The sequence below is a fragment of the Panthera pardus genome, unplaced genomic scaffold (genome assembly GCF_024362965.1).
Source record: "Panthera pardus isolate Hobbes unplaced genomic scaffold, ASM2436296v1 HiC_scaffold_12, whole genome shotgun sequence".
Lineage (NCBI taxonomy): Eukaryota > Metazoa > Chordata > Mammalia > Carnivora > Felidae > Panthera > Panthera pardus.
Genome location: NW_026526677.1, coordinates 13,675,554 through 13,741,018, shown reverse-complemented (window position 1 = coordinate 13,741,018; position 65,465 = coordinate 13,675,554). Strand labels below are relative to the sequence as shown.

Below are 65,465 nucleotides of genomic sequence, written 5' to 3'. Positions count from 1 at the left end.
TTGTTGTGGTAAAATATATATAACATAGAATGTACCATTTTAACCATATATAAATGCACGGTTCCGTGGCATTAAATCATTCCCATTGTAGTATATCGACTACATAGGTTTTGCTTGTATTTTCTACACTGTGTAGAGTACTCAGCCCAGAATCTGGCACCTTGCAAGTATTCAACCTTCAGCTCGCCCCTCCCCCTCCCGGGCCCCTCCCCTCCCTCAGCCTTTGACAAGTGTCCCATGCCGCGGAGATTTCAGTTAGCATTCTCCCCTGTGGTTTGAGAGGCAGGATGACAGGTCTCTCCAAGTGACTGTGGGCACATGACTCCATAGCTCTCCGCCTCAGTTTCCTTCTCTGTAAAATGGGGATGAGAGCAGCACCTACCAAAGAGGCTGTCACCTGAGCGAGGCTCTCGGCACAGCTCCAGCCCTGGCAAGCGCTCAGTAAAAGCCGGAGATGACTTTCATTATTTGGGGACCGCATCCTTCCTGGGAAGAGCACGCTGGCAGGGGTGCAGAGGGACTGGAGGCTGGCGCTGGCCCCAGACGGCTGCTCGCCCTTGCTCCCTCCAGGCCACCTTGACGGAAGGCGCTCAGGGGAACAAGTGACAGTGGGCGCTCAGGGGAACAACCTCACAGTGTTGTGAGGAGGAGGAGGGAGGCCTTCGGGGCCCACGGAGCGCTTTGTTCCATAAAAAGCTTCGACTCAGGCTGTCATAGTGGCCTTGGATTTCTGTGTCTCTTCAGCTTCTATTTTGAGTGCGGAATTGGCGTGGGAATGTTTTCCTTTATTTCAAGCCCTAAGTAGTTGTTGGGGAACAGCTGTTTTGAAAGATCATCTTTGAGGCACTGAGATGCTGCTACAAAACAAATTTCCTGAACCAAGAAAGGCTCCCCTGTTCCATTTGCCTGGTTTTACTTTTGTCCAGGTCTTTACTCCTGCCGTTGCTTCTTCCCGAATCCTCTTTTTCTACCCCGACTCCTGCACTTGGGCTCCCGTCGAAATCCCCCTGGTTGCCTCGCTGCCACTTCTCCAGTGGAACTTTCTCTGGTTCCCGCAAAGTATCTCGCTGGGTGGGCTTGGCCCTGCCTTCTGACCTGGGTGTGGGTTGGTTCTGAAGCAGTCCCTCCCCACCTGGATCGCGGGTTCTGGAAGACTCGAGGGCCCTGTTTGAGTCATGACCCCTCCTGTGCTGCCATTGAGCAGGAAACTAGTGAACCTTTCTCTTTGTCGGCTCAACATCCAGACGGTCTACTCGTTCGGTTGGTGGAGGGAATCCTAAGGGGGTCGGTGGAAGGGTCCCACCTCTTGCACAGAAGCCAGAAGAGGGACGAAGACATCCATGCTCCTTGGCCTCTGTCTGGCAGAACACAGGGAAGCCCTTGGCCGGGGTTAGCATTGCTCACTCGGGTGCAAGGCTGATTCTCCAGCTTTCTGAACTAGCAGAGACCCCAGAAAATTCATTTCTGTTTAAGTTAATGAACCCTTGTTTCCGTGGTTCATCGCCAGTAATTCTTACTAGTATAGCACCACGAACAGAATGAAAACCTCAGGGATGTTGATAAACTTGAGGTTGCTGAAATCAATCCCACGCGATGATTATCCGTCGTTTCTTCCTCCTCCACATCCTGGTACCCCTTCTGGCGCCAGCAGCGTGAGTTTCCATTTCCAGACCACTGTCTCCATTCTGGGTCCACGCGGTTCAAGCAGGGCTGACTCCAGCCATGGCTGCAGGGTGGGTAAGTCTGGCCAAAGCACCGCACCCTCTGGCTACCGTGATTGGCTCAGGGATGGGCATGTGACCGCCTCCAGGCGAATAGATTCCGTCCCAGGACTTTTGCCAGAATGACTCAGAAGAGGCGTGTCTCTTTGCCAAGCCCCTAGGCTGGTGGCACAGAAGACTGGAGTTCTCAGGGAGCCCAGGAGGGTGAATCGACACGAGGGCTCTTGAGGCTGAGTCCAGAGGAAAGCAAAGCTGAGAGATGAAGAGAAAGAAGATCCTGATGATATTGGTTAAGGATCTGGATTGAATTGCATCTGAGTTGTAATAGTAACAGCTGACATGTCTTAGATACTAGGTACCAGGCACTGGTGTCACCATTTCACGAGTTGTCAACATTTTCTCAGGCTGCCATAACACAGCGCTATGAACTGGGCAGTTGAAAACAACACAAATGTGTTGTCTCATAGTTCTGGAGGCTGAAGAGTCAGATTCAAGGTGTTGGCAGGGCCATGCTCTTGGCTACAGGCTGAATTAGGCCCCCCAATTTATATGTTGAATCTTTAACCCTCAGGAGAAAGGGCATATAGGGAAGTAGTTATGGGTAAATAAGATCATAGAGTTGGCCATTGGTTTGATAGTATTACTGTCCTTATAAGAAGAGACACAAGAGAACTCTCTAGCTCTCTCTCTGCCACGTGAGAAGTTGGCCCCCTGCGAGCCAGGAAGAGAACTCGCACCAGAAACTGACCCTGCTGGACCTTGATCTGGAACTTCCAGCCCGCAATCTGCCAGAAAACGAATTTCTGTTGTTCTAGCTGCCCAGTCCACGGTATTTGACTCCGGCAGCCCAACCAGACTGATACGCGACCTGTGACTGAAGGAGAGATTCCTTCCTTGCCTCTTACAGGTTCTGGTAGCTCCAGGTGTTCCTTGTCTGGCAGCTGTGGCACATCCTGCCTCCAAGAACCCATGGTGCTCTCCTCCTGTGTCTGTGTCCCCGCGTCCCTTCTCCCCTTCTAGAAGGATAGCAGTCACATTGGATAAAGGGCCCACCCACTCTACTCCGGTATGACCTCATCTTAACCGATTACATTTGCGAAGATCCTGTTTCCAAATAAGGTCACATTCTCAGGTACTGAGGGTGAGCCGTTCAATGTATCTTTTTTGGGCGGCATAATTCAACCCATAACACACGTGTTGATTTACCCAATCCCCACAACGAATCAATGAAGTAGGCATGAATTTATCATCGTGGCCTCACCCACATGAGCGAAGTAAGGCCCAGAGAAGTTAGGTAACACGCTCAAGGTCCTATGGTGAGTAAGGGTTTGAGCAGAGATCTTACCTCAGACAAAGTGGTGGCAAAGCCTGCACATTTAGCTACTTCACAGTTTAGACCCGAGACATGCTCCAGTCGATTCCCTAATTTGCTTAGGCCGGTTTGAATTGGGTTTCGGTGCCTTGTAATGATTCCTTCTTCCTAGCATTGGTCTCATCCTTTCCTGTGTCTAAGCTCTCACAGACATCTCAGCCTCAGGACTTCACTCAGACCTGCCCCTTTGGGGTCTATTTCAGGTTCTACAATTACTTCTTCCTCTTCCTTCCCCCTCCTTCCTCCCCATCAATACTCTGTGCATCAGATGCTAGCTCTCAGCTGGGTCAGAAGGAAGCCAAGGGAGTAAATCAATACAGAGTGAGGTGTGATTTATAGATTGTAATTTTCCTAGGGGCTTTTAGCTTTTAGATGCAAGTTGTTAACCCATTGCCTATCTGGAAGTTCAGATCTTAAGATAAAAAGATGGACGCCTTCAGGTCAAAGGGAGAGAACTTTAGGGGCTGATGCTCTCCTTATTCCTTTAACAATTCCAAACAGATGGCATGTGTGGGAGTTTAGTTTGAGGGTCCTCCTGTTAGGGTACAATTATTGATCTCTTTTGCAGAGTGGGGATGTGTATGTACCTTCGATCTTGTACATATGAAGATCATTGCTTTAGTCGATTCAAGATTTTCTCTTTTTTCAGGTTAGGTCTCTTCCCCTTGGGATTGCCTTTACCTCATATCAGTCTTTTAATCTTTCCTATAATTCAAACATAATTCAAATGTCTTATACATAGAGGATACATGTTTTCCCTGACAGGTATCATTACAGTGACCAGCACACACAAAAAATCAGAGGTAGATGTTTTTCTGTTGGAAATCTCAGCTTCTGGGAACAAGGGGTGAGTCTGAATTTTACCCCCTCTTAACTTCTTAACCATCTTAGCTAAAGCTGGTCTGGCATACTAGGTAAGGACACATGGAGTCAGAGGGACTTGGATTGGAATTTCCACTGTGGTATTTATTTGTCTATGGCCTGGAGGAAGATGAGCTGACTTAGCTCCTAGTCATAATGTGGACATTATACCATGTTGCAGAGTTGCTGCAAGGATTAAATGATATACTGATTATCAAGCTCTTAGTTCAACACATAATACATTTCAAAATGGTATTATTTTCTTATTTTTATCTTATACCCGTCTCTCAACAGAATAGACTGCCTTGCATACAGTTTAGCGCTCAGCAAATGTGGAAATTCTATCAGCTTAATATGAAATTCCCAGGCCAGTCAGGACACTGAATTTCTAGATAATGGTGCCCTGAAGGGGAGAGCTATATCAAGTTCAATTTCCACGAATGGATTTTCGTTTCGTGGTGGCCTTGTGAATTGAGATAAGGCCTGGTCTTCTCTGTGGGTGTAGTACTTATAGCAGAGTTGGTAATGGCTGTCTTGGTGTATATAAAGTCACTTTGCTCCCTGGAATTGCTAATTGCAACTTGGAACTTAGGGAGCTGGTTATGTGCTTCTTTATTCATAGGGCAGCAACTCTTCTTCTGTCTGTTTGGATCGACATTAATTAAATGAATAATAAGTCCTAGCAGGAGCACCGGGAAAACTTATTTCATAGGATTATAAATATTTTACGAGAATTCAGGAAGAATGGGAATCTTGGGCAGCCTCTTCCAAACAGGGATGGAGAGTTTTCTATCCTGGCTTGGGAAGGTCACCGTCTTGAAAACATGGGCGTCCTGAGAAGAGGCTTGAGTTCTAGCTGTGACACTTACTAGTTGTCACATTTGTAATTGGGAGAAATTACTAAAGTTACTGGAAACTCAGGTTCCATATTCATTCATTCATTCCTTCAAAGTTACTGTGCACTAAATACTGTTCTAGGCTCCAGATAGATGGTAATAAGGGAAACAGGCAAGAATCTCTGTCTTCATCAAGCTCATAGTTTAATTCAAATCAAATATACATAGTAAATTATAGTAATTTTCCTCCTCTGAAAGAGGAAAATAAAAGGTGAGGACAGGAGTAAGGGAATGTGTGTATATGAGGGTGAACTTTAGGTGAGGTATACAGGACAAGCCTCAGTGAGAAGCCAACATTTGAGTAAAGACCTAGAGGAAGTGAGGGAGTGAGGACGACCAATATCTGGGAGAATTGCAGGCAGAGGGAATACAGCCAGGGTAAGGATCCAGGGGCAGAGGCAAGTTTGGCATTTTGGAAAAGTTGCAAGAGGCCAGGATGGCTGGAATGGAGTGAGGGACATGGGGTGGTTGGTGCTGGGGTTAAAGAGGTGATAGGGTCAGCCTTGTAGCCCTGGAGCATGTGGTAAGGAGCTTGGCTTAGGACCCATTGGAGGGTCTTGAGCAGAGAGAGGGAGACAAGATCTGACTTGTTTTAGCATGCTCCTCTGGCTCCTGTGTGGGGAATAGCTTGCAGGAGGATACATACAGAAGCAGGGAGATAAGTTAGGCGATTATTACAAAGATACAGAAGGAGAGGTGATTGTAGCTTGGCTGAAATCAGGGTCATAGCAGAGGAAATGGTGGGAAGCAATAGAATTCAGGATATATCTTGAAGATATAGGCAAAAGAAGAGACTGTATCTGAGAGGATGTTCTGACACATTGAATGTGGGGAAAGATAAGAATTAAGGATGACCCCAGTGTGTTTTATCTGAGACACTGGAAACATGGATCCACTGTTAAATGAGATCAGAAATGGTGCAGGAGGGACAGGTTTTAGGGGGACTATCTGGGGATTTGCAATATTTATGTTAAATTTGAAACATCCATTAGATACTCCAGTAGAGGTGTAGAGTAATTGTTGAGTATAATTACTCAAAAGGGGGAGAGATCTGGGTTAGACATATAAGTTTGGAAGTCATGGGCATCGATGGTATTAAATGGTATTAAAGCCACCATGAATGCCTATGGATAAAAATAGAGATTCAAGGACTGATCCCTAGGACTCTCTTTCACTTAGAGGTCAAGGACATATGGAGGAACCAGTGAAGCAGGTTGAACAGCTAGGGAGGTCAGAGAAAAACCAGGCAACTGGAGGCCAAGTGAAGAAAGTGTTTGGGGTATAAGAGAATCACCAACTGTGTTAAGTGCTAATGAAAGGTGAGGTAAGCTCAGGACTGAGGACTGAGCATTGCAATTAGTCACAAGAAGTCACTGGTGATCTTGAGAAAAGCGGTTGTGACAAAAACTTGTTTGGAGTAGATTTAAGTGGGAATGGGAAGAAAAAAATTTAGACACAGTGAGTTTAGACAACTCTTTCGGTGAGTTTTGCTGTAAAGAGAAGAAAAGGGATGGACCAGTAAGGATTTTGGGTGTGTGTGTGTTATATTAATATTGGGAGAAAGAGCAGCACATTTGGATGCTGATGGGAATGGTCCAGGAGGAAGGGGGAAGCTGAAGCTGTAAAAGAGGAAGGAGAAAATGCCAACAACGATGTTCATGACTAGGCAAGAAGAGATGGGATTTGGTGTGCAAATAGAGAGGTTAGCTTTAAATAGGAGCGTGAGCGTGGGAGGGATGGTAGGAGTAGATGGACAGAGAATCAGGCAGGCGGGTAAGATTTGGTCAAGAAAAATTGCAGAAGTTCTTTTTGATTTTCTCTGTGACATAACCAGATTCTCTAGCTATGAGGAAGGATGGGGCCGTCATGTTAGAGGTTGGAGGAGAGAAGAGATGGGATGAAACAGTTGACTAAGAGAGCGATGGACTGAGGACACGCAGTGTGGTTGCCAGATAGCAGCAGGGGCTTTGGGACGGTGAGAGGATAGAGTGGGACCAGCCAGCATGGTAGCCTGTGTTTCTGTCAGTTGAATGGGTGACAGTGCAGAGGGTCCAGCGGGTCGGATTAGAGCTATGCTTTAACCAAGTGAATATGACAAAGCAAGAGAGGGACAAAGGTGTTGAAAGTGTGTTCCCAGAGGATTGAAATGGTGATTGACCATGGAAGGTAAGCTAAAGAAGGAAGGACATGAGACATGAGAGACAGTGAAAATGTAGTAGGATAGAGTGACTTAGAGTAATTTATGATTAATACCTATTTTGGCAATTATTCTACTGTTGCCTGTGTACCCCACAAGACTGTATGTTTCATGAGGACAATTACCGTGTCTGTCTCTTGCCAAACATTATACCCTGGGCTTGGATCAGTGATGGACTCAAAAAAGCATTCAGTAATATTAATTGAGTACATGAATGAATAGTAGCTTCTATTTATTGAATGGTTATAGGCACTTTGTAAACATTTATCCCTCCAAGTATCCCTATGATGTGGGTATTATTATATCCCCTTTTGTAAATAAGAAAATTAGCTCAGAATGACTATGGACTTTCCAAATCTCTAGCTGGCTGGAATCCAGATCCATTTGTCTGCAAAGTTACAACCCTATTAGCAATGTCTGATTGCCTGCTATGTCCTTCTACAGTTAAAAATGCTTTCTCCTCTGGTAAGGAGCTGGCCATGGCCTCCCGACCTTGAGATTTAATCCCTCCCATCTCGCCCTTCGTGATGTCCCTTCTTCCTCCTCCAGCACTACTCATGATTTTAATATTGATTCTTCAGGATTGTTGCAAAGATCCCATTAACTTATGGATGTAAAATGGATGTAAAAGTCCTTTTCAGATTTTTAATCTTTTGTATTAAGAAACCACTTTGATTAGGATTTGTTCTTTACCACTTCAGGCTGCTTATTCCTTTAATCCCTCCATATCTCATCTTCCATTTCTTCCCATTACCTCTTCTCCCTTTGCCACATGTTAACATCCACCCATGCTTTCCAGTTTAGAATGCGGGTGTAGCTTCTCCATAAAGATCCTAGGCCAGAGAAAGAAAGGCAGAGTATGGGTTACATAGTCTTGGCCAGGGGGAAAATGATTTGAAGTTAAAAAGTCATGGGAATTCCTAGAGCAGCACCGTAGACATTCCATTTGAAGATGATGGGATGTTATCTCCCATTGCAAGAGACAGTCTTTCCCAAGTGCAGGAAATGCTCTGACTTGGGAGGCTGATATTGGCAACTTTCCCCCTCTGAGGCTCAGTGCTCCTGGATATGCCAGAAGGGGGCGCTCTGACTATCTGTACCTTCTGTGCCTTTGCTTCTCCGTGGTGTGTGTGGGTTAGGGCTGCTCAGGATTTTTCTGGAGGCTTGATCTGCAGGACCTTCTAGTAGGGTTGTGTAGCTGCATCCTGAGCAAGAGTGCCCTGCTTGAGGGCATTCGTGGTGCCGACATCCAGCTTCCACTCTGCTTGCTGTGATCTGTGTGCTTTGTTACTACTGAGTTTGTCCAGGGGAAGGGGCACCAGTTTATAATTGTGTAAGTGGGCCAGGTAGGCTAGTTCAGGCTTGAAGCTCCTGTTTTCCTGACGTCCCATTCGGACATTTAAACTTGTGTGTCCGTGCGTGTTGTGCACGTGTGCACACTGCTCATAACTTTACCTTTGAGAATTCGTATCAAATAACGTGATGCCTTTTTTTTTTTTTTTTTTTTTTTTTTTTTTTACCAACAGTGATCTGACCCTTCCAGAATTTCAGATGCAATGTTCGCTGGCAAATTTCTGCATATTTTGTTTGGTCTTTGCTCCCCCAACCCCACCCCTCGCTGATGATGCAAAATCACCATTGGGTGTTCATGATGTGTTTTCTGTCTCTTTAAATTTTATGCATGCTTTTTTTTAAAGAGCATTAATTTTTGTTTGTTTGTTTTAGGACCATTTAACTAAAATACAAAATTGCCTTATACTATGGAACATTTCTTTTCAAATTTTTGTTTAAATTCTAGTTAGTTAACGTACAGTGCAATGTTGGTTTCCGGAGTAGAATTCAATGATTCATCACTTACATACAACACAAAGGGCTCATTATTATAAGGGCCCCCCCCCCCGTTAATTTCTATCACCCATCTAGCCCATCCCCTAGCCAACTCCTTCCAGCAAACCTCAGTTTGTTCTCTATCATTAAGAGGCTTTTAAGGTTTGTTTCCCTGTCTCTTTTTCCCTCTCTAATGCTCATCTGTGTGTTTTTTTCTTAAATTCCACACATGAATGAAATTATGTGCTGTCTTTCTCTGACTGACTTATTTTGCTGAGTATTATACTCTCTAGCTCCATCCATGTTATTGCAAACTGCAAGATTGCGTCCCTGTTGATGGCCGAGTAATATTCCATTGTATATATATATACCCCTTCTTCTTTATCCACTCATTAGTTAATGGATATTTGAGCTCTCTCCATAGTTTGGCTTTAGTTGATAATAAAGCTATAAACATCAGGATGCAGGTGCTCCTTTGAATCTGTATTTTAGTATCCTTTGGATAAATACCTAGTAGTACAATTGCTGGATCATAAGGTAGTTCTATTTTTAATGTTTTGAGGAACCTCCGCCCTGTTTTCTAGAGTGGCTATACCACTTTGCATTCCCACCAACAGTGCAAGAGGGTTCCCCTTTCTCCGTGTCTCTGCCAACCCTGGTTGTTTCTTGTGTTGTTCATATTAGCCATTCTGACAGATGTGAGGCTGTATCTCATCATGGATTTGATTTGCAGTTCCATGACGATGGATGATATTGAGCATATTTTCATGTGTCCTGTAGCCATCTGGATGTCTCCTTTGGAAAAGTGTCTATTCACGCCTTCTGCCCCTTTCTTCACTGGATTATTTGTTTCTTGGGTGTTGAATTTGCTAAGTTCTTTATACATTTTGGATATTAACCTTTTATTAAGTATGTCATTTGCAAATATCTTCTCCCATTCCATAGGCCGCCTTTTGGTTTTGTTGATTGTTTCCTTCGCCGTGCAGAAGCTTTTTATCTTGCTTAAGTCCCAATAGTTCATTTTTGCCTTTGTTTCCCTTGCCTTCAGTCATATGTCTAGTAGAAGTTGCTCTGGTCAAGGTCAGAGTGGTTGCTACCTCTGTTCTCTAGGATTTTGATGGTCCTATCTTACATCTAGGTCTTTCATCCATTTTGAATTTAGTTTTGTGTATGGTGTAAGAAAGTGGTCCAGTTCCATTCTTTTGCATGTCACTATCCAGTTTTCCCAACATCATTTGTTGAAGAGGCTGGCTTTTTCCATTCCATTTCTTTCCTGCTTTGTCAAAGATTGGTTGACTATATAGTTATAGGTCCATTTATGGATTTTCTATTCTGTTCCATTGATGTATGTGTCTGTTTTTGTGCCAGTACCATACTGTCCTCATGACTACAGCTTTGTAATACAGATTGAAGTCCAGAATTGTGATGACTCCAGCTTTGCTTTTCTTTTTCAGGATTGCTTTGGCTATTCGGGGTCTTTTGTGGTTCCATAAAAATTTTAGAATTGTTTCTTCTAGCTCTGCACAAAATGCTGCTGGTATTTTGATAGGGATTGCATTAAATGTGTAGATTACTTTGGGTACCCTAGATATTTTAGCAATGTTTGTTCTTCCAATTTGTGAGCATGGAATTTTTTTCCCATTTCTTCACATCCTCATCGGTTTCTTTTATAAGTGTTCTATAGTTTTCAGACTACATATCTTTTACCTCTTTGGTTAGGTTTATTTTTAAGTATCTTACTGTTTTGGTGCAATTGTAAATTGGGTTAATTCATTGATTTCTTTTTCTGCTTCTTCATTATTGGTGGATAGCAATGGAACCAATTTCTAAATGTTGATTTTATATCCTGCAACTTTGCTTAATTCATGTATTAGTTCTAGAAATTTTTTGGTGGTCTTTTGGGTTTTCTACATAAAGTGTCATGTTGTCTGCAAATAATGAAAGTTTGACTTCTTCTTTGTCAATTTGGATGTGTTTTATTTCTTTTTGTTGTCTGATTGATTAGGCTAAGACTTCCAGTGCTGTGCTAAATAGTAATAGTGGGAGTAGACATCCCTGTCTTGTTCCTGACCATAGGGGAAAAGTTTTTCATTTTTTTCCCATTGAGGATGCTATTCGCTGTGGGCCTTTCATATATGGCCTTTATGATGGTGAGGTATGTTTCTTCTTTGTTGAGGGTTTTTATCAAGAACAGATGCTGTATTTTGTCAAATGCTTTTTCTGTATCTATTGACAGGATCGTATGGCTCTTATTCTTTCTTTTATTAATGTGGCACATGACACTGATTGATTTGTAAATATTGAACCAGCCCTATAGCCGAGGAATAACCCCCACTTGATCGTAGTGACAATTCTTTTAAGAATTTGGAAGTTTTCCTTTAATTTCTTTTTTTTTTTTTTGGAACAATTTGAGAAAATTAGTTATTAACTCTTCTTTAAATGTCTGGTAGCAAATCCTGGGAAGGCGTCTGGCCCTGGCCTTGTGTTTTTGACAGATTCTTGATTACTGATTCAATTTCTTTGCTGATTAGAGGTCTGATCAAATTTTATATTTCTTCCTGTTTCAGTTTTGATTGTTTGTATGTTTCTGGGAACTTTTCCATTTCTTCAAGATTGCCCAGTTTGTTGAAATACAATTTTTTCATAGTATTCTCTTATAATTGTTTTTCTGCAGTGTTGGTTGTGATCTCTCCTCTTTCATTTGTGATTTTTTTTTTAATTTGGGTCCTTTCTTTTTTCTTTTTGATAAGTATGGATGGGGGGGTCTATCAATTGTATTAATTCTTTCAAAGAACCAGATCTTGCTTTCATTGATCTCTTCTACAGTTTTTGTTTGTTTGTTTGTTTGTATATCCTCTATTTATGCTCTAATCTTAATTATTTCCCTTCTGCTGCCTTCACTGTTCCTATTTTAGCTCTTTTAGGTATAAGGTGTGGTTGTGTATTTGAGACTTTTCTTGATTCTTGATGTAGGCCTATATTGAAGTACACTTCCCTCTTGGGAATGGCTTTGTTGCATCCCTAGAAGCTAGATAAAAAATAAAAATAAATAATAAAAGAATTAAAAAAAATGAAAATGGAAGCTAGATCCTATTTTCTGTTGAGCTCAAGCTTTTGACACTCGATGATCAGTATATGCGGTGCATGCAAGGGTTCTATGCTGGTCTTCTGGGGGTTTATGCTGCCCTGTTGTGTTGAATCTCAGGCCAACTTGCCCTAGTGGAGATGCACCTGCAGGGCGTAGAGGGTTTGGGGCTTGGTGTAAGTAGCTCCTGTCTCCACTTGGTGGCACTCTTCAACTCACTGAGGTTGGTCAGTGCTCATGCTTGTGGGGAGAGGGGAATGGCATTGCCCAACTCTCTCATCCCTGGAGCAGAGTTCACACCCTCCACTCTTCAGGAAGCCCTCACAGAAAACAAACAATCACCCCTCCTGTGTCCCCAGCTTTCTTCACATTCATGTCTTCACCCTGTCTACATCTGAGCTGTCCACCTGCCAGGAAGCATAATATTCCTGTTTGTTTTTGGTTTTGGTTTTGTTTTTGTAATCTCAGGCATGAGGCTGGATTTCAAAACCTAAATTTAGGGATTTGCACAGCACAGACCTACACTGATCCTCTGTGGCAAGGTTCCCCGCCCTTTTGCCATTTGCTCAGTTGCCCCAGGAAAGTGCATAACCATGCAGCTGTTGTCCCCATTCCTATGCTTCGGAACAGTGCAGCATGTTGATGCCAATTCTGTCCCCAGAGAGGCAATGCCACAACTCCCAAATGCGCTCCAAGCAGGGCAAATGTTTCTCCCCATGGGTTCCTGGGGATCATCAGACCATAGGACCCACTCCTGTGTCTCTACTCTTCTTCCCCACCAGAGCACTACTAAACTGGCAAGGCATGAACCAAGCAATGGTGCAGACTTCTAAAACCAGATTTTGCATTCTGCTGCTTATAATAATTTGCAGTAGTCTCCATAAGCATGTCCCTTCCCCTCCACAGCACCTGCGTTTCTTATCTCCTCCAAATCAAATCTCTGCAGCTACTACTTTCCACAAGGCGGTCGTTTATCCTCTTGTAGATATACAGTTTTGTTCTCTCGGTCCTCAGATGGATTTATTGGGTGTAGAGAATGATTTGATGTTTATCTAGCTGTGTTTGAGGGAGGAGGCAAGCTTTAGGTTCCCCTGTTCCCCTACCATCTTAACTCCCTTTAACATGTTTTTAAATTGTGCCCTCCCATTCAGTATATTGCATGACCATTTTGTGTTTTTGTTTGTTTGGTTGTTTGGTTGGTTGGTTGGTTTTGTTTGTTTTGTATTTTTGCAAAATGGAAGTTGTCATGCATGCTTTGTATTACAAAAAAATGTATAATGTTATAAATCTCATTCTTACTTTTAATGTTACTCGGCATGATCTTTCTAAGATATGACTATTTTTAATTTTTCAACTGCTTTGCATCCCTCCCTGATTCTCTTTGGCCTTTGTGTTTCCATGGCTTATCAAAGTAAAGTGCAGTTGCATTGCTCCCTTCTCTGGGAAGACTTATTTCCTTCTTCCAATGTTAGTCTCTCTCTTCTGGACTTTCATAGTATTTCAAAACTTCTGTTGCAGTAACTAGGATTGCATTTTGCAATTCAAAGAATCTTCTTATCTGTTTGTGTTGAGATGCTCCACAGAGGAGACCGACATATACATTTGTGCAATTCTAGCAGCTAGCATAGCTTTTACAACATATATTGTCAACAAATGTGCTTTGAGTGAATGAATGATCAATCTAATCGCTAACGTTTACTGAGTGTGAACTACGTGTTAGACACTGTACCGGGTATTTCATGTCTATTGAACTAATTCTATCCTCACAACAGCCTATGATTTAGGAACTACTAGGGACTATTATTAACATTATTTTACTATCTATTAACATTATAATAGAGAGAAAAACTGAGACATGGAATGTTCAAGTAACTTTGAAATTCATGTAACTTATTGGAGTGCCTGGGTGGCTCAGTCGGTTAAGCATCCGACTTCGGCCTGGGTCATGATCTTTTGGTTTGTGAGTTCGAGCCCTGCGTCGGGCTTTGTGCTGACAGCTCAGAGCCTGGAGCCTGCTTCTGATTCTGTGTCTCCCTCTCTTTCTGCCCCTCCCCTGTTCATGCTCTGTCTCTTAATAATAAATAAACGTTAAAAAAATTAAACAAAAAAAGAAATTCATGTAACTTGTAAAATTTAAATTTATAATTTGAATTTCTTAACCTTCAGGGTTGAGTCAAAGTGGGGACTCCTCCTAAGGGATGGACCCCCTGCTTTTCAGCAACTGAAGCCACTTGCCCAAGATGGTCATGCTGGGCCTTATGGAAGAACATTATGAACTGGTGAAAAGATTGTTTAAAACAGCTAATGACCCCAAATGATCTCCTGAGAGTCCATGAGGTTCATAAGTTTTCCCCCACTAGCTGTTTTAGGGTATTTGCATGGACTTTGTTCCTCTTCTCATAGTCCAGGATGCTTAATATGAAATGTGTGTACATCTAAACTAAGAGGGCAGTCTCTGGAATTGAAATTAAAACCCCGGTTCCATCACTTAGTTACGTGGCTTGAATAAACCTGTTCAAAACTTCTCTGAGTCACATAACATGAAAATAGATATTACTGGTTTTTCATAATTTGAAAATGGGGATTATTTTGTTAAAGGTCAATGAGATCATGTATTCCAGTTAGAAAGCTGTCCATATTATTATATTTTATCACCATTTATTCATTAATATTTATAGAATACCTACTGTGTCTGAGGCTCTATATCAGATGTTGAAAGGTCATAGAAACGCAATGTAGTTTAGCAACCTTATAAAAGATAGTGAGCATCTTAGAGGTAGGTAAATAATTTAGATAGGAAGTGGTAAATAGAATAAAATATTTATTGCTACAAAGAAAGCCCTGTGGGTATTCAGTGGAGAAAGGAATTACCTCCAGGGGTAGAAGTTGGCAGTAAACATGTGCTAAACTGGTAAAACTTCAGGGAGAGACTGACTCTTAAAGTAGCAGTGTGATTTGGGCATAAAAATATATGTTGTTTCATATGGTATATGTAATATGTTATATATACTGATTAACTGTATATGGCTTCTTGGCTTTGAAGAAGTCACTGCCATGTTATGAGAGGAATTGTGGAGAAGGCCACACAGAAAAGACTGTGGATAGCCTTTAAAAGCTGGAAGCAACCTCTGGCTGATGGCCAAGAGGAAGGCAGGAATCTCAGTCTTACTACTGCAAGGAGATGAGATCTGCCAATAACACTGGGGAGCTTAGATATGACCCATCCCTAGCTGAGTCTCCAGATGAGTTCCCAGTCCCGGTTGACACCCTTATTGTAGCATCTCAGAGGATACAGTTAAGCAGTGTCCACATTTCTGACCCCTAAAAGTGTAATAAAATAATTGTGTTCTTAAGCCCTTAAATTTGTAGAAATTTGTTATGTAGCCATAGATACAGATTTTGGAATTACGACAATACAGCCCTATTGAGAAATATTCACTTTCTCGGTCTTCCTAAAAAACGCTGCAATAAATATCTTTAACTATATGACCTATTAGACTGGAACTTTTATTTCCATAGATCAATTTGCAAGTCTGAAATTCTGAACTAAAGATATTTTCTTTGTTTTAAAAAGATACTGTCAGATTCTTTCTAGGTTGAAGTAACACTTCAGTTTTCCATTAACAATCGGTGAGAGCATGGGGTGCCTGGGTGGCTCAGTCAGTTAAGCGTCCAACTTTGGCTCAGGTCATGATCTCACGGCTCATGAGTTTAAGCCTCACATCAGGCTGTGTACTGACAGCTCAGAGTCTGGAGCCTGCTTCAGATTCTGTGTGTCCCTCTCTCTCTTCTCCTCTCTCTCTCTCTCTCTCTCTCTCTCCCTCACTCCCTCTGTCTCCCTCTCTCAAAATTAACAAACTTAAAAAATAATTTTGGAGGACGAACGATTGTTACATGAAGGTTCATTATAGTAGTCCCTTATGCATTTGAAAATTTTATAAATAAATAAATAGAAAGTAAATGAATAAAAAGTAGAGCAGGAGAATTCCTTGGGTGCTGGTTCCCCTGGTTCTATACTATCTCCTGGGATTCTTCTCAGGAGCCATCTGCCTGTAGGCCGAGCCTGCAGAAAGGTTGGTGCAGAACCCCCTAAAACAGGGGCCACGCCTCCTCTGGTGGGTTCTTAGCCAAGGACCATGAAAACGAACAAACACCACCTCCAAGAGGTAAAACAGAAAAAGAACATAAGGATGAAGGAGGAATCCCAAAGACATTTGTCCTGGCAGAGCAGTGGGATGCCTTCTTTGGGCCAGGGCCTAAGCTGCACTTGGCTACATAGACTCCTGGGTTTAAGTTCCGCTTCCACTACCCCCAACCGTGTGACCTTAGGCAAGTTGCTTAACTTCTCTGTGATTTCGTTTCCCCTCCTATAAAATGAAGATAATAGTATCAATTTATTGGTGAGGGTATGTGTAAATGACTGACACACAGTAAGTGCTAAATAAACGTTAGTATTATAATTATTGCCTGAACTTCCCAATAATCTATGGCAAAGGGCATGTGGGGAGGTCGGAGGGGACGCCTTTCCTTCCAGCTCATCCATAGACACAACAGGTTCTGGGCCAGGTAGTAGAGCTGGTGGGGAAGCCATTCTCCAGCAGGAACTCACCCAAGTACACGTCTGCACTCCGGGTAGAAAGACATGTCCTCAAATGGGAAGGTCGTGAATCGTGAGTCGTAGATGCGCAGTAAGAAGGAAGCGGATTCACTGCCGCTGCATCATTTGCCTCCAGCTTTTCCAACTCCTTTTCTCAATTGAGGCGCCTCTCGCGCGAGACCCATACCCCTGAACCCCTCCTTGTCGGTTCCCCATTGCCCCTCTCCCACCAACGCCCCACTTTTTCTCCCAAATCTCTCACCTCACCCCCCACTCTGCGACTTCCCCAGCCACTTTCCTCATGCTGCTGTTACCCATCCTCCCTTTCCCAACTCCCCAACCCCCCCATCATCCCATATGACTCCCCCTCCTGCATCCTGACTGGGGCAGCTCCTGCATAGGGGCCCAGTGGCACCCACCTTGCTCCCACCATTTTTGACAGCCCTGGACCATCTTAATTTTATCTTTTATATTAGTCTCGTCTTCTTTATGAAATTGTCAACTCCTTGGGGGCAGAACAATGGCATGCCCATATTCCATGTGACCGCAGCACCTGGTAACTACAGTACTGGCTCTCCACAGTTATGTGTTGGATTGGATTCAGTTATCTCTGAAGTGGGCATCAGACATCCTTCTCCAAATATTACTCCACTGGATACCGCTGAAGGCTTTGACCTCGGAAATTCCAGCCAGAACCCGACCACACACCCTCTGCAAGACCACTGTGTGATGTGGTGGGTGGCTTCAAGAGGAAAACAGCAGTCCTTCAAGAAAAGTATTTATCCAGCACCAGCTCTGGGTGCGAGATAGAACAGTGGACAAGTCTGTCAAAAATCTGCTCTCAAGGACCCGGTGTCATTTTCCCGTTCTCCTTCCACTTTGTAAATGACAAAGACATACTTAAATGCACTCATTGCTTTGGGAAGCACTCTTCCAGCCTTCTGTATTAAAACTTATTTTCCAGTGAGATGAGATGACCAGTAAATAAGATAATTTCAGATGATGTAAAGACTATGAAGGAAAGAAAACAGGTTACTGGTTAGGGAATCTAGGCAATGGTGGTGGGGCGGGGCGGGGGCGGGGGGGAAGGCACATGGATTCTGTGCCTAAATTGGAGTGGATAGAAGGTGACTGGAATGATGAATAGGTACCTTTAGTGCAAACATCTGGGAGATTCCCGGTAGGTAGGACATCAAGTTCAAAGGTGCTAATAGAAGAGGAGAGGAAGCAAGAGAACATTCAGGAAGCTAATGCAGTGACTCCTGAGAGCTGACCGGTGCCAGGCCTGGTTCTGATCATTTTAACATACATTGTATTTTTAAAACCTCAAATACATTCATCCTTTATCAATAAAGGAGATTCTCTCTAGGAAGAGGCAAGCTCATGATCACATGTTGGTTAGTAGCTGTGTAACTTTTAAGAACCCTAATTTGGGACTCTGGTGACTGCACTCCTCTGGCTAGAAGCCCCCCCTGTAGCTTAGGGCAGCCTCCCTCCTTCCTTCCTCAGCTCTGCCTGGTCACGCCCCCATTAAATCATGTGTCGGAACACTAATTCTTTAGTGTAAGTCAATGTTTGCATTTGTCCCCATGAGAAAGGCACCCAAATTACTCATGTGCAACTTTTTCCAACTCCTTGAGCAGAGTTCCAAATTACAGGCTTTAATAATTCCAGCTAGTTAGGCATTTTTTGGTCCTCATACCGAACAGAAAGCACGAGTATGACAGTTGGATTCTGAGCAGCAATTATTAAGAATGTTTATAATGCTTGTCATGAGCAACAGTAAGATCATTTACGGTTTTTCATTATTAGGTAGCAACATTTTGTGACTTTGGTCGTTGTGCTTAATTGGGAAATTTTGTTGGTAACATTGAAATATTCAAGCTCAAATTATCCAAAGGCTGGAGTTTACATTTTATTTTGGATAGGACATTTGTCTTTTGCAAATAAACTACTTACTTAGTACATTGGAGAGACCTTAAAAGGTATGGAAAATTACTACCCACCACCCCACTCACCCACCTCCATTTTGGGCCAAATGAGGGGTGTGTGTCCTGGGAGAAGGGGTGGGGATCAAGGAGAGGGAGTTGGTAGGAGTTAGGTAGAGAGTAGTGGCTATTTACCAACTGACATGGCAGTGTCTCAATCTTTTAATAAATGATACAGCTAAAGGGGCTGTTTCCCGTTTCTGTCTGCAAGAATAACAATGAAATCCAGACTTGTCCCTTGAGGTGGTGTAGACCAAGACTTTCCAGCTCATGTGTTCCAGCCCATATGAGGTCATCCTCATATGCCGATATATTGATCCCCTCATCTCTCAGTTCAGCTGCCTGGGGCCCAGAGAACAGAGTCCAGGGTGGGCCCTCTTGGGCAGTGAGCATCCTATCCATTTACCCTGGTGTTTTAGATGAACATTTTAATTTTGTGTCTGTGCCATTGCAGAAAAAACTTTGGGTGGTATGCAAATAGCAAATCCTTATGTCTACTTTTTATAAATGTTGACAAACTTGGAAACATTAGCAAAATCTTTCTTTTAGAATAAGGGAAACATGTTCAGGGCACATTCTTCAGCTTGGATATATCGTTTCTTCTTGAAATGAGCCAAACTCAACTTTGCAAACTGAACAAAGTTCCACGAAATGAAACAGGATTTCCTCTCTGATGTCTTCTCTCGGTATTGGACTTGTTTCCTAGCTGCTCCCCTAACCTTTCTTCTTTCCCACCTTCTGCCTCTGACATTCCCTTGTATTTCTCACGAGGACCCAGTGTATGTCTTTTTTTTTTTTTTTGCGGGGGGGGGGGGTTCTGGCCTGTATTTGTCCCCACAGCTCAGCTGAAAATATCCTTGAGACTCTCTGTCAAATCAAGTCTCTCCCTCTACTCTTTTTTCTCAGAGACTTCTCTGAAGACCATGTCCGAGTTGGCATCTTTTGCCCTTATGTCCCTTCTAAGGTCCAAAGGGTGTTCTCTACAATTACCTGCTAGCCATTCACACTTAGATTTTCCTTCAGTAGCATAAACTCGAGATGGTTAAAAGAAGTCCTTCACTTTTGCTTCTCTTCCACTTGTCAGCCCTTGGCTAATGTCACCACCTGCAACGTGAACTTTTGGTTGTCTAGATTCCCTAATGTTTAATTACGTGACATGCCCCGTCGATCCAGCCTCTACAATGTGTCCCATTCATTCCTTTCCATGTCATTATTTATCAGCTGAATACACATTCTATCTCCCACCCAGGTTTTTGAATTAGTCACCTCACTGGTCTCCCTTCCTCCATGCCACTCATCTTCCAATCTTCCCTTTGTGTGGTTCCAGAAGGGTCTTTCCAGCTCATAGTTTCCCTGTGGACCCATGTAGTCTACTAAACCGAGCATATATTTTCCAGCCTGGCATTTTAGATTTTGTTTCAATGTGAACTCAGTTTAACTTCACAGGCATACCTACCATAGCTCTAATTAATTATTCATGAAAACATTTACTAGCACCCACTCAATGCCAAACAATGGGTGGGCCAGTAATAAAATGATGAGTGTAGTGGGTGTACAGGCAGGAATAAGTTGTATCCGTAAGGTGCACAGGGGATCAGAATTTATCAAGAGAGACTTAACCCGGTCAATTAAGTCTGGGAAAATGTCCCAGAGAGAACCATGCCTGTACAAATAACAGGAAATTATTTTTGAATGCTGCAGAAAAGCCAAGACAAACTAGACCCATTAAAAGTGAAGTTGAAGTGTAAGTGAGGGGAAAAGCTGGTGCACCAGTTCACAGACTCACACACCTCTACTCTGTTCTTTAAACAGTAGCTCGCTCCTACCTCAGGGACTTTGCACTTGCTTCTAATGATTCTGCTCATCAGAATCTCATGGCAGGCTCCTTCATGTTCTTCTTAAATTCACCTGCCCCTGACCGCCTTATCTAAACTAGTCCCCTATTTATCATTCTCTCTTACAATACCCTGTTTATGTACTTTGTGGGTAATCATCTTGCTTTTTCTTCATTTTACTTGTTTATTGACTGTCTTCTCCAGTAGAATGTAAAATTCCAAAGACCAGTCTACCCACTCTTGATCACATCACCTCTCCAATGCCTGACGCATGGTAGGAGCTCAATAAGTATTGCCAAATGAAAGTGAGTGATGAAAATAAATGTATATGAATAAGTGAAAAACAAAGAAAAATAAATGTGTGCATGGTGTTTATTGTTTTGAGTTAATAATTTTGCAGAAAGTTACATGCATTATATTCCCTTATAGGAAAATTCCCTTAAAATCCCTTCAAAGGTGAAGCTGTTCCACGATGGTCACCAATTCTTTACTGAAGAAGAGGAATGTACTTTGTGGTTTGCATAATCTGAAGCTTATTTTTCGAAGTAAATTCCTGGAAATTTCCTTTGAAGCACATGCAAAAATCAGATGGACTAATAGACAGATAGGTAGACGATAGGAATGAAATGAGGTGAGTTTTATAAAATGTTAATGTTGAATTTAGGTGATAGAGACTCAGATGTTCACTGTAAGATTCTCTCCAACATCGCTGTCTATTTGTAAAATTCCATAAACACTGTTGGGAAAGAAAAAGTACCTGAATATATTCCTGCCATCATGAGGTTTTATATTCGATCTTTTATACTTTCTGCATCTTTAAAGTTGATGATTAGCATGGAAATAGTCAAGAGAGTCCTTTATAATGTCCTGATGAAACAACAAATGGTATACTTATATCTGGTATGATTTTCCTTTTTTTAAAGTTTATATATCTATTTATTTATTTATTGTGAGAGAGAGCACACATGTACGGGTGCACACGTGGGTGAGTGAGTGAGTGAGTGAGTGAGAGAATCCCAGGAGTCACCACACTGTCAGCACAGAGCCCAACACAAAGGTCGATCTCACAACCATAAGATCATGACCTGAGCCAAAATGAAGAGTCAGACGCTTAACTGACTGAGCCACTGAGGCGCCCCTGGTAGGATTTTCAACAGTGAGGATTGTGCTGTCACCCAGTTAACCAGAGGTTGGCATAAGTAGAACCTCGGGCTCTCTGCTATCCCTTCAGCCTGAGATCTGGAGATTTTGGCTGGTCCCAGGGGATTTAACAGCCAGATGTGGAAAGTGCCTCAAGGGTGTTACTTGTTGCAACGGGAGAAATCATTTTCTCGCTTGTGACTCATAAGCTTCTCACTTGGTGAAAGGTGCCACTGTCATTATAAAAATGATTGTCTGTCCATCTTGTGTTTCTGTGTGACTGACTCTATGGCCTTCTTGCTTCTGGTGGGTCTGCGATTGGAGGAACCTCATTATAACATAATAGCAATAATAAGCATCAGAATGGGTGTTCTCAGCTTATGAAACTATTCCGTTTGCCTTACTCCTTTGTCCCAGTCACGCTATGATATGGACGAGCCAGCTAATACTAGGCACACCTGTTACACAGATTGAGGTAGGAGGGTATAAATGACCTGGCCAATTTCACTGTAGGGTGTTAAGGAGCTGAAATTAGGGTCTGGGTTCTGACTTCTATTCCAGTCACCCTTACCTAATGCCCAACTGACAGTGCGTGCAAGTTCTCACTGCCTCATTTTACCAAGAAGAATGGTGCTTTTGAGGAAATAGGGTTTCAGGGAAGACCATATGAAGACAGCCAGAGGGAAGATGAATTTTCCCTTGGCTGAATTCATGTTAAATCACCACAAAATCTCAAATCCGTTTCTTCATCCTGTTCCTCTACAGCTGATGCAGTGTCTATCATTTCTGAAAGTTTACATCTCAGCTTGCCCACTCCCGAGTGAAATTTTTTATGAGCAGGATACTCTTTTAGGACTGGTGAGTAGAAGTGAGTCAATAGGAACCTTCCTTCCTTCCTTCCTTCCTTCCTTCCTTCCTTCCTTCGTTTCTTTTTCTCTCTTTCTGTATATTTTACTTTCTTCCTTCAATGTTTATTTATTTTTGAGAGAGAGAGAGAGAGCGAGAGAGAGTGCAAGCAGGGGAGGGGCATAGAGAGAGGGAGACACAGCAGGTTCCAGACTCTGAGCTGTCAGCACAGAGCCCGATGTGGGGCTCAGACTCACAAACTGTGACATCATGACCTGAGCCAAAGTTGGATGCTTAACCGACTGAGCCACCCAGGCACCTTACCAGGAATCCTTTCTGAGTTGGTGCTGTGCCTGTCATATGCAACTCTGGCCTTCCCTTCCCCGGGGCACCTGTTCCTGCTGAGGTGAAAAGATAACTATCTTAATGCTTATTCCATCACCTCCTGGCAAGTGATTGAAATTATTCCAGAAATGCCCACTGTCGGTATCTACTAATGTCACTTAATTCCCCTTTGCTTTGAATTCCTTGACTTGGAAATTAATGAAGGTTGACTATGGAGTCAGACATCGCTGGGTCTGAAACTACTCCAGCCACGTCCCATCTATAACATCAGGCAAGTTGTTTGGCCTGCCTAAGCCCCAAGTTTTTCATCTATAAAGTGAGATTAATTATAGGACTTGCCCCAAGGGGCTATTATGAAGATTAAATGGAATAATGTCCACAAAGGGGGTAGCTCAGTACTTACTGCTTAGTAGATGTTCTTAGGTTTTGATGATAATTTTAATAATTCAGAGTTAGAATATAGAAATGCTTTTCATATATATGACATTTTTTTTCCTTTCTATCAAATTAGAAAGAATTACATTCACATACTTGTCTTCCTCCTTTCCCTCCCTCTCTTCCTCCCTCCCTCCCTTCCTTCCACACATCTTTGTTATGAGTCTCCAACAGATCAGACACTCCCTACTCTCATGGATATTGCAGGCTGGGGTAGAAGACAAACAAATTAATGAATCACACAAACGAATGTACAATTTTACCTGTAGTAATTGCTACAGAGTGTATAACAATAGGTCTTGATTTACAATAGGCCTTTAGTGTGGAGGTTGCCCTGAGATCAGCAGGTGAGTGGTAGGTAACCAGGAGAGAAGAAGTGAGGGCAGGGAGGGTGACAGAGGGGTTCAGACACTGGGCTTAGGGGCAAAGACGCTGTAGCAGAGCAAGTGTCATGACTGGAAGAAGCCACTGGGGCCGAAGCAGAGGAAACAAGGGCCAGTCTGGTACAAGGTAGGGGAGGGCAATGGGGAGGGGCCGATGTAGGCAAAGTCTGTTGGCCATCTGAGGGTTGGTTCTTTATTCCAAGAGCCATGAAAACCCATTGAACAGTTTCAGGTAAGGCTGTAACTCAATTCTCAGGAGTCATTTAGTTTAAAGACGCAGAAGTCTGGCCCAGCAAGCCACCTTCATTCAAGCGGCCATAGAGCAGAGATGACAGAAATGAAATACCCTGAGGACTGACCATCTAGATTCTCCCTCAGTGCTCAGTGATGTGGGAAGCTGTGAACATCACAGGCCTTGGTTCTCCTTCTCCAGGAGGCTTGTTGAACAGGTAATAAAATGTAGTCACATTCCTCACCAAGTGCAAATACCTGTCAGCACAGGGTGAGGGAGAGAAATCAGTTGAGATAGCTCATGAAAATGACTACTATGCTGACTTGGGACGCCTTAAGCAGGTTAAAGTTTACCCACCATAAATTTTTATTCTTACCTAGCAACTTGCTTGAACTAATTTCACATGTTTTCCCTACAAAATGTGTCAAAATCTCCCAGATGTGTTCAGTCCCACAGTAACCAACTCCATTCAGGCAACTGCCAAGTGGTCTGGTCTCAACACAGAGAGGGATGCCTTTGAGTTACTGAGTCTGTCCAGGGAGAAGTCAACTTGCTATTTCTAGTGACCAGGAGGAGAAACAGGACTTGAGCACCTCTGGGGGTTGAACCAGATGAGGCAGAGAAAACAACCACTGTCCCCCACACCCACTTGCAGCCCTGATTTCCGGCAGGAGAAATCACTTATAGATCCACCAGTAGGTGGAATATGGGTTATGGCCATATCCATTAGGGCTTATATTATAAAGAATCATAAAACCAATAAAGCCTTTCTTCCTTTCTATCCTCTGCTTAACTTCCCTGTTCAATATTATTACCATTTCAATGCTCTTCCCCCCCCCCCCCCCAACCAGTTCTTGCTTTCCTGGCTTTGACATACATGGTTAACTCCCCTGGACCTGTGAGTCACTTCACATACTGTCCTTCATTGCCCCATCTTGTACCTCTCTGGCGCCTGCTCCCTCTGCTTCAGCACCAGTGGCTTCTTTCAAGTCATAACACTCACTTCTGCCACAGGATCTGTGCTCCTGAACCTGGGGATTTAATTAAGAACAAAGAAAAAGAGTATTTTGCAGGGTTTGGAGTGAGGGAATGAAATGCTTCCTGGTAGCATTTCAGACACCAGATAAATCCCTAATGCTGACTTGCCTGGAGCTGCAGATGGAAGTTTATACTGTTTGCTTTCCCTCCTCACAGCTAGGGTGAGCTCCAACATGACCCCATGAACAGATGAGCAAAAGCACCAAAGCCAGACATCAGTATGGTCTTGAGAGTGTCCACTCATCCTTCTAGCATTGAAACTCTCTTATCTTAAGAAATGCGTAACTCGGTGCTAAGCTTGGAAAATGCCTTGACACAGCCTGGGGTCTACATTACAGAAAACAAATCTCTTTCCTTCGTCAGAGTTACTGAATAGCAAGGCACAGTATTTCCGCTCTTGTGGGTAGGAATTAGGCAAATCAGTCTTATACTCAGGACCAGTTTACGCTTTAGCAGAAGGCCAGTAATGCTAAAATACGGAAGCTTAACTCCTGTGTCAGTGGGCATTGGGCCTGGATGTAGGGAGCTCCTTAAGAGATTTTATAAGTTGGAAGAAAAATACATACACACCATAATTACACATATGCCATTACAATAAGAAAAATCCAAAGTGAAGATTGAAACATTTAAGGAGACTTTAATGTTAATTATGTTTAATTTTTAGAGAAAAAAGAGGCTCACACATTTAAGTAAGGAATAAGCAAAAATTTGTATGGTCAACAGAAATTTCTTAAATACACCATTCTCTTCTAAGGGCAACCGTGCTGTTTTCCCAAGTGTCCATCAGAGGTCTCTCTTTTGTCCCACTTCTTCTTATACCCAGTTTCTCAGTAAGCCTTTTGCCTGGTTCCCTTGCATATGCCCCAGTGATGGAGATGATCTGATTAGGTCTATTAGTAGGACTAAGTTCAAGATTCTATAGAAGAAATAAAGAAAATTGGCTCCCATTTCCCTTTTGGTACCCTAACCATCTTGTGTTTCCATTGCTTTGCAATTGCAGAGAAAACCTTCAGGGAGGGGGTTATCATGTGCCCTTGGGATTCACACTCCTGGCACCGCAGGTATGCCCATGGCACCAGCAGGGAAGCAGGAAAGAGCTCTTGCACATTCATTAACCCCCTTCAGAGACACAGCTACATGTGTGTCAAGGTTGATGCTCTGCTTCATGTTTCATAGTAAGCATCCATCCAGAGGGTTGCAGATTTCTTCAAGTCCCTGTGGGAGAGGTAAACAAAATCATCAGTAGATGAGACTTTAATGTAAATGGAGATGCGCCATGGACCATGCACTCCTTTACTTGGCTCAGGGAAATGTTGTCATTTTCAGTTATGGCTGAAAGATGTCTTTTCTGTTGCCCAGTGGAGGGAAACAAATACACTGCATTGCATGTTAGCAGATGATTTCACATTTCCTTTAGGGAGGGGGTTCAGTTTTTCTTTCATTTTATTCTTTTTTGTACCCCAGAGTATCAACAGTCCTTTTCCCTAGCATTAAAAAAAAGCTTCTCTGAATCTCTGTAAGATAAAGCATATACCTCTATACCAACCCATCCTGTTACACACTCATCATATTTTACAATGTGAAAGGTGTTTTTCTAGGCTCTGGGAATACAGCAGTGAGGAGGAGCAACATAAGTCCCACCTATGTGGAGTTCCTCGTCTAGCTTGGGAGACACGTATTAAATAATTTATTACCCACGATGTTATTTGTTCATGATTGTGATAAAGCTCACAAGTGAAGAGAGGCTTGTGCTAGAGCACCTGCAAAAGCAGGTGACAGGTTGAGTCCTGGGGTTGAGGAAAGACCAAGATGAGGAAAAGGCATTTATGAGCCTTGGAGAAGGGATGGAAATCGACAAGGTTTTATGAGGGGAGGCCATGGACTGGAAGAACATTCTAGGCAGAAGATAAGGGGACAAAGGACAGGAGATGGCAAGGGACAGGGAGTTCTGTAGCAACTGAAGAAGGGCCAGATCTCTGGAGGGCAGAAAAGTAAGATGGGCATGGTGAAGAGTATGTAACTGGAGCACCATCTAAGGGTCAGATCAGGCCAGGCCTGGCCTAGTTGGCTTCATTCAAGACACTGGCAATTTTTTTCCTAATTCCAAAAGACAGGGAAACTTACTAAAGTCTGATCATAGGCTGTTAATGTTCTCTGTGGAGCTTTGAATGCACCAAGATGAGTACTGACTTTCAGTTCTGGTGGGTTTCTCTGCTCTTGGTCAGTCACCCCTCCCTGATCCATACAGTTATGTCCCTGGACCCTGTAGGCAGTGCCTGTAGTTTGCAACTCTGGACCATGATTTGAGAGTCCCTCCCAGCACATAAATTCTAAAGCAGGTCAAGATTCTGTAGGGGATACAGAGTCAAATAACATGCGGCCTGGTTTTAAGAAGCTTGATACTTAGTAGTAGGGTAGCAAGGCATTTTCACTAAGAAGTGCCCACAAGGCAGTAGGTAAATGGTAAGAATTATTTTTTAACATTGCATTGTTGATGTTCCCTGAAGGGTCTCATGTCCATGCTGGGCATACAGATGTCCCTTAATAAATAGCTTATGGGTAAGTGATTCACAAGCCAGTGAATAGTGTGGAGACAAGCAGTGAGGGGGAAATGAGAGCTATGAGCTGAGAGACTGTAATTACCTGGTGATATCTCCAAATGCTTTCAACAGGGGCTTGTTCACATACTGCAATCCATGCTTGGCACACAGCGACCTCACCAAGGGTGCCACCTTGTGATAATTATGGCGTGGCATTGTGGGAAACAGACTAGGGAAACAGGTACAGGAGATACAAAACTTAGATAAAAGGAGCGACTTGAAGGAGTTTTTATTCCCCTATTATTGGATAAAACTCTATTTGCAATGCAGACCTTGACGTTGTACAATACTTCTGTTCCAGAAAGCTCAAAAACTGTTGCCAGAACACTCCAATCTTATCTCTCAACCCTCTGTAAGCCCTGTGGGTGGCTAATGTTTGGGAAGACCTAAGAGAATTACCTCTATCAAATATATTAATTTGACCAGGTCATATGAAAGTATAAGATTTTCTACCATTCTGAATTATCTAGAGAGCTGGAGGGGTGCCTAGCTGACTCAGTCAGTGGAGCATGGAACTCTTGATTTCAGGGTTGTAAGTTCAAGCCCCACATTGAGTGTAGAGATTACTTAACAATTAATTGCCTAGTGAGCTGGAGATACCCCCCCACCAATTCTGTCTCTGTCTCTCTCTGTGGATACCTCTAACTCCTGTACAATAAATAAGTGAGTATTCAGTAAGTTTTAGTTAAGGTATATGGGGGAAAGTTCTAAGATAGGAATAAGAAGGGAGGAGAGATGGGTTTTATTCAAGGCTTTTAATTACCAGCCAGGTGAACTTTTTAGGTTTTAAACTTTACTTTGATAACATATGAATAATAAGCTTTCTTGCTTTGCCGAGATTTTAAAGGAATACCATGAGAGAAAGGATGAGAAAATCCCATGAATAGGTATAAGAACTTTTTCCTTCTCTATCACAGATACAGCTTAGATGAAGAGGAAAGATGAATAGGAAAGTCTCTTCCTTGAATATTCTGCCGAGATTAACTTTCAAAGTACTATCATTTTCTCCTTTGGTACATGTGCATCTGACTACCTATTGGTAAAGTATTTCAAATATCATTTGGAAATTGCAACAGAAACTGGATTTCAGTTGATTGTTTTGTAACCTTGGCTCTAAAGATATAGATACAGGTTGATATTAAAAATAAAAATTAATTTCAACATAACTTTGTTACACAAGTATCATGATTTTTCTTGGGTTTTGCCAACAAACCACATGCAAAGAAAACAACCACCAATTCCTAAGTCCTTGGGAATCTACGAACTGAGTCATTGTTATTTTTCCAAGATTTCCCTCCATTTACTCAATTATTACGCCTTCTGCTTTTCTTTCTTCACTTTCTTACCTTTGAAGTTAATAGAATTTAGAGAATTCTGATTCATTTTTTCCCTCTGAAATCCCTAGTCTAGGGCTCTGTTCTGGACTGTATGGAGGGTGGGGGACTGTTATAAGTGACAGCCTTTGCCTTTTATCATGGACTGTTTCTATCACTCACTGGTGCTCAATCTGGAAGTTCAGATGCCCAGTGAACCAGTCATTGAAAAAGGACTGTTCAACATTACAGGTGGCCAAGACCTGCAAAGAAAAAGCTTACATTAGATGTAAATAAGCCCATGTGTCAGATTAAACAAATGAAACCTTTATTTATTCTCTTTAAGTCAATTAGTCAACAAGTATCTATTTTCTGTAAGAAACTTTGAAGGATAAGAAAGATACACAGTGGGGCCCCTGGTGGCTCAGCGCATTAAGTGTGCAACTCTTGATTTCAGCTCAGGTCATGATCTCGCGGTTCATGAGTTTAAACCCCTGGTCAAGCTCTGCACTGACAGTGAGAAGCCTGCTTGGTATTCACTCTTTGTCCCTCCCCCCAACCCACACTGTTTCTCTCTCTGTCTCAAAAAATAAATAAACATTAAAAAAAAAAAAAAAAGCACAGTGTCAGGTCTCAAGGAGCTTATGATTTATATAGGCTTTTAATTATAGCTTTATAATTTAAAAAAAGTGATAAGAGGGGCCCCTGGGTGGTTCAGTCGGTTGAGCGTCTAACTTCAGCTCAGGTCATGATCTCGTGTTCGTGAATTCAAGCCCTGCATTGGGCTCTTGATGACAGCTCGGGGCCTGGAGCCTGCTTCAGATTCTTTGCCTCCTCTCTGCCCCTCCCCTGCTCATACTCTGTCTCTCTCTGTCTCTCAAAAAATAAAGCGTTAAAAATTTTTTTTCAAAAAATAAATAAAAAGATGATAAGACATATTGCTAAGAAGTTTATGCAATGCAATAGATATGAAGAAGTATGTGGGATTTGAGGGGCTAAGTCACCATCAGCCCTTGGATACAGAAAGCTAAGGTGTCACGAATGATGACTGGCAAATGGGAAGTGGGATTGTAGGATTTGGGTAGAGACTGTAGAGATTAGAATGCCATTTCCATACAGTACATTTGAAGGACTTCTAAGTGAGAAGTAAGGCAGTTAATTGTTCGACCATGGGTTCTGAGAATAGAAATGCATTTCAGTAGAAGTAGTTTCCTTTGAAATCTAATGTATTTTATTTACACATTTAAAACCATTATCCTGAGAAGGAGTTCATAGGCTTCTCTAGGCTTCCAAGATTAAGAATCTTTATGATTGCCATTTTATTCGCTGCCTTTCTAAGGTTGGGGTTGTCACTATTTTGAATGTCATTTTTGTGGTTGTTCTGTCAGCGTTTCTCAGAGTGTACTTCAGAGCACCCCAGGGTTCTCTAAGAACCTTTCAGGAGATCTGCAAAGTCAAAACTACTCCCAGAATACCTCTAATACAGCATTTGCATTTTTCATTTCCAATTTCTGATGCTTGTGCAGTAGATTTTTTTTTTTTCCAGAGGACTCTAAACCTAGAATGGCATCATCAGTTTGATGTTTAAAATGTACTGGCTTTATTCTTGTTGTTTTAAAGTTAATTAATAAATAAACTTTTAAAAATTCTCAGTTTTAGTTTCAAATATAGTAAATATCAATGGCTATAACCCACATTAAAAAAAAAAAAAAAGCTCATTGAGTCCTCAAAAACTTGTACGAGTATAACTTTGCAGAGTGTAAGGTGGTCCGTGACCAAAAAGTTTTAGAACCAATACTCTGCTTTAATGCAAGGTCCACTGAATTTGGGAATGAGCTTGGAGAAGGAAGTGGTATAATCATGGCCCAACCACTGGAAGGCTTAGGAGTCAAAGGGATTCTATACTGATCATAACTCTGTTAATCATTAACTGCATGCTCAAAGAGCATGCCATGTCTCCTCTCTGGGTCTTTCTACCTATAAAATGACGTGAAGTGACTTCCAGGGACCATCTAGGTGTAAAATTCATTTTGTGATTCTAAGAGCTCAGATTCACTTGAAAGACTGGGTTGGGTGGGAGACAGGTCAGCAAATGTTTTCTATAAAGTGCAAGACAGTAAATATTTTACTTCTCTGTCATAGTTACTCTGTTTTTCTTTTATAGCATGAAAGCAGTCATATATAATATGTAAATGTACAAGCATGGCTGTGTTCCAATAAAATTTGATTTACAAAAGCAGGCAACGAGCTCCATTTGGCCCTTGGACCGTAGTTTACTGACCCTTAGTTTAGAGCAAAGGCTCTGAAATCAGACTGCCCAGGTTTAAAACCTGCTTTCTACCACTTATTAGCTGGGCAATATCATACAAGGTACTCAACTTCTTCATGCCTTACTTTTACCATCTGTAAAGTGGTAGTAATCATAGCACTCGCAAAGCAGTGGGCAGTGCCTGCCTCTTAGCAAGCATTTCATAAGCATAAATTATTATCACCTGAGGTAACTAGACTCTAAATCAGTATAATCGGAAGGACCTTTTCCCAGGAACTCCACCATTACCTGAGTACTGAGCCAGTCCCGGTTCTCCTCTTTGCTTATTCTCATAGGTACATGGCTCATCTGGGTAACATATGCTACCCAGGGACTTTCGAGAAACCTTTCAGAGAATAAAAAGAGAAAGTGATGACTTCTTGGGGTGTTTCAGTTCCCAACACTGGGCTGGCACAACTGCTGGAAGATCTGGCTGAGCAATGGAGGAAATGGAAGGGAATCAAAGGTTCCAATAAAATGGAGGACACTTGTTTTCCTCTTTGGAGGCCCTTTATGTGTAGAGATGACACCCTGGGTTTTGGGCACAAAACCAGCCTTGCAGCCTGATGTATGAGTGCAGTGACCCCAAAGTTTTCTGTAGCATTGGTGCAAGGATCAAAGGATACCTAGGGCATATGCAAAGTGATCGACAGCCTTGGCTTTGCCATCAGGTAGAACTTGGCTCAAGTTCTGGTGTGGCCCTGCCACTGGCCCCTACTTGCTCTGTAAGTTTGACAAATGACCTAACTCTCTGAGGTTTCGATCCCTTAGCAGAAAAATGAAGATGATGCTATCTACATTACAGGGAGGTGCAAGGATTACATCAAATAATATAATGCAGGTAAATCCTTTATCAAAGTTGTGATGCCTAGTAGTTGTCAATGGCATTATTATGTAAGAGTTAGGATAATAATGTGAAAGAATGGGAGAGGAATAAATTGGGAAGTTGAAGAGAGCTGTTTAGTCTGAAGCCATTTTAGTTTTGGGGAAATCTCTAGTCATAAAGACTGTCCTTCCATTATTCTTGGCGAGGTTATGGTGTCCAACTGGATTACAATTCTAAAGAACTTGGGGATCAGATGGAATTCTTCAATTGAGAATTAAGTATGTAGGAAGAAAAGGACAAGATTGGGCAAATTCTGTTTTCAAACAACTCTTCTTATTCAACTATTTCAACTTAAAAAAAAAAACGTTTTTATGGAAATGTCTCAGCTACAGAGCTTGGGCATGGTGTTCCAATCTTCTGCTAATCACAAATATCTCAGATAAGGAATGTAGGAGAATCATATAGGTTATGGAAATAAAAGAATATTCTTGCTTTCTTACTTTACCAAAAATATGAGCAATATTGTTCCGAAGATTCCATAAAAAGGGCCAAACATGATAAAATAGCGGATATAAAAGCTGCTGACCCAGGCAAACTCCTGCAGAGAAAAGTAATTGACAGTTAAATGCCCTGGACACAATTTCATTTCCCCTTCCCCAGGTTAGGGCCCCTTCTCATACTGGCTAAATCTTATGCCTTATTGCTCAAGGAAGCTGCATCTAGAAGGAGCCAGGCATTTTCCACCCCTTTTTCTACCTGATCTAGCTTCAGAGGATGAGTCAAGTTACTCACCCCCCAATACTTTTGGAGGTACATCATTTCCATGGACATCAGGTTGGCATACACAGGCATTAGGAGAAAGAGCCCAACTGAAAAAGAACACAAAGAAAAGATGGTGACTAAAAGATGATGTAAGTAAGCAGAAATCTATCTCCTTAACATGCTACTCCTGGAATGTTGCCCCTGAGAAGGGATGCAAAGTGGAGATCCACAACCACTTTCTGGACTCCATGGAGTTCTTCGAGTCTCTGAGGCTGAACCAGGTTTTGGGTCAAGCTCTCTCAAAGAGACTAAGAAAGAGGAAGCTTTGAAGATTTGAATCATTCTTGATGGAGCAACCCAGAAGAGCTTCTGCTGCAAAATTTCAAGCTTTCTCAAGGTCCATGGAATCCATCATCATCACAATTTTAGGAATGGGCCCTGTCACAATATGTCAAGGTGGCAGAAACACAGAACCTGTACTCACTTTCTGACCGGATGGTTATTTACCTGCTTCTCCAGGACCAGGGGGGCTGTCTAGAGCACAAAGCAGTGTGTTGGAGTCCTGACTTTAGTCGAGCCCTCTTTCTCCACTAGGTCTCAATACTGGGTTTCTGACTCTCAAACTCTACAAACTCTTAGCATGAATGATTTGGTCCAACCTCCACACTGAGATACTTCAACAAACATGAGCATAGTTTTTAACAGTTCAAGGCCATGCCTCTGGGATGACCCCAGCCCCCTTACAGTTCTGCCTGAGACAGTTCAACATTGTCAACTGAATTTACTGTTTGTTCTAGCCAAAGCTGACTGCAGGCCTCAGGCTTAGACTATTTCTGTTAGAAAACTTACAATTGTAAAATACTTTCTCTGACTCTTTGTGATTGATCTTCTACAACCCATAAATGCCTTTATCAAAGACCTGAGAGTCATTCCTTTGAATGTAGTAAAATCAGGATAGGACCCTATCTCCCAGCCTCTGTACGGGGGGCAATAACCTGACATTTTTGTCTATGTCCCAGTAGGACAGTATTTTTTTGGTTGAGAACCACTGATCTAAAGGAAATGTTTGGGGCCTGCCCTAATTTTGTCTCATTTCTCAAATGCGTAAGCATGTTTAGGACGAGCATAGCTTGAGGTTCCACAAAAACTTTCTTTGTGAGTTGGTATGGGTTTGATTTTGGTTAAGAGCAAAGTATTTTTGCTTATGATATTTTATCATAGTCAGAATTGTTTAGCTTCCCTATCTTCTTTCAAGCCAGAACACATATTCAGGTTTATATATATTTCTTTCAAGCCTGAACACGCATCTATATTATATATATATTTGTACATACATATGATTTTCACTTAAACTGGGTGAAAATATCATAAAAGATTTCCAGTGACTTGTGGTTTTGTTGTTGTTGATTTTTAGAGAGCACCTGAGTAGAGGAGGGGCAGAGAAAGAAGGAGAGAGACTCTTAAGCAGTCGCACACTCAGTACAGAGCTCAACTTGGGGCTCAGTCTCATGACCCTGGGATTACGACCTAAGCCCAAATCAAGAGTTGGGTACTTAATCAACTGAGCCAACCAGGTGCTCCATGTGACTTGTGTTTATGAAGTGGGCATTTAAACATTTGCAGGATTACTGAACCTCAAAGATTGGTTAGAAATGCCCTGTACTTTCCACTGAGAAACTGAACACATGTCTTAACAGTTATTATTGCTCCTCTTGAAAGCTTTTTAATTTTAGGTTTATTTATTTATAATCTCTGTACCCAACATGGGGCTCGAACTCACCACCCCGAGATCAAGAGACACATGGTCTGCCAACTGAGCCAGCCAGGAACCCTGAAAGCTTTTTGATACACATGATACCAGTTTAGAAATTAAAAACCCTTTATGTTACAAAATATACTTTGAATGATGGAAGGTTTCCTTTGTGTTTTAAAATATCTTTACAGTTGATTGTTCAAATACTGGCTTTCTGTAAAAAAACTTATCATGATAATTTAGACTGTTTGTATTAGGATATCAATACATTTTGTTGTTTGGGTAGTTTTAATTACTACCTTACACACACACACACACACACACACACACACACACACACACACACACACACACACATTCTGCAGCTGTATGTAGACCATGGGAGCAACCCGCTTCCTCTCACACAGTAGCTCTCAGGTGCCTTCTATTCCTGAGCTTCTATATTCTCTGGCTTCATAATGTCAGTGCTTTGGCATTCTTTTCCTATTTTTCCTCCCTATCAAAATACCATTATTCTTTTCTTCTTGACAGGTGTTTAGTTTTCCTATGATAGTCTCAGATGCAAGGCTTAGTTTGGCATCCTGACTTCATCCCTCTTGAACTATCTCATTAGATGCACATTAGAAGTACCTATTTGCAGGATGCCTGGGTCGTGCAGTCAGTGAAGCTTCCGACTTGGGCTCAAGTCATAATCTCATGGTTTGTGAGTTCAGGCCCTGCATCAGGCTCTGTGCTGACAGCTCAGTCTCAAGCCTGCTTCAGATTCTGTGTCTCCATCTCTCTCTCTACCCCACTCTACTCACACTCTGTCTTACTCTTTCTCTATCAAAAATAAATAAATATTAAAAAAAATTTTTTAAATACCTATTTGCTTTTTTTGCTTTCCTTTTCAGACTTTTGCCCCCAGGAAGTCTGAAATAAGACATGCTACTTTTCCAAGTCACAATAAAACATGGCCTGGTCTCTCTGTGAAAGCATTGCTGTTGTGCCGTCTGGCTTGACAACAGCTTGCTTCAAGGACACGGTATGATAAGGAAAGTGGCTCCAAGGACTCACCCATGTAGAAACACAGGTGCTGCTTTTCATAGTTGTTGTAACTGATTTTCTTCTTGCCATTCTGAAAGGAGAGAGCATAAAACTAAAATAAGAGACAATGCTTGTGGTCGTTAATACTCAAGAACATTGCTCTGTGTGTGTGTGTGTGTGTGTGTGTGTATGTTTAAAATCTCTATGGAAAGAGCCATATGGTCAGAATTTGTTGGCTGTCACACTTGAGGCACTAGAAGAACAAGAACTGGAATAAGAGAAAATATTGCAGCATCTTTTTTCTTTAATTAAATGTGGGTAATTCTTGCATTTGACTACGGGGATTGTGATTTTTTAAAAATTCCTATGGTACCATTTTGAAATTTTTTTGTCCTTCTATGGAGTGGAGTGGTGATCAAAAGGGAATATTTCTGATGAGTTTTCCTAGCTTCTCTTCACTATGGTGTTTAGAAGTCTGCTTGAAGCTCAGTCTCCATCTCCATTCATTCATTCAACAGATATTTGTCAAATAGTCATGTGTAGAAGATAGAGGCATGGCCCCTCTTATCTGTCCCATCTTCTCTCCTTTGTGTTCTCACTGTGGATCTCACACTGTGATGGACTATTTATAAGGTGCAATGATATTACTAAATCTTAATGCTGGTAATTCGATTCACTTTCTAGAGGAGTCTCCTTAGTTAATTTATTGTATGCTTAGTGCACAAGGACAGCAAACACCCTGAGGGGAGGCATAGAGGTAATGGTTAAACTTCTAGTACCTAGTAAACATACAATAATGTTCAGTTGAAAGAAAGAATGAATGAATCAAAATTTACATCTGCTCTATAGTTTTATGGTATGTTCACTTGGTCACAATACTATGGGAAGTGTTTGATTTCTGCTGTCCCCCATTCTGCTGATACCTTCCCTCCTACATATAGATATCTTTTTGTATTTGGATGGCAGGGTTGACCTTTTCTTCTCTTACTATGATAGGTAAAAATAAATAGCATAATGATGATCTAATAAGAACCATTTCCAGTTACTCTCAAACCTGCAGACATTTAAGTAGTGGGAAACATGGGGAAAAGAGCAGGTGGAAATTCCTGGGAGCTGGCACACCTAAACAGAGGACTGATTTTGAGTATCACTCCAAAGGAGGACTCTAAGTCTTTCAGAACATGAGCACAGAACCTGGAAAGTAGAATGTTTGAAGAAAATGGTAGAAATATGACAGTAAAATGAGAATGAAGAAAAAGTTCAGGGCTCATCAGAACCATTTTTTATGTAAAACAACTGAATTTTAGAGTTTAAATAATTTCAAGCAATGTCTCGGACAGTAGTAGCTCTGCAACTGTATTAAATGGAGCCCTAGGGTCTAGGGAGATGTTGACGAGCAACTGTAAAACTTGGAGAGGTGACCTCCACCATTTGTGAAGAGGCAGCATGCATACTGAACATAGCCTTAAGGAGGTACTTCTGGGGAGGGGCAGCCTGCTTCATAAAATTCAGTAAGACAAACCCTTCTTACTCTGTGGGGATGATTAGAGAAATCAAAGTATCACACTTTTGTTGATGAGCGTAGGAGTCCACAAACATCAGGCAAGTCCAATTTGTTTGTGGAGCCATTGTCAAAAGCAACTGATTTGTGATGGCAGCCAGAGATTTTTTTAAGATTATTTATTTTGAGAGAGACAGAACAAGCAGTGGAGGGGCAGAGAGAGAATAGGAAAGAGGATCCAAAGCAGGGTCCCTGCTGACAGCAGTGAGCCTGATGTGGGGGTTCAAACTCAGGAACCATGAAATCATGACCTGAGAGGAAGTCAGACGCTTAACCGACTGAGCCACCCAGGCACCCTCAGAGACTTTTAAAAATCTTGTCAAGGGATTGTTTCCTAATTCAGTGGAGAAGAAAATTGGGTCTTCCAAAGCTGGGAAAGCTTATTTTCAAAAAGTTGCACAACTTTTGGTTTATGTAGCACAAAGCACAGGCAGCAACTGACAGAGCTATTCTTACTTTTAATAAAACTCCTAAGTTGTTTTAGGAAATAGCAGCCTCTTCCTAAGCACCGGAATCTCGGGATCTACCATTTCCCTAGAGGGGGGAGATCTTTCTGTGATTATCCTCATACCTCCTTTGTTGAAGTAAGACTTTCTCCTTAAAAAAATTGGTAATCGTCCTTTACATGATGATTTTAAGTTGAGGCTAAATAAAATCAATAACTGAAAAATTCTGGAGTTGACTTTACCCTCCCTTTTCTATTGTTTAACAAGTCCAAATGAGAGGTGAGATCTCTAAGTGTCTTAGAAAACATTTGGGCTGTGGTTCATGTTTAAATGAACAAAATGAACATGAACTAAAAATACCAGCACAGCCTTTCCTCACTGAGCTAGACTTAGTTGAGATAGCTAGTTATTCAGGTATTTGTGATTTAGTGCTTATTGGATGTACTGATACGTTTTTTTCTGAGCGAATGTCTCATCCTCGTCCAACTTTGGAAAGTCATTGCCAACCTCAGTCATGTGGTTTCACTACCTAACATTAACTTTTGTTGCCTTACAAGTAGTGAGGGCCACTGGGCAGGGATCTGTCTATCACCAGGATTGCTCAAGCAGAGTGATACGGGTTATCATATTTCCTGCTGTTGGAGGTTGGCGACGTGTCCTTTCAAGTCACAGAGTCCCATGCTTCACATCTTCTTCTATTCATACAACCCCAGAATCAGTTACTTCACATCTCTATACCGGACATAAAAGAAGGAGACGTGTTCTGAGAACATGCTTGAAGTGGGAACCCTCAGCTCGATCTTTCCAGGACAAGACCATAGACATTTCCAGGAACCACTTCCGGGAACATTTCTCATGTTTGCAGCAGCTCTAAACATACCTGGGCAGGCTTCAAATATCCATTCACGAAAAGTGGGCCTGTATTAATATCTGGGTCTTTGGGGTAGATGTTTGTTTTTACGTGATGTTGGAAGTGTCGGTGATTCCACCAGCATGTTGACAGGCCCTGAGGAGAAGAGAGGGTTCATTAGCTGCAAGATTTCTCTCCTGGGATGTCCTTCGCTCTCAGAGTTTTCTGCATGCATCTCCAAAGTCAAAGTAAGATATCTGAGCTTCTGGAACTTGTTCCCTGACTGCTGGGTCACAGAATGGCTCATTGGACAGAGACTTTCAAAGCCTACAATCAAATAATCATGGGATCCAGGAACACAAATTCAGGCTAATGCAACTCCTGATCATGAAAATTCACAAAAACTGGTAAAATGAAATGTTTTTCCATCCTTTACTTTGGGTGGGGGTCCTCATTAAAAAAATCCTGAAGGTAGGAAGGGCAGTTAGTATTCTTATTTTACAAATAAAGAAAATTCAACTCTAAAACTTTAATTAGCTCTCGGGAAAAAAACGGTCCTAGGAATCCTGCTTTAATCAGTATTTCAAAGAATCATGGATCTGAAATGATTTTGTAGGGGGCTTGGCTCAGATTCTTGCATGTTCAGGCTTCAATGATCTCATATAAATATAAATGAGAATAAAAATATTTTAACTGATGCCGAGTTCAAATCATCTCTGATTAGGTTGCTTATGATTTTCTTTCTCTCAATGACAGTATAAAGGTTTTAATAGAGCAAGGATTTGGTAGCACATCAATGTGGTTTCCTACCCTGGATATAGAAATACTGCTGTGTGGTCTGGGTAAATTTCACCCTCTTTGAGGCTCTATTCCATCTGCAGTAATGACATTTACCTCCATGGGTTGTTTGGGGAGACATGAGATGATGTATGTAAAATGTTGGCATATTGAGATATTCAATTTCCTCTCCTTTCCCCTATTACATAGATTATTACATAAGAATAAGCAGTATTTGTTTTTTATTGCATATTTGATATATCTCAATAACTGGCCTATACATGTTTTACATCGTCACTGTCCAATATGGTAGCCATGAGCCACAGGCTGGCTATTGAGCACTTGAAGTGTGACCAGTCGAATTAAGATGGCTGTATGTGTATAATATTGGATTTTGAGGCATGGTATGAAAAAAGGAGTGTAAAATATCATATTAACAACTTTCATATTGATTACATGTAGAAATTATAATATTTTGAATATATATGTGGTAATAAAGTTATCTTTTAAGATGTGGCGATGAGAAAATTTAAAATGATTTATATCATTTTAATGTGGCTTAGAATTATATTTCTGTTGGGCTATACTCATCTAGGCACTATACATCCATGGTAGAGGGGGAAGGGAATGTTTGAAAATCATGTGAGCATTGCCTTCTAGTCTTGTTGCAGAGTCCTCTCTTAGCAAACCCTCGTGTTATCATCCCTCCGGAGTGATAGTCTCTTTTTACCACTAACACTCCCTACCATCCTTATGGTGGAATCTCTCTTCCTGCATCCCACATCTCTTCCCTGAATCTCATGCGTGAAAGGGAAATCACTTTCCAAACATTTCCTTGTGGGTGGTTCATGATATGTCAAACTCAAGGTGTACTCATCAATTTTTATTCCCCCTGTGGGGTCTCCATTGCACTCTGCTCGTCTCCTACCAAGCTGCATACCACCCACTCACCCTTACAGTTGTGCACTTTCTCTCTGTTTATCCGTTCATTATTTATTTTGAAATACCTCCCATGCATCAGACACTGAGCCAAGTATTTGCTGTATAAAGTTAGACATGATAAAATGGAGCTCCCACACTTATGCAACATACAACCCAACAGGAGCAATACAGAAACAAGGGCACTGTGATAAACAATGATTCACTTTGTTAGTTTAATCCTTTGTGAGCTAACATTTTGACTGTATCCTTGCAGTCAATGACTATCTGTGGAAACTGGTAATGTCAGAGTAATTATGGGTGTGATAAGGCAGCTGGCTCTACCCTCACCCCTTGGTCTGGAAGCCACAATTACTGGAGGTGAGGGATAGTGATCCAGCTGAAAGTGAAGATAATCAGCTACGTGCAAATAGGTTGCCCCTGTACCAAATTCCATATAAGAACCACCCTAAGCCATTCCTCATTTCCATGTTAGGTCCTTTCTTGGTGCATTATAAGGATTCCAAACATTGTTCTGAAGCCATTTGGGGGCTGAATTCAAATCCCTGCTACTGGGTGTATGTGGCGTTGGGTAATTTCCTCATCTGTGAAATGAATGAGAAAAACGTTACAGGAAATAACATACTTGACACTCCCCCCCCCCCCAAAAATTATTTTAGGATGTAGTCATGGAAACAGGATAGGCCAGATTTTCAAGGCAGATCTTAATATCAAATATTCTATCTCTTTGTCCCTATAATGACACTTGATTCTTATAGTTTTCAAACTGGGCATGCTGGGTGTTGGGGAGGGGATGTCGCAAAATATGCTACAGGGAGTCCATTTTGATTTGAACATTGCACAGAAGTCCAAAATGTGTGCAGACATTTCACAGTGTACTTTCAGAAGGGCTCTTTTGCTGCACACACACACAAAAAAGCAAAGACCAGACATACACCATTACTAGCACAGGTAGTGAAAGCATATTCCAACAAAATCTCAATATATATTTATGCTTTTCCATGGGGGAGGGTAAATTGGCATGAAATCAAGTTTTGAAATTTAAAATTGTAATGTATGTAGAAGATGAAGTTGTTGCTGCTTCTATTACAATTTTCCTTGTTACCTCCCTCCTTCCCAACTTTCCTTCCTCTAGGTAGTTTGCTGCAGATGATTGAAACCTGTATTCATTTTGCTCACAAATTGCTGGTTTTGCCTGCAAAAGGCCCAGTGCACTCAATTAGCTTTTAGAGCATTTCCCATTTACTTCCTCTGTTCATGAGTTATCAAGGTTGTGTTCATTTCAACTAGTGCAAAACTTGTTTCTGGCAACACAACTCATAGAGAAAGAGCAGTGTACAAATTTGGACCAATGGAAAAGCAATGATTTTTTTTTAAAGCACCAGCAAGGGTAGAGCTTGAAACATTACATATACTGACACCAGATCAACTGTCAATTATCTCCAGGTCACATGAGTCTCCTTTTCCCTCTGACTTCCTCAAAACAGGGGAAGGAGACTGGGAGGGTCCATTACCTAATTCTTTGTGCGGGATTTCCTTCTTTTATTCTGTGGTAAAGATTTCTGATTGAACACAGAAACAGTGTCAATTTAGCACTAGTGGATGGAGGGCAGAACAGTGCACCTACAGGAATTTCCCAGCTAAATAAAACATCAAATAAAATGACAATATGTTATTCATTCTAACAATTTTGAGTAACAGACATAATTCTAATAGGAACCCAGATCCCACTCAGTGTTACTGAATCTACTTAAACTTTGTTTGCTCGACTGGAAAGAGGATAGATAAGACGGTGATTTTAAGTATCTTCCAGTTAAGTATAAAACAACAGTGTTAAGACAAAACAAAAGTGCCTATGAGTTTTTTCTAAAATGAGCTGGCTTGAATGCAATATTTGGCTTCGTGGAAGGCTCAGAGGCATTTCTCCCCTGTCTGGGCCAGTGTACATAGTCACTAAATCCTAGAATGTCCTAGAAAAGCAGACATCCAGTTTAACTCCTAATATTAGAGATAAGGACATGGAGAGTCAGATATCAGACAAGATCACACAAGGGGCCTTTTCAGAGTCAGATCTAGCACCCACTCTTAGCAGTCCTGTACTGTTACCTTGGTTCATCCATCCATCCATCCATCCATCCACTCAACAAATGCTATTGAAGGCTTACTATGTGCCAAGCACTCTGCTAGGTGCTGCAGCATAGTGGCACATAGGACAAAGTATATGCTCTCCTGGAGTTTGGGCAGGGATACAAGGCCAACTGCCATCATCATCACTGCTGTTTCCAGCCTTCTGGGATTTGCAGCCCTTGACTCTTGAACAGTGCCATCTGACCTGTCTTGTCCACTTTTTCTCTTTCTCTTCACTATTATCTCTTCTGCATCCTTTCCTATTTCTTCATAGCCCTGTCTTTCTAAGACAAATCGGGCTTTGCCAGATTCCTGTAGCTTCCCAGCAGTAAATATTCAGATTCCTTCTAGAAACATTCCCATTCATGATTTTACAGAGCACCTCTTCATTTATAAAGGTACAATTGTTCTCCTCCAAGGTGGTTTCTTAATTGGGTACCAGGGACTGGGCCAAAGACTTTATTAGTGTAAGAAAAAAAAACTGTTGGAATTTACTAAATAAAAATAAACCTTCCCTCATAAAAATTCCAAATTCTAATTTTAACATATATATTATAATGTCATATATATATATATAGTACCTACATTTTTATTATATTTATATTTATTTGCAAATCTATGCACAAACACTTTTTTTACTCCTATCAGCACACAAATTTGGTAACCATAGTCTGAGGAAATGAGTTTTGAGAATTCCATCATGTTCCATGAACATCCTGTACCTTGAGATGACCCATCACAACTTTTTGCATCAAGCGGCTCCACTTGGACTTTGGAAATATAGAAGTGTGTCCCAAGTCATGTTGCAGAAAAAAACACTGAACCTAAAAGAGATTAAGTTGTTGTTAGAGAGGTTGAGGAGTTAAGAAGAAATTAATCAATGAGCCCGCCCATAGATTCAGGAGCCCATTGGAGAAGAATGGTGGGGGATCTCATCTGGCCCCAAGCCAAGTTCACTTTCTATTTCCCACACATTGCATTCTTTCCCACTTGTGTGCCTTTGTGAACTGAGTTCTTTCAGCCTAGAACATTTTCCTTACCACTGTCAAATCTTCCAGTGAGGAGGACAAAGAGTATGGCCTTTGGAGTCAGGCAGATTTGGGTTCTCAACTGTTCTTTACCATGTATGTGTTGCACAGATCTTGGCAGGTTACTCAGTAGCTCTGAACCTCAGCTCTTCATCTGATAGGTAGGGATAATAATACCTTACTCATGGACTGTTGGCAAACTTAAATACCCCCAAAGTGCTTGGCTTATGTTAAGCACCAAACAAATATTTGTTTCCTTTCCAGTTTCCAAAAAAATTGCTTTTCAAGGAATAAAGCAAGTTGACTTTACAAAAAATAAGTAAATAACATATCATAAATTCTGGAATTAACTTTGACATTAATTTTCCATAAAACCTTCCCCAGTTATCCTCATGAGAATTAAATGCCTCTTTCTGCTTTAACAGCATATGCTGGTTCCTCTCTTTGGCACCGATGTCATTCTGTCACATAGAATGTTTACCAGTTTGAACATCGGTCTCCCCAGTGGAAGACTCTTTTCCCCAGGGAAGGAACCAGGTGCATTTCCTTTCGTGTCCCCCCCACAGTGTTGTGCTCACAGAAACCCGTGTTCAGAGATTCACGCTCCATTCAACAAAGATTTATCCAATGCTCTGCTGGTGCCAGTTTGATTACAATTTATGGTGGAATCCATAAGTTCAGGTTTTTAAGTTTTTATGTAAATTCCAGTTAGTTAACATACAGTGTAATGCTGGCTTCAGATATACAATACAGTGATTCGACACCTCTGTACAACCCCCAGTGCTCATCGTGACAAGTTCACTCCTTAATCCCCATCACCTATTTCATACATCCCCCCACCCCCTCTCCTTTGGTAACCATCAGTTCATTCTCCGTAGTTAAGATTCTGTTTCTTGATTTGCCTTTCTCTCTTTTTATTGGTTGGAAGATGAATAAAAGATAAAGGTGAGTGTTACATGGCTGAGAAACGACTTCAGTTACTGAACTGGTATGGATACAATTGGGCAAAGACGAGCATCTGTCATAAATTAAATATTTCCTATGTGCTAGTCATTGTGCTAAGTGTTTTACACGTTAACTTGTTTAGTAGAGAATATTTACATAAAGATTGTTATCCCGTTTTACAGACAAAAGACTGGGTCCTGGCAAGATGTGGTAACTTGCTGGTGTCAGATGTGGATTAGTAGCTTGCCAGGAAGTGTCAGGAAGCACCTGGTGCAGGTCTAAAGGGAGAAGGAGACAATTCTGAATTGTCCCCTAAAGCCATTGCTTGATTTTTGGGTACGTGCTTACCTGGGAAATTGTGAGAAGGAAGGAGATGAATATTGTCACAGGCCAGCCACTGCCAAAATGCCACACTATTAGCCAAGCCAGAGTTTCTAAAATCAAGATCTGGGCGAAGTGAAGGAAGAAGAACACTGGGTTGACCTTGAACATGTTCATGGCCTCTAATGTTCTCCGCAATTCTCGGACATCTTCCACCAGCTGGGACTGAGAAATAAATGTTCAGGGAAGGAATTAGTTCCCTCAGGGAACACAAATGAACACAATTAATAATCTCTTTTATTACTTTATTAATACCTTACTTTTATGAATAGAAATTTAAGGATATTAACAAATTTAATTGAGCAAAATTAAAAACATAAAACTATGAGCAAACAAAACCTTTTAAAAAGGTTATGATAATATTTTTTTTTTCAGGAGAAGAGAAAAAATGGGTAGTGATTTGTAAACTGTCCTCAAACTGTTTTGGAACTCAGAAACAGTAGGGTTTGGCGGGGAGGTCTAGGAGTTATTGTCTAACAGTTGTTAGGGGAGTAGTGTCTAACAGTTGTCTTTTAAACCATCAGTATTGTTTCAGGTATTGATTGATCACCGATTATGCTTCAGGGAACTGTGTGGTCTATATGGACTTGTGTTACCATACATACTTTACACAGAATTTTCTACCTCATCATCAGATCAGTTTTGCAAAGGGCCCTTTCATTAAAGATGATAAAAATAGAAAAATGCAGTTCATGTAAATTGGTTCAAAGGAAGACTTTCCTGTGAGCTGCTTGATGGGCCACTAGGAACAAGGCAGGATCTCTTGTGGCATTAGTGTGTGTGTGCTGATGTGTCTGTGTGTATGTGTGGGAGGGTAAGTTTCCCGGTCCTATGTGTGTGTGACATGCATATGTGCATGTGTGTGCATGGTCAAGGCTAGTATTGGTTTACAAGCTCGCCAACCAAACTGGAGAGTCAGTGCAAGAGATGGGAAGAAATATCTCTTAGCTTAATGACTAATGGGTTTGAAACCAGGACAGTTGACACAGCGACCAGGGCATAAGAAAGAAAACAAGACTGTTCAAGGAGATACACAAAAGGAGAGAAATTTGTAGCATAAAAAGAAAAAGCTATGAACATAATTCTAGAAGCAAAATTTTAATTTGGACTGGGGCCAGAAATAAGTGACTTGGAATCCCAGTTTTCTGATACACCAACTATGGGACTTTCAGAAAGCAATTTATTTTCCTTGGACTATAGTTTCACCAAATGTAGAAAAGGCTTCTGTTATGATATATTCACATCTTTCATCCAATAGCTATTTATGGAGTCTGTACTATATGTCTGATCCTGTGCAGGGGGGGTTCTTGAGTACACAGAGATAAGCAATATAGATAGATAGATACTTGGATACATAGATAGATAGATAGATAGATAGATAGATACATAGATACATAGATACACAGATAGATACATAGATACATAGATACATAGATAGATAGATAGATAGATAGATAGATAGATAGATAGATAGATAGATAGATAGATATTCCCTGCTCTCATGGAACTCACTTTAAAAGACACAGACATCAAACATTTTTATAATCAGTCACTGGACAAAAATTGTATCTAGATATATCTGGGCAAAAAAAGAGGTACTTGGAAACATGGAAATTCTGTTTGGTACAGGACCAAACATTTCTTTCCTTTTTACACAGAGGTTTAAGAATTCTGAGTGTCTAAGGAGGATGACATTATTTTGTAACACGTAGAAGCTACTCATTTATGGTATAGCAGGTTCACCCAGCCATGATGTCAGGCATCTCACAGAAAATGATCAGTTCTTGGATATGTCAGGAATCGCTCAACTGGCCTTTGTCCTCATCCCTCCGCATGTTTCTGAGTCCTGAGACCCCACTCACACTTTTGTGTCTCTCCTGGCTAGGCTCTTCTGGGGCAAGCTCTCCGATGAGCAGCGGCTTAAGGTACAATTTTACAATGTCAAGGTCCAGATGCATGGCTCTGAAGACATCCTGTAAATCACAGAGAATTGATAGAGGCTTAGGAGACACATGCTTATCTACAGAATAGTCCCCTTCCTTACCTTATCCTGTGCCCATCTTGGGAATCAGCAGACTCTATTACAGAGGATTTCTTCTAACCCCAGGTTGATGTCTCCAGTTGAACAATCAAAATTACCCTTGGAGATACTTTGTGAAAGCTTCATGCTGGAGATCCCCCAGCTTGATGCACTGCTTCATTAGGCAAGCCCAACACAGCCAGGATATTCCTGATCATTGGAAGGGATCGCTGTTTACTTTATTGAGCACCAGAAGAATTAATTTGCTGGAGTTAATAAGCGATGATGAATCCTTAAAGTCCAACATCAGGCTTGGTGGAAGTTGCCCACACAGAAACATGCAGCAACCATGACTAGCTGTGAAAAGCACATCTCCCATCAAATCTCCCTCTTGGTTCCTGGCCAAAGCCAAGAGGAATGAAACATTTGAGTTAAGTTATTTTTTTAAAAAACTGGTTAAAGTTGACATTGATAGTGTAGGATTAATGCACAGGAGAGAAAGGGAGTACAGCCCTTGAGGTCTGAGCTGTCTAAAGTACATGCTTTTCACAAAGTTTTTCACTGGAGGGGTCTCATCACTCTTTCTAAACAGTGCTAGGGCAGTCTCTGCAAGGGTTGTGACAGCCAGGCACATAGAGATGACCAACTGCTTTTTCCCATCTCAGGTCCATGTTAAGCAGCACCTTGTGGGTAGAGGCTATGTGAAGTGTGGTGGTTCCTATATCCTCCTTATATTTGGAACTAAAAGATATTCTCTTTCCTTCCAGGGATTTAAACCATTTTTGGGGAAGGAAAATTCTCCAAGAGGTGGACTTTCTAGGCTTTCTGCTAATATGACTTTGGGTACAGGAGTTATTAAAAGTGAGGGAATACAATCAACATCATAAGTTGAAAACATGGAAGCCACACCCACGACTCTAAAGTGCTGGTATCCCATAGTACTGACTAGGAAAATGGACCCTGGAGTGGCCTTTCTTCATTTAAATTCTAGTTTCTACTTACTAGCTGTGGAGCTATGAAGCTGTGGACAAGTCTCTTGACCTTGTCTGTGCTTCTGTTTTCTCTAACACAAGGGTGATGACAATAGCCAACCAATTCATAAAGTTACTTTAGGGATTAAGCGAGTCAGCATATTAGCCATCTTTCTTATATGTATACTTCTAGTGCTAAGAACTTACTATCTACATTCTCTTCAATACAGCACCTCAGAGATTTTCTTCCTATACTCCAATGCTTAATGTGTAATGAACTCTGAATTATTTTAGTGAATATAATGAAACTTCCATGTTCAAAGTGCAAAGCACCTTTAGATACATCTAAGAACTACGTAGAAGCCTACTTTCTAAGAAGGTGTTTATGTAATGAATAACATTAATTAGAAGGGTGCAATATCAGCTTTTTAGACTTACTTCTCCTTATGGTCTCTAGGTTCAATGATATAAAAAGGGCTTTGTATTTGCTAGAACCAGTCCAGTCCCTACTTTCCATTCTGCTTCTGCATACTTACTCTGACCCCCTTTGGAAATGCTATACTATATAATTTCACATTCTACAACTTTAAAACTTAGTTTCCTGAGCCAGGAAGACAGCCATCCAGTGATTAAGAAGGCTATTAAGTATTTCAGAATGATCCACATTGGCAAAATATTCTACCTGTTCTTTAAGAGCAGATAGGATGGAAAACATTCCGGTGGATCAAGATAAGAAGGTAGAAGAAAGGTAAGCCATTGAAATTTCATTTTACTGTGAGCAGTCATTCAGAACCTGGAGCAGTGTGCTGACAAAAACATTCTTCTGGGTTCATCGTTTGTTTGTTTGTTTGTTTGTTTGTTTGTTTGTTTTGTTGGTTGGTTTTGGTGGGGGGTTATTTGTTTGTTTGTTTTTTGATTCACAGCAAAATCCATAGGCAACACTGCAATAACAGATCCTAAAGACCAACAGAGTTTTTCCAGAATAGTAAGCCTTGCCCTGCCATGTGGACCTCTTTTCATTGTACTGATGAGCAGTACAACAAAGGAGTTTACATAGTCTTAGAATATTCAATGTAAAAGAATTTCCTAATAGAGTCTGGATATTGTGGAAGTTGTGAAATCCTCTTTTTGAAACACCTGTAAAAACAGGCTATGTTATCATATCAACACACTTGGGCGAGTATATTCGTGCTGAAGGAAGGAGAGGGGGTAAAATGAAGGGGAGATGGGATAGTGCTAACTTCTGTTGAGCGTATCTTGTGTACCAGACAATCTATGGGCCAACTCATAATCATCACCTTAGATCTGTGAGGTTCCATCATTTGTGCTATAAAGATAAAGATACCAAGTCTTTGAGGAGAGAAAGTCTTGTCCAAAATGCCACAGCAAATAGGTAAATAGTAGAGCCAGGATTTGAACTAAAGTCTATGTGACTTTAAAGCCATGAAGCTGTAACAATTTATTCTATCCTTAACATGTATAATTCTTTTTCTGAAAGGCCTCTCAAGAGAGAAGTGATGCCAGATAGTTTGGGGTGATGCAAAAATCTGTATGTATCTGCTGGGCATATAGTAATGATACCTCTCCATATTAGGTTTTAATCCCCTGAATTGCTTTGCCTCTGGCTTCAACCTGCCTCTCCAGGCTTACCTTTCACCATCACCCTTCATGAGCCATTTGTCCACCAGACATCTTCCCATTCAATGAACATTCCATGCCTATCTATTGTTCTGAAACTTGGCACATACCGTTTCCTTTGTCTTAACTACCTTCCTCCATTTTCTCTCTATAAATACTCTTCCTCACCCCTCAAGATTCAGATTAAATAATGCCTCCACCTAACTTAGGAAAGTTATTTACCATCTCCTGTGGCTCCTGTAGCCCCTAGAGCTTTTCAAATTATATTATAATGAAACTGTGTACCTGCCCCCTTCTCTAGTGGTCTTTGTGTTTTTCTTTTTTAAAAATTAGCATAATATTCATATAGCCTTATATTGGCTTCAGGTGTACAAAAGAACGATTTGATATTTGCATGCATTGCAAAATAATCACCACAATAAGTCTGGTTAACATCTGCCCCCATACATAGTTACCAAATTCTTTTTCTGGTGATGATAACTTGTAAGATTTAATCTCTCAACACTTTTCAAATACGCAATACAGTATTATTAACTATAGTCACCATGCAAAACATTACAACCCCCATGATTTATTTATTGTAGCTGGAAGTTTGCAGTTTTGAACTCCTTCACCCTTTTATCCCACCCCGTACCTCCTGCCTCTGGTAACCACCAATTGGTTTTCTGTATCTATGAGCTTGATGTTTTGTTTTCTTTCTTAGATTCCACATATAAGTGAAATCATATGCTATTTTTCTTCCTCTGTCTGACATATTTCAATTAGCATAATGCCTTCTGGGAACATCCAGGTTGTTGCAAATGGCAGGATTTTGTTCTTTTTTATGGCTGAATAGTATTCTATCGGGTGTGTGTGTGTGTGTGTGTGTGTGTGTGTGCGCGCGCGCGCGTGCACGCATGCATGGGCATCACATTTTCTTTATACATTCATCTGTAGCTTTGTAGTATGTATTGATATCAGGTAATCCAGGTGGGTTATTTCTCAAGATTGCTTTGACTATTTGGGGTCATTTATGGTTCCAATACAAATTTTAGGATTATTTAATCTATTTTCATGAAAAATGCCATTGGAATTCTGATAGAGAATGCATTGAACCTGTGGATTGTTTTAGGTAGAATGGACATTTTAACAGATTAAATCTTCCAACCCATGAGCACAGAATGCCTTTCCATTTGTTTGTATCTTCCTCAATTTCTTTCATTAATGTCTTAGTTTCTAGGGTGCAGGTCTTTCACCTTCTTGGATAAATTTGTTCCAACGTATGTTAGAGTTATTGAAGACAAAAGCCATGTACTATTGATTAAATTATTCCTACTGTCTCGTTTTGCCTGGAATATGGCATGTGGCTCAGTGGATGCCTGATGAGTAAGGGAAAGGAGGAATGAAGAGATGAATATAAGCTTTCTCTAACAAAGAAAAAGTTGGGAGCATTCAAAAGTGTTGAGCTCAGAGGATACAGGTCTTAAGAACCAATGTCTCTTCCCTACCCAGCATCTCCCATTTTCATCTGTTAGCTTTTTGGCTCCCTTCTTAACCATAATCTCTACTCCTTAATCTATTCATAAATTTGTACCAACATTCATTTCAAAACGGGTTGTTTCGACACAGGCCTGAGACAAACCCCTGCATTTACAAACTTAAGTACTATCAAGAGGTTGTCCCCTGCACAAAGGCACCCATCCAAGAGGGTAGGTATGGGCTGAAATCCAGCAAACGTTCTGTTTGCCAAATCTTGTGCTGCAACCACCCAAGGAGTGTGCCTTCCTAATCTACACTAAGGCACAGTGCAGGGTAGCAAAGGACTAAGCTGCCTTATATTGGGGAAATTACTTAATTTCTCAAGCCTCAGGTTTTTTTCTAAATGAGGATAATAATGTCACCCACTCGGCCTAACGGGTTTACTAATGCTTCCATTCATTTATTCAGTCATTCTATAAAACCTAATTGAGGATCTTATCTTAGCCTAGTAGCTAAGAGATTTGGTTTTGAAAGCCAGACCAAATAAGTAAATTAATAAGTGATTGCACTTTTTGTATTATATTTAGTTTGTCTGGGGGAAGAAATTCTGGAAATAAAACACCAGTGAGAAATACATATACACACAGTCACAAAACAAGGTAACTAGAACAAGGATTTTGATTTATTCATCTCACAAAAGCTCACCAGACTAGTCAACACCCAACCACATATGCATTACCACATCTTTGAGTAATTTCTCTTATGCTTACTCTTCTCTGGTCTCATGTGCTCCAAGGCAAAGGCTAGAACAAATCCCCTCATATTTTGGGTAGTACATGAATTATGAATAGGTCAGTTTGTAAGGAGAATGCCGTCTTTGCCCTTTATCTGGGAGAAAGCGTTTTCGGAATGGAGAATGTTCACTTAAAGTCACCCAGATTCCCCTTCACCCACAGGAATAAGCAGAGGGTTATTTTTCCACTGCAACTCATTTCATTGTTTGAGAACTTTCATTATTTGAAGGCTCTTCCCTATACCGAGATTTTTTTCTGTGATACTTTCTGCTGAGCTCCAGCCCCAGTTCTCTCTCTCTCTGCTCTCCCTCCCAAACCTGCTCATCCTCCTGGCTTCCCTATTCTGTCATGGACATAGTCACCCAGTTCACTATGTCACATATGCACAAGTCAGACAGACTGTTTCTCCACGATTACTCAACCAGTCACTCATCACATTTTATAAATTATGTCTCTTAAACATCCTTTGCAGCTACCCCGTCTTTTCCATTCCTGTGGTCAGTGCCTTGTTAGGACTTTCAACATGTTCCCTGGGCTCCCTCCTTCATTTTGGCTGACTGTTCTTCAGTACAGCCATCACTTAGCTGCCAGACTGGCCTTTCTGAAAGAAAGCATGTCCTCATGGCCCATCTTCACCTTTAGTGCCTCAGCACCCCCCTCTCTCTACTTCTCCACCTATTTTCTACTTGAATCATTGTTCTGGTGAGAACCAGATAATTTAAGAAATGTTGACAACCCAGAGAAGATGCAACTACTCATACTGATTACTACTTTCACTTTCACTAATGCTTAGAAATCTGGGTTGGTTTTGTCCTGGTGGTTGCCGATGGGGATGGATGCTGTGCTAGGGAAGTGTTATTATGTGTAGTGGAAGAGGAGAAAGAAGAGGAAGGCATGGCTCAGCTCTCAAGAAGCTTCCTCTCCCTCTCCTTTCTCTTTTCTCTTTCTCTACCTCTCCTTTCTCACATTCTGTCCTCCTTATGCCATGATAGTCAATGACTATCTGTTAGTCATCTAGCACATACCATGGGCCAATATTGTGCTAAGCAAAAGAAGTGGTTAAGCTGGGATGCCCATTCTGGCTGGGTGTTTCCTCCTGATGTGAATCCTGTTTTCACTCCACCTCTGCGAAAAATCCTCTCTTCCTCCAGCCCTAACCTCACCTCCACTGACTGCATGCCACTCTTTTGAACTGCATACAGCTCCCCTGTCTTCCACATGGTAGTCCTCCAAATAGCTGGATGAACTTTTCTATATTTCCTCTAAGTTTTGGTTATCCTTTCCCTGTCATACTGGCCTTTGGCCATCATGAGAAAGAACATGAGCTTCTCAGGGTCTTTCTTAGAGTGGGGACTTCAGAGATAATAAGTGGGTTGAACAGCACTAGGATACGAACTTGTTTTCTTTGTTCTAGATATTTTGTTCATGTACATGTATCACAAGGTTGCATTTATGCCTTTCATGGAACCCAGAACGTACTGTTGTCTTACATGAAGACTGTGCCCAACTATTGTTTCATAAGCATGTCTCATCCTCAAATGCTTTGTAATCCTATTTTAATAATTGCAAAATAGCCCATCATATGGATATATTGATAACTATATAATCAATTATTCTTGGACTTACAGGTTGTTTCTGACTTTCCCCAGTGAACTCTTCTCAGGTAAAAATACTGGGCCTAGACTCTAATTATTACCACCATGCCATTAGTTTTAAATCATATAGTTTGAAAACAGACAACTCATATGGGAAATAACAGGAACTTATGTACCCATTTTGTTTTGTGGATTTATTTGTCTTGCCTTTTCTTTGGAGAAAATTACAACCCATCTCAGAACTAAGTAATAATAAAACAAAAGCACTGCTATTTTTTTTTTCAGTTTTTAATCTCTGCCAAGCGAGATGAAGGTATTATTATCCCTAATTTCTAGATGAGGAAGCCAAGGCTTCAAGAGTTTCATCAACCTCCTCAAGACATTCTTAGTAAGTAGTTGAGCTCAGATACAAGCCAACCCTTTTCCATTCCCAAACCTGTACTCTTAATCATTACGCTGGACCCTTAACAAGGGTTTTAGAATAGCTGACTACATGAATGAGCAAATTAATGATCTATCACTATTAAGCGTTTATGAGGAAAGTAGAAGCTTCAAGGAGAGTTTCCATGTAAATAAAGGAATGGTACTCTTCACTGGGCAGGTGCGGTCATGGGTTGAGGACCAGCTAACAGAGACTATGCTTTCTTTGGTCCACAGTTGCCTTTCAGGGCACAACCTGCAAACACCTCTTAGGTTGTAGAGTAAGTCTCTGATTGTAGGTCCTTTATGTCCTGGCCTCCTTCACTAGAGAGAATGATGCTTCTCCACCATGGGCTCCTCTGTTCCCAATCAGATGACACCAAATATAATCAAGATTTCTAAGCTGGTGGTAAGCAGGAAATAATAATCACACCTCTGAGGCTATGGATGCCAGTGAGATAAATCATAACAGTTAGAATTTAATGAAACTTTATTAAGTGTTTGACATTGTGCTAAACACTTTACAAGCATTAGTCCCATTTACCATAAACCAGTTAGATTGGTAAGGTCATTTCCATTTTACAAATGATGAAGCAGAGGCTGCGAGCATTTCAACAACTTTCCCACGTTCATGTATCCAGTTGCCAAGCTCAGGCTCCCTGAATTCTGAGTAGCTATGGGGTATTACATTTGTCAGAACTCCTCTGGAGCCTCCCATCCTTCCTGAACCATCTTCCTTTGCAAGAATCTTTTCTGCAAACATTTTTGGATTTACTTACATAAAGTCTAGGGTACATGGCTGGCCACACTCAGGATTTTCATTCTTAAGATATGAATCCCAAGGTGGCATGGGTATTTTATCCTAAAGTCCTGATGGTTTTGTTTTATTAATTAATTCCACCTTGTTGGATGTGGAATCATGTTTTTTTTCCCTAACTTCTTAGAGATAAACATCATCAGAAAATTAAAGATTCATCAGCTCAGCTGTCTCAAGCTGAGTGAGTTTATCAGTTATTTCCAAGGTGGTTGAAGGCCTGCATCTTTGCCAACACATCATCTGAGCTGATCCTGTGACTTGGGTTAGAAAAGCACTATCCATAATTGTAGGTTTGTGTTATTGTTATTAACATTTTGATGCCTATCATGTGAATTGCTGTCTTCCTTTTACACACCCCATTTATAAGAGTCTGAGAAATTTCTAGATGGGCACAGACATGATTTTTCCCAAATTTTACTCATGCATTTGTAACTTTCTTCTTAAAAGACAGTGACAGATGGTAGCCACACTTGTGGTGAGCATAGCCTAGTGTATAGAGTTGTTGAATCACTATATTGTACACTTGAACTAATGAAATGTTGTGTGTCAACTATACTAAACCAGGAAGCAAACAGTGACTCCAATTGAAAACACAACACCAAGAGAAAACAAAATCCAAAATACACAAACAGTACCCACTGTCAGCATCTGAGCCCATCCCAAAATAGGAGCTAGTCCTTGAAGCTTATTTGGTTTCAGGTTCTTGCAGGATAGGAATCCTGAAAAATTGGTTTGGGAGATGAGCAATTGTGGAGTTTGAGCACGTACTCAAAATGCTTTGGGAAAGAGAGCCAAATCCCAGCCACCCACCAGTCAGAAGGGAGAAGGCAGAGCTTTGAGTTCCTTACCGTGGCATCTTCCCCAGCATAGTGGTTGAGGACTCGGCTCCCCCCTGGATGCTTGTTGGCCCAGGCAGTAACATCGTAGACCTTGCGATTGATCACCAGCCACTGATCAGCCTTCTGATTGTGTTTCTGGATCTCCTGCCAGCTGTACATGTTGAGACTTTTTCTGGGCACGCCACACTTTCCATTTGCCTCCTGCTTTACAGAGATCTCTCCTCTCCCATTTGCTACTGGTTTCCCATTCGCTTGATACTTCTCACCCAGGTATGGCTGACCCTCTCCTACAAGGTCCCCATTACCTGCATGCTTGTCTTCAAGCTTCATCGTCATTGTACCCCTCTGATTTCTAGGTTGGCTCCTGAAATTTCTAATATTTGCGTCTGATTAGACCATAAAATGACACTTTTCCTTCCTTCTTATTCTACTACAGTACAATACTGCAGTAGAATACTACTGATGCCTGCACAGAAAACTTTTTAACCTGGTTATCTCTTCACATCCTGAGAATGAGCTCATCCCCAGCCTCACACTTCTCTGTCTGTCCTGATTTTCTCTGCCCAGATAGAGGCTTGGTCACCTTCCTTCTCTCTGCTGGCTGATGTCTTAGCAGCATCCTCTTTCATCATTAAATGTCCCCTGGTAAAGAGCTTGGACTAATCACAGTTGGTCTGAAAGTTGTGGCCTGCCCCAGGGCTGTGGGGCAAGGCTCAGGTCACAGGGCTGTCCTACACTGCCACTCCATGGAGTTGGGTTCCCCAGCTCTCTGGCGTGCCTGTGGATAGAGACATTTAGGTTTGTTAATTCCACATGTGGTTGAAATGTATTGAATTGTCTTTCCATCATCTCTGTGTAATCGAATTGCCCCAACCTCTGTCTGAATGGTATAGTTGACCCTTGAACAACACACAGTCAAAAAATCCACATATAAAACTTGGACTCTCCCAAAACGTAACCAGTAATAGCCTACTACTGAATAAGCCTGATTGATAGTATAAAAGGTCCATTAACACAGATTGTGTATGTTACATGTATCATATACTTTACTCTTACAATAAAGTAAGCTAAATAAAACAAATAATTAAGAAAATCATAAGGAAGATAAAGTGTATTTACAGTACTGTACTGCATTTGTTAGAAAAACATGGATATAAGTGGACCCACAGAGTTCAAACCTGTGTTGTTCAAGGATACACTGTATTTCCATTGGAACAACCACATCCCTCTCCTCCAGGCCACAGAGGCTGATCCAGGAGAGCTACCCAACCTAAACTGAACCAAGATCTCCTTCTGGAATTGTCTAATATCTTGAATCAAGGAGATGTAAATTTAGGATATTAACAATGGTTACTTTCTATCATTTGGACTGGGAAGCCAAAACGTTTGTCCGTACCAAGTGCAAAAAGTAAGGAGATACCAGGAAAAAAATTTCAAGGTTATAAATTTCGGAAGTTTTCCTGGATAGAATTCTCATAATACTACAAAGATTGATACCACATGCTCCATGAGAAAATGGAGATTTGTATCATGTTTACTATTGTATCCGTAGGTCTAGCACAGTATGCATTTAATAATTATTTGTTCAATGGTTGAACAAGTAGGGCACCAAGCAGAGGAAATAGCTGGATGAAGGAACTGGACATCTGGTCCCAATTACCTTGATCCTGGAAGGTCTTATATCTGATGGAGGATTATTTGACTACCATAGCTGATTTCATCAAAGTTCCCCAAAGAATTTTGCCGAACAGCAGGTACTTATGAACCTTGCCCTGTGTTTCCACGAATCCCCCTACCCAGTAGTTCACTCACCTCCCAGTTCTAATTAGATTATATATTTTATTAAATGGGTGTTTGAGGTAACATCGATTTGCCATTCATTCAGTGACCACTTATGAAGTTCAAATATGTGTAAAGCACAGCTAAAATTGATTGTTTCCTCTGCTTTAAAAGTGTCCTAATAGGAAAGCAGTTACTACCTGCTTCAACAAACAAAATAGCAATACCTACTTTAGGATCAGCAGTTTCATGGTATCATCTCATCAGAACATAAGAAGTCTCCCACGTATATATGTGAAGTCATGAATTCCATCATATGAGAGACTCAGAGAGTGAGGATTTAAAAAAAAACAATTTTAATTATCCCAAGCTTGAGTAATTTATCTTGACTTTTTCTGCTTGCTTCTCAGAGAGGTGGGGCACAGACCTCGTCTGAGATAAACTAGAAGATGATTCTCTGGCCATAAAGGTAAATTGCATTGCTGTGAATTATGAAGTTGGATGTGTATTTAGAGATCCTGAAGGTCATGGGACTTGTGGCTGCCTGTTCAGAGGGGTGGTGGCCGCCCTGTGTTAAAACAAATGCTGAACCAGTCATCTGGGCTTCTAGTCCCCATTACTGATTAACTGGATGCATTTCAAAGCCATTTTCCCTTTCTGGGTCTCCAAATCCTCACCTCACATTGAGAGATTGCATCAGATAAAGTTGTTCTCAAACTTGAGAACTTGGAGATCCCAAAGAATAAGAAGCCAAAAACTATCACTTTGGCCGATCATTATCAGATAAAGTTGTTCTCAAACTTGAGAACTTGGAGATCCCAAAGAATAAGAAGCCAAAAACTATCACTTTGGCTGATCATTTGGTATCAAAATATTCAGGACCACAAACACAAAACACTTGAACACCAAAATTGCATAGCAGAATTTGCTAGAAGTTGGTCATCCTAATACACATATTATTTTTTATAACTCAAATGAAACCAGAATCCTTCACAGAGTACTTGAGGATGCCAAGAAATACTATATTGGATAGTATCTGAGGTTCCTTCCAGCTCTCAGATAAAAAGAAACTATGTCTGAAAAACTTCTTTTTTCTTTTTCGGTAGTAGAACGTAGTGATTCATCATTTATACATAACATCCAGTGCTCACCCCAATAAGTGCCCTCCTTAATACCCATCACTGATCTAGCCCATCCCCTGATGAATCTCCCCTCCAGCAACCCTCAGTTTGTCCTCTGTATTTAAAAGCCTTACCGACGGATGTTGAAACTATTGTGGTAACCATTTCACAATATATGTAAATCACATCATCATGCTATTTGCCTTAAACCTATATAGTGATGTATGTCAATTAGTTTTTAATAAAACTATAAAATATTTTTTAAAAAAAGAAACCATATCTGATTTCCCTGGTGTGATAATTTCTTCAATGCTCTTCTGTGACGATAGTTGAAGCACACTTCCGATTCTGCTCTATCATATGTGGAGATTAAGCCTACAGATAACATGAGATTTCATAATAGACACTCCTCTCCTGAGAACATATGTGGCAAACATTTAACTAGGCATTTTTGGAGGATCCACAAGAAAGGGTGAACGTGTGACCTCTGCCCACCGCTGGTTTACCATCTGCTACCTTTTGTATTTTCTGTGCTCCTACATTAGACTATATGTGGACTCACAAAGGGGACACTGTGCATGCTGGCGCGTGCCACCCTGCCTACCCGGGGACTCCTGTTAATGCTTCAAAACTCGGGTTAAGCAGCACTTTTAGTTTTTCCTGATCCACCTTGCTAGAGCTGGATCCCCTCTGTGCTCTCCCCGTCCCTCCAGCACAGTGTGATTGTAGCTCTTGTTGCGTCTTGACTGAACTGTTGTCTATTTCCGCCATGAGTTTGTGAGTTATTTGAGGGACAAGCCACTTTCATTCCTGCATTTTTCAAACCTGGCACCGCCTAGTCCTCAGTACTTGAGGACAGAGTGAATGAGTGGCTCGATGGATAACAAAGACTCAGAAATGTTCACATTCTCCTCTGTCATATATTCTCTGTGATGGTCGGGGCAAGTCTCAGTTAACGCCTGGCTCCCTTCCCATCTTAGCAGTGCCAGGCCTTGGGACTCATTTCAGTGCTGTCCCTGCTTGTTCTCTCCCACTCTCATTAGAAGTGTCCTTAGGTCTTTCATTCCAGGTGTGTTCATTTTGTTTTGTTTTGTTTTGTTTGTTTTTGTTTCTGTTGTGTTTTTTTTTTTTTTTTGGATGTGCTGTTCACAGTCTTGTGTCATCTGCATCATCTTTAGATCTGATGATAAATGGGAAGCCTGCAAAAAAGGAGGAAAGGTGATTTCTGAAGGCTTAAAAAACCCTTCAGATGACAAGACAAAGACCCAAACTTTGGGTTTCTAACAGGTGTTTGCTGCTGCAAATGGCTGTTTCATGCCTGTGGGGAATGATTTCAGTAATAAATACTCAGCTCTGCAGGTGATTTTCTGATTCTTGTAGTTTTGTTACTTTTTATGGCAGAAGTATTAGGTTCCAAAGTGTTAATTACCATTTCTCAGGCAGTCTGCACAGCTGACCCTTAGCCTGGTTTTGCAGGAAAGATTCAGAATAGTTAGGAACCTGCTCAAAGTCACAGAGCTAGAAAGTGACTTGACCAGGATTTGGACATGGCTCCAAATGGCTCCAGCTGAAGCTCTTTCTATTTTCTCACAGTGTCATCTGTCTATAACTAACTTTATTGGATGTCTGTTTGTTGTCAGGCTGCATCCTGGTAACCCTCTGTGTTTCACCCTCTGTTTGGGCAGAGCCTTTGAATATGTCATAAAGGAATTTCTCTTCAATTTCTGACCTAGTGTCTGTGCGTCAATCCCAAACTGGAGGAATGGAATACTGAGGATCTCCCAGTCCTGTCCTTTCACCAAATCAGGTGCCAAACACTCACTGTGCCCCTGGCATTGTGTGAGGCCCTACAGGAGATGCCAAGATCAATAGATTAGTTCTTCCCTTACAATATATAAGGGGAACAAAATAATTTTGCAAATAACCATAACACAGCATCTTACAACTGCCATGAAAGTGGTATAAAACCCACTGTGGGGAGTCAAAGTTGGAAGAATTCTTATTTGTTTGCCATGAAAAAGGAAACCTTCATAATGGAGATATCATAGAATTAGACCATGAAAGACTGAGAAGCTCTCCAATGGCAGTTCTCAGGGAGAACACATGGGCACAGGTGATAAACAAATATCTACGTTTGCAAAAATAAAGAGCAGAGTGTGGGAATGAAGAACACTCAAACTTTCTGGGTCACAGCATGAAAAAAAAAGCAGGTTTGGAGAAAAAATAGGAATTATTGCAAAGGTTTGGATCACAAAAGGCTTTGAATACCGAGCTTGAGTAATTGAATCCACACATTCTTGGAGATCCTGGGATTTCTACAATTTTATTTGTAGGAGAACCTCAGATTGTGTGTGAAGAGGCATGTTTTTGTAAGAGCTTTATTTGAAAGATGACGAATTGGGAAAGACTGAAGAAAGCAGACTGGAATGGGGAAAGACCAGAGGCCGAGAAAACACTGATGGTTTGCACCATGGATTAAGGTGAAATGTAATAAGGATTTGAAAACGACTAAGAGTGGTGAGAGTAGAGGGGGAAGGAGGTTGGCATCTCCTAGCATTTTCATCACAACCACATGCACCATGCCTTGACTCTTGTAGAGATATCAAGAAATAATATTGCTTGTAGCAGCTCCAGTTGGTAGAATTGACAGCTGCAAAGATTCACTTTTTCCTTTCTTAACTTAACACTGTGTCAAATGCAGCATTTATTACCCTGAGCAGGTAGTCCAGATTTCTGCTTTGTCTCATTAGCTGGGTACAAAATATTAGTTGGTGAAAACCCAGCGACACCGCATTTAAAAAGAACATCAAATATCTGAAGAAAAAAAATAAACTTACTGAAGATTAGAGATGGGTGACTTATGGACTACTGGAATGAGCCCCAGAATGGGAACCAGGAGGTTGGAATTCTTGCAATGGTCTGTCCCTATCTACCTGTGGCTTGGGGACAGCCATATACTCTTTCTGAGCTTCAGTGTCCTTCCGATCAAAGGGTGAGGTTGGGGCTCTGTAGGCTTTCAACTCTTCCCAGTGATAGAGCCCTTGGTTCAAGTAAGTCCTTGTGAGGAATCCAAGACATAAAACAGATATATGAGGGGTGCCCCAGTGGCTCAGTCAGTTAAGCATCTGACTTTGGCTCAGGTCATGATCTCACAGTTCATGGGTTCATGCCCCACGTTGGGCTCTGTGCTGACAACTCAGACCCTGGAGCCTGCTTCGAATTCTGTGTCTCCCTCTCTCTATTCCCCACACCCTCTCTCAAAAATAAATAAACATTAAAGTTTTTTTTAAACAGATATATGAAACATGCAGTGGTAAGACTGGGGTGAGAAGCTTGAATCTTGCTTGGCCTCTGTATAAGCTTCCCTGCCTCCAATCTCTGGGGCTCTACGAGGCATATCAGAATTCTAGTGACATTGCAGATTATTAGATCGTCTCACATATTTCTTTCAGCTCATCATAGTGACTCATGAGTTTCCAGGCAGAAGTTCCACATTGAGTTATTTATTGCTTTCATGATCCTGAGTTTTCCAGAAAGATAAAATTGCATTCTATACATGGTGGCTTTCTCTCAATGCCTTAGACATCTCAAATTTCTTTGTGCTTTGAGATTTTGCTTTAGTTGAGCCAGGGCAATCTTTTCCCAAGTTTCTCCATATTTTCACATGATTTGCTTCTTTCTCATCATTTAAACCTCTACCTAAATAGGTTCCCAAGGAGTCCTTCCATTAGAGGCCAATTTGCCAGGAAGCTCTTCCTGCAAGGGACCTGCAAGGGACCCCAGGAATGTGCTCACACAATGATATGTTTGCAAAAGTTACTTGATTATAATGACTGTGTCCTCCTTCTCTCATTTTTCCCACTGTCACACTTTTCCTTGTGGATATCTTTTGAAACATCATGCCTCAATTTCCTTCTCCACAAAATGAGAATAATAACAGTGTCTAACTCCCAGTGTGGTTGTAAAGATTACGCATGCTCATACATGAGGAGTGCTTAGAACAGTTAGCGACTGGTATGCAATAAATACTCATTATTTTATTGTTGTCACCATCCCGAGAAATCAACACAACAGTAGACATCCTGCTGGGCTCAAGTTCAGGCCAGGCCACCATAGACTGTAAGTAACTTACTAATACTAAAGTCTCCCCGCCCCCTTATCTGAAACTTCATGTTCTGTACTTCCAGTTACCCACAGTCAATATAGTCAGGAATCAGACGATCCCCTTTCTGATGTTTTCAGAGGGTCAGTAGTAGCTTAACATCACATCACAATGCCTACATCATTCACCTCCCTTCATCTTATCAGGTATACATTTTATAATCTCACATCATCACAAGAAGAAGGTGAGTAGAGTACAATAAGATATGTTAAGACAGAGACAGAAAGCGAGACACCACAGCACATAACTTCTGTTACAGTCTATTGCTATCATTGTTCTTATTTTTAGTTATTGCTAACCTCTTACTGTACCTAATTTATGGATTAAGCTTTATTACTGGTACTTAAGTATAGGAAAAAACAGAGTATATACAGCATTTGGCACTATCTTGGTTTCAGGCATCCTCTGGAGGTCTTGGAATGTACCCCTGTGGGCAAATGGAGATGATTGTACTAAGAATATCAAAGCACAAATGGCTGAAACTCCTTCTCCTAGAGTTGTAACTTTCAGAGAGAAGGAGCTTAATTATCTCCCTCTGCAATATCTCTAGAGAGAAAATTCAGTGTATGTTTTTCTTATTTTTTCCTCCTTAAGAAAAGTACTATCTTTGAACTTGATATAACCTTGGGATGGAAGCAGGAGAGGGAAAAATCCCATATATATATATATATATATATATATATATATATATATATATATATATAAAATCTGAGTTGTGTGTGTGTGTGCGCGCGCAAATATTAAAAAAATGGTTTTTCTGGTTTTGTAGATAGGTATTTAGAGTGACAGGGAGTTATACCTTTAAACATTAAATGTGTGCAGTGGTATAAGTTGAATTCTAATTCACATATTTTTTCCTTTGGACTCACCTACCCCACACCCAAGCATGGTGGGGCTTATGGGAGGCTTATCCTCATGCTTCATTTACAGTGAATATAATAATTAAAAATTAATATTAATTAAATATCATTAAAATAAATTAATACAAAATTAATATGAAATTAAAATACAATAATTACATCATGTGTGACAAAAGCTTCAAAAGTGGAGTAAGCATCACTAGGAACATCATTCAGAATAGGGTGGGGAGGATATTGAGGAAGCAGGACGGATCCACTTCCCCTGCTTCCATTTTTGAAAAACCACGGGTTTGTGAATTTTGTCATTTGCTGCTTGTCAACTGCACCTCGACCACCTCCTGGAACACATCCTTCCAATTTGGACTGAAACAGAGATAATACAACATCTGTTCACTAAATGGCCAATCGTGTCTTAGAGAGTCATTTTAACCCTGTCAGCACCAATCTTAGTTCCTTCAAACCAACTTATGTAACCTCGTGGTTTCTGCTTTTCTAAGCCTGCCCTCACCGCTTGCAATTCAGAGCACACTTTCAATTTCTGGCCTCTCTGCATCTCCCAGATTGCAAGCCCCAAACTCCAAATAAACACTTTTGGTTGTTTTACAGCCTCTTCTTGCTCAGCATATGTTAATACACCATTATATAAGCATGTGTGTGTGTGTGTGTGTGTGTGTGTGTGTGTGTGTATGTGTGTGTGGTTTTAGCAAAGTAAGATGGAAAAAGTTATTTTCCAGCCACTTTGCCCACTGTCACCAGCTTCTCTGGATAATTCCGAGCCCCACAATAGCAAATTTTCAGGTGTGCATTATTTGGTCGGTTACTTCAATTTCTCACTACATGGATACAGACTGAATTAATTAGGTAAAAAAAAAAAAACCTCTGGGAGATGTGTATACAATATTACCAACATTATGCAAGGGACTCTCTAAAGATTTCCCTTTGCACTTGAGACAATTGTAGAGATGTCCAAGGTGAGAATTTGGAGAGACAGAGCCATTTTGGTCCCTCTGTGCTTGTGTGTGCATATCTGTGTCATATCTCAGGGATCAGGGAATTGTATGCAGTCAAGTAACTCATTCCAGGGTAAGAAATTGGAACCAAGCTGCAGTCTAAACTGCCTTTCTCAGCATGAATCAATGGATTTCTAACAAGCCAGAGCAAGACACAGAAGGTAAGCCAGATGAACCTAAGGCATGTGTCTTGTTCAACTTTGCACCATGCAGTAGTATAAGTGGGCAACCAAGTGATGGTACTTTTAGTATTCCTAATAATGTCCTGCATTTGAAATGCGCCAATCTCTTTCATATTTGAAATGCGCCAATCTCTTTCATATTTGAAATGCGCCAATCTCTTTCATATTTGAAATGTGCCAATCTCTTTCATATTTGAAATGGGCCAATCTCTTTCATATTTGAAATGCGCCAATCTCTTTCATATTTACTTTGGAATTTAATTCAAATGCCAGTAGTTAAAAGCTGGGTATATTATCTTTATTTTACAGATGAGGAAACAGACTCAGAGAAGTTAAGGTACTGCCCAAGTCACAGAGCAGGTAACGCTTAATGGCTCTGAGGCCTGGCACCAGCTCTTTTCTCTCTAAATTGACTCTTCTTATGTCTCAGATGCCTTCATTTATTGGAGTGATTTAAAGAAAATGAACAAATGAATGAATGAATGCATGCGTGCATGATGGCCTAGGTAGGCCCGCCTCAGGATTGGAGAGACTAGCCTGGGAGAGAGGACCCAGACAGAAGACCCATCAGGATCCCTTTGAGAAATCTAGACTGTGGTGTTGGAAGTAAATGGCAAATGTAGCAAGGAAGAAACAATTTATAGTGTACTCAGTTGTACAAATAATCTGTATTTTGACATTTTTTTCTGTAGTCGACTCCATCTTAAGTAGCACTCAACATGCCGCTGAGTGGCAGTGACCACTACACTTGAGATCAATCCGTTAAACACAACTGAACCGATCTTTTAAGGTCCTGTCTTCCAGACGCCTCATCTCCCTGCTTCTTTCCAAGTTGACCTCTAGAGGTATAGGGAAGGGGTCTCAGCAGACTGTAAGGTGATTGAAATAGGAGGGGTTTCTTGGAGTCACCTATGGGAATTTGTCCTCTTGGCATCCTGGTGGCGACAGTACCTTTCCTGCCAACCTACTTGTTTCTCATCATCTAGTGGCTGCTGGCTTCTTCATTAGCTGGTGATCACCAGTTGTCTTATCTCTTGCATGGGAAGGGTACTGTGGACTTGTCTTCATGGTCTCACTCTCGTCTTGTTGGCGATGATGGCGTCAGTTATAAGAAGAGGTGCAGAGAGTCTGGGAAGGTTCTGGTATACCTATTGATTGAGTCCATTTATGGGGCCAATATCCCTCAGTGTCAAAGCAAACTAGATCTCCAACTACTCCTGCCTATGAGAGCACCCACTACCCACCGTCCTACCATTTCATATCTCTCTTGAAACCTTAGTGCCCATCACCCAACTTCCCAGCATGTGCCTATATGCGTGAGGTGGTCTCTGTATATAGTTGAGTTAGCCAGCCATGAGG

The 65,465-nt window shown here is 41.2% G+C and overlaps 1 protein-coding gene across 1 annotated transcript; it reads right to left on the bottom strand.

Moving 5' to 3' along the window:
• Nucleotides 1-25,409: 25,409 nt before the first annotated feature.
• LOC109245144 (fatty acid desaturase 2-like protein FADS2B) lies at nucleotides 25,410-55,612 on the bottom strand. The gene is made up of 12 exons (XM_019412468.2): nucleotides 55,002-55,612; nucleotides 46,303-46,413; nucleotides 44,408-44,605; nucleotides 42,809-42,910; nucleotides 38,274-38,399; nucleotides 35,417-35,477; nucleotides 32,638-32,714; nucleotides 32,346-32,443; nucleotides 31,269-31,365; nucleotides 28,895-28,974; nucleotides 27,442-27,567; nucleotides 25,410-26,013 (listed from the first exon to the last, which is right to left on the bottom strand). The coding sequence occupies exons 1-12, from the start codon at nucleotides 55,326-55,328 to the stop codon at nucleotides 25,962-25,964; spliced, it is 1,455 nt and encodes a 484-aa protein (XP_019268013.1). The 5' UTR covers nucleotides 55,329-55,612; the 3' UTR covers nucleotides 25,410-25,961.
• Between the last annotated feature and the right edge of the window lie 9,853 nt (nucleotides 55,613-65,465).

Excerpts from the sequence above, each read along its gene's own strand:
- LOC109245144 (XM_019412468.2), bottom strand. The coding sequence starts at position 55,328 with ATGACGATGAAGCTTGAAGACAAGCATGCAGGTAATGGGGACCTTGTA. Across the intron at positions 42,911-44,407 it reads TCCTTCTCACAATTTCCCAG|GTTCAGTGTTTTTTTCTGCA; the intron begins GTAAGCACGTAC and ends AATCTCTTTTAG. Across the intron at positions 31,366-32,345 it reads TTGCTCATATTTTTGGTAAA|GTTTCTCGAAAGTCCCTGGG; the intron begins GTAAGAAAGCAA and ends ATTCTCTGAAAG.